Source organism: Notechis scutatus, chromosome 1 (genome assembly GCF_049901735.1).
Source record: "Notechis scutatus isolate UNSWTSFEM ecotype Mainland chromosome 1, rNotScu1.2, whole genome shotgun sequence".
In the NCBI taxonomy this organism is placed as follows: Eukaryota; Metazoa; Chordata; class Lepidosauria; order Squamata; family Elapidae; genus Notechis; species Notechis scutatus.
This window is the reverse complement of record NC_142009.1, coordinates 261,500,244-261,572,332: the sequence shown is the minus strand read 5'-3', so window position 1 is coordinate 261,572,332 and position 72,089 is coordinate 261,500,244. Positions and strand designations below refer to the sequence as shown.

Sequence of the window (72,089 nt, the reverse complement as noted above, 5' to 3'; positions counted from 1 at the left end):
CTTTTTGTGTGAAGACAGATGCAAAGAATGAGTTAAGCAGTTCTGCTTTCTCTCTGTTGCCTGTTACTTCCTTGCCACCTTCTCTCTTTAGTGGACCGACTGTTTACTTGATTTTTTTCCTTGTTATTTATATGTTGGAAGAAACTTTTTTTATTATCTTTGACTTTTGTTGCAAGTCTTTGTTCATTCTGAGCCTTTGCTATCCTGACTTCATCTTTGCAGATTCTGGCTACCTGCTGATATTCTGCCTTAGTTATATGTCCTTCTTTCCATTCTTTGTACTTGTCCTTTTTTTCTTCCAATTTGCCCGAGAGATCTTTGTGTAGCCATGCTGGTTTCTTCTTGGATTTCTTGTTTTTCTTTCTCAGTGGTATTGTGCTGGTCTGGGCTTCTATGATCATACTTTTCAGAGTTTCCCAAGATTCTTGAGTTGTTTTCCCCTTTAGGATTTTCATCCATGGAATCTTTCCCAAGTTCTCTCTGAGTTTATTGAAATCAGCTCTTTTAAAATCCAAGACTCTGGTGTCATTAAGTTCTGTTGCTTGGGTTTGTGTTATGTTGAATTCTAGTATGACATGGTCACTCTCACCCAAGGTTCCTGCAGTTTCAACTCCCTCTATCACTACTTCTCTGTTTGTAAGAATTACGTCTGTTGTGAACTAAAGAAATGTATTTAATAAAGATTCGTTTGCATAGCAGGATCGTAATCCTGCACTTCCGATTGGCCCATATAATGGCAAGTTATGATTGGTTCATTCTGAGCAATCTGATTGGCTGTTGGCGGGCCGCGCCAAGATTCAAATGCTATAACGCTATCCATTGGTTATCTGGATAGCAGCTTACTCTATAAAAGAGTGACTGCTAGCCGGGGTTTTTTGTCTCTGTTATGCTTGTGAATAAAGAGCTGAAGTTCAAGGTTTACAGTCTGGTCTCCGTTCATTAAACCCATGCCTCAAACTTAACACTGGCGACGAGGGTGGGATTCGGAGACAAAAAAGCTGACTAAACCTTACAGAGCACCAACCGAAGCACGTGGCTGAGAGCGCATCTACATCGGCAGGATGTCAGGTGGCGCTATACCACCCGCTCCTTATGACCCGGAAAAGGAAGACTGGGAGTCGTATATGGATCGGTTTCAAATGTTTCTAGAAACCAACAATTTGAAAGACGCTACACCCGGAAAGAAGCGGGCGGTGTTCTTGACCCATTGTCGACCGGCCGTTTTAAGATGGCGAAAGCGCCGCGAAACCGGCTGAGGTGAAATCAATGGATTGGGACAACCTCGAACCTATCCTACGGGCTCACTATGCCCCCGCCATACCAACGTTGGTCCGGAGACACGAATTTTATCAACGGGATCAGTGGAAGGGTGAAAGTATTGCAGACTTCATCGCTGATCTTAGAAACCTGGGAGGCCTCTGTGGTTTTTCAGACCTAGAAAAAGCTATGCGAGACCGCATAGTTCTGGGATTAGATGACCACACAGTACAGAGCAAGATCATGGCAAAAGGGGACATTGATCTTGCAGATGCCATTGCAGACGCTACTGCAGCAGAGGCAACCAAGAAGTCGGCCGCTCGAATGCGCTGCACCAACGCACCGCTCCGTCACCCGCCCGTGAAGCCTCGCCTCAACTAGAAAGACATTCAGCAACAGCGCACCATGAGGACCTCGAGTTCCAGTCCGAGAGTGATGAAGAAGAGGTTAACAGACTTCGGGCCGAACGAGATCAACAAACTCTCAAATTTCAGCGCCCATGTGCGGGTTGTGGGGGAAACCACCCGCGATCCGGTTGCAAATTCCTCGACGCAATCTGCCGTTCCTGTGGGAAGAGAGGCCACACCGCACGGGTCTGCAGAAGTAAGAGGGAATCCAACACAAACAGAAAGGAGAACAACCTCCGCCAAACCACAGGGAACCTCCCTGCAAATCAGGATCGTTTGAATAACCAATGGAACAACCATGCCTACAGCAGCAAAACATCTGCTCTTCCAGCAAGACGAGAAGAGGCACACCAGACTATTATTATCGGCCACGCTTCATCATTAGAAAAAACAAAAGATCCGAGTGAAAGTGGCCATCGAGAACCAACCTTGCCTGATGGAAGTCGACTCTGGATCGTCTCTCTCGATGGTTTCCTGGAAGACCCTTAAACAGCTGATCCCTGCCATCCGTCGTCAAGACCTCAGGACACAGAAAATCATCCTCAGAGATTACCAAGGGAACATGATCCCAGTCGTTGGAGTGAGTCAAGTCCAAGTATCTTTTAAAAATCGTGCCGTGTCCCATTAACTATCGTCGATGGTGACCGGCCCAGTTTACTAGGCCTACAATGGTTCGCCCCGCTCAGGATTGAGGTGGCCGCCATTCACCGGGCCAGAAGCGACGATTGGGAAGAGAGCATAGTCCAGGAATTCCACGACGTGTTTTCGGACAACTTAGGCAAGTACAAGGGGACCCCTATATCCTTTAGCCTCAATCCAGAAGTAGCCCCTATCCACCTTAAGCCTCGTCGGGTGCCGTTCGCCCTTAAACCCCAGATTGACGAGCAACAAGTTAATAGCCCAAAGGGTGTTGGAGCCTATTGACCATGCCCGTTGTGAAACCCCAATCGTAACCCCCATCAAACCGGATGGGTCAATTAGAATTTGTGGAGACTACCGCGCCACCCTGAACCACGCACTCCAACAGAGCGCTTATCCGGTGCCGGTGGTTCAACATCTTCTCCACTCCCTGGGCGGCGGGAAGATCTTCGCAAAGTTGGACTTAGCGCAAGCGTATCAACAACTACCCGTTGATACGGAAACCGCAGAGGCACAGACTATCGTTACACACCGAGGTGCCTTTAAATGCAACAGACTCCAGTTTGGAGTGAGTGTAGCCCCCGGGATATTTCAGAGTCTAATGGAGAGACTTTTGCAAGGCATAAAAGGGGTTGTGCCGTATTTTGATGACGTTTTAATTGCTGCCCCTAATAGAGAAGAGCTTGAACGGCGTCTCAGACTAGTTCTGCATAGGTTCAAAGATGCCAGCCTCAAGGTGAAAAAAAAATAAGTGTCAACTGTGTACTGAGTGGGTGGAGTTTCTTGGGTATCTCCTCGATAAACAAGGGATTCACCCCACCGAGACCAAACTCAAAGCAATTAAAAACGCCCCAAGACCCAAAAGTAAGGCTGATCTCCAGGCCTTCTTGGGACTCATTAATTTTTACAACATCTTCTTGCCTCACAAGGCAACAGTAGCCGAACCCTTACATCGACTTCTCGACAAGAAAGCTATTTGGGTTTGGGGTCACAAAGAGGAGCGCTCTTTCAGAAAGGTGAAAGACTTATTAACCTCCGACACTGTGCTAATGCAGTACAACGAGACTTTGCCATTAAATATTACGTCCGACGCATCACCGTTTGGGATTGGAGCCATTTTGAGCCACGTGTTACCAAACGGGAATGAGGCTCCCATTGCGTACTTTTCCCGCACATTATCAAAGGCTGAACGAAACTATAGCCAACTTGACAAAGAGGCTCTTGCTATTGTATCGGCCGTGAAGCGATTTCACGAATATGTTTACGGGCGGCCCTTTACTCTAGTTACAGACCACAAGCCTTTACTTGGCATTTTAGCAGGTGATAAACCAACGCCGCATATATTGTCGCCTAGAATGAGTCGCTGGTCAGAATTCCTAGCAGCCTACAACTACGTACTGCTGCATCGCCCGGGGAAAGCCATTCCCCACGCTGACGCTTTGAGCCGTTCCCCACTTCCAGAAACCGTCAGCGACCCAGCTCCAACCCTCACTATGCTGCAAATTGAAACCCTCAACTCGCCGCCACTAACGGCAAGAGATATCGCTGCCAGCACAAAATGAGACTCTATCCTCGCAAGAGTTCTCAGTTGGGTCGAACGCGGGTGGCCAGTCGAAGAAACCCCCGCCACTTTTGCACTGTTCAAACACCGGCAAACGGAACTATTTTCCCAGAAGGGCTGCATCCTATGGGGAGATAGAGTCGTCGTACCAGAGAGACTACAGTGACTCGTGTTGCAAACCCTGCACGAAGGACATCCGGGCATCGTCCACATGAAGGCTCTCGCTCGAAGCTACGCGTGGTGGCCAGGCATCGATAAACAAATTGAAGCCTGGGTGACCACGTGTAGAAACTGCCAAGAGGTCAGCAACGCCCCACTGAGAGCAATTCCCACCGAATGGGAAACTCCTCGAGGCCCGTGGTCCCGCATCCACATTGATTTCGCGGGACCCACTAAAGGACACACCTTTCTTCTCACCGTGGATGCTTACTCCAACTGGCTCGAAATCCACAAGATGAAAAGCACGACTACTGACTCCGTTATTAAAAAACTAGATAGATTATTTGAAACACACGGTTTCCTGGACGTTCTAGTTTCTGACTACGGACCCCAGTTCACAGCCCTCACCTTCGAACAATACCTGGCGGACTGGGGCATCCGCCATGCCTTAACTTCACCGGCTCACCCTGCGGCAAATGGTAGGGCGGAACGGATGGTCCAATTCGTTAAAAAGACACTACAAAAAATGGATCCTGGGGACATCGACACTAGATTGAACAAAATACTCTTACTACAGCACATTACCCCCCACAGTGTCACCAACAAGACTCCAGCCGAACTTTTAATGGGGCGGAAGCTTCGCTCCCACCTTGACCGATTACACCCATCTTATTCGCCAGAGAAACCTTGTGGATCCAGTGGAACGTATCGCCAATTCAAGGTAGGCAACTTGCTCTATGCCAAAAACCTTTCCGGCGAACCGTTGTGGGTCCCAGCCACCGTAGTCTACCTCACTGGCCCTAGATCTTACTGCCTTAAAATGACAGACGGCAAGATATAGAAACGCCACATAGATCAACTTCGATCTCGTTTACAACCCAATATACGCGACCCCCCGGACTTCCAAACTCAAGGGGGAGGGAATACCGAGAGGGACGAAGGCAGTATAGACGACGACATAATCGAGGACAGACGGCCGCTAAACCGAATACTCGCGCCGCCTGAAGAAGGTCCGGGATCGGGGGCATCCTCTCCGCAGAGGAACACCATAGTGGAAACATGCCCGCCCGATCCAGGAGTGGACTTAAGGGATCCTGATAGTATCGAAAACAGCACCGCGGAATCAACCCCGTGCGAAGACGAGCCTTGCGTTCCACCGGAACCGAACTTTAAACAAAAGCCGATGGAACAGCGAAAATCAAATAGGCAGGTAAAACGACCTGCATACCTGCGTGATTACGTCACCACGGCCGTCAAACGGAACCCAGGGGGGAGGGGTGTTGTGAACTAAAGAAATGTATTTAATAAAGATTCGTTTGCATAGCAGGATCGTAATCCTGCACTTCCGATTGGCCCATATAATGGCAAGTTATGATTGGTTCATTCCGAGCAATCTGATTGGCTGTTGGCGGGCCACGCCAAGATTCAAACGCTATAATGCTATCCATTGGTTATCCGGATAGCAGCTTACTCTATAAAAGAGTGACTGCTAGCCGGGGTTTTTTGTCTCTGTTATGCTTGTGAATAAAGAGCTGAAGTTCAAGGTTTACAGTCTGGTCTCCGTTCATTAAACCCATGCCTCAAACTTAACAAAGTCCATTATGGCTGTCCGTCTAGTTTCACCCTCTACCTTTTGGACAACAAAGTTGTCAGCTAGGTTGGTTAGGAACTTATTTGATTTCTCACTTGGTGCAGAATTAGTTTTCCAATTGATATCAGGATAATTGAAATCTACTTACATCTGGTAGAGTATAAGGAAAACTTCTGCCCAGAAAAGAGTTATAATAGCATTTTTGTATATTCATTCCCATTAGAAGCTAGGGTTTTTAAGCATAAATACCTAATTTTCCTTCTCTGGGCTTTAGTATTCAGTGCATAGCAAATTCTTCTTGCTGTAGCTTTAGCTGTTTTTGCAACATTCATTCAATTATTGCTCCCTTTGCATCTACCACTACTAATGCCTACAAAAACATGTCTGAAACTTCTTTCACTGCAGTACTAAAGATAAATATTGGGATGTTCTATTAATGAAGGGATAATGGAAGCCTGCTGGTGCTTTATGAAGCAGAAATCTAAACCCTTGGTGGCTAAAGAAAGCCCAGAAGGCAGTTTACTCCAATGAGTGGGCCATATTTTTAATGAGAAAAACAGCACAAGACAAACCTTCTGTTGTACCATTCAAGTTATTTAAATGAATAACTCTATTTAAAGTGCATTCTACTCAAAAGACAAGTTTGGATGAAGAAGCAAATCACTGACAGGATTTCTTCTGAATTTTAAATGCTATTAACCAGATTTTAAATTGTACCAGGATATTTCTTTATTCAGATATTTCTTTGGAAGGTGTAATGAAATAATAATTGTAAAAAGAGTATTGAGTGGGGAGTATTAAACTGAATTATATAATTGCATCATTTGCATACTGTTTTCATGGTTGCTATACCTCAAGGATTTAGCAGGGCTGAATGGCTGCTAAAAGGGCATCTCAGGTGTATTTCTTTATTAATTTATTAGGAAGATTTATATGCTGTTCCAATTAGATCTGACTCTGAGCAGCATGCATTCTACAATCCAGTAATTGAATTAAAACACAATTAAGGCTAACAGCAGAAATGGCTAAAATAAAAACAAAACAATCAAATGTAACAAGTATTACTAAACCCTCCTCATCTCCCTCTTGTCATGCTTTCAGGAGTCATTTGGACATTTGTTACTTTCCCCAAATGTCCTTTGGAAAAACTAGCTCTTTCAAAATAATTGCAACGAAAAATCTACCCTTATTTCAGGAATGCTGTTGCACAACGGGAATGCTGGCACAGACAATGCTCACCTACAAGGCTCTGGTATCAATATTTCAAGGGGGTGGGATTTACGGAAAGCTCTCTGGTGGAACTTAACAGATGGGCAGAATCTATTTGGACATAGTCTTATGGGAATCTGGATCTTGAGGAAAAATTGTTGAAAAAGCTTCTTGGATGAGAAGAGAAATATTTTCAAGAAAAAGGAAAGAAAGTCCAGGTGACATTTCAAAAGACCTTTGGGACAACCATGACCTGGATGATTGAGAATTTCCATAGACATTGGCAGCTGGACATCCAAATAATGTGTTAAATAATTAAATACATTGAATACAAAATTAAAACAAATACTGTATCTGCTAGTGTCTAAGAAAAATTGATAAAAAGAATATTCATATATTAAATGCTATAAAAATATTGGGAAAACATGTAAGGTTGCAGACATAAATTATACAACAGGGGAAATGTTAGATATAAATGTAGCTTGCTTATGTTTAGATGACTTGTTTAACATTTTGTTGAAGACTGAACTGAACAGAACAGAAACTTTAGAAATATAGCAATAGCACTTAGACTTATTTACTACTTTACAGTGCTTTACAACCCTCTCAAAATGGTTTTCAGAGTCAGCATATTGCCTCCAACAATCTGGGTCCTTATTTTATCCACTTCAGAAGGATGGAGGGCTGAGTCAACCTTGAGCCTGATGAGATTTGAATTACCAAATTGCAGGTAGCCGGCAGTCAGAAGAAGTAGCTTGCAATACTGCCTTCTAACCATTGTGCCACTGCAGCTCATAATATATAAACATAAAACTATTATATGAAAAACAAGGAATGAGATAACATGGAGTAGGCTAAACTTGTACCAAATGATTAGAAGGCATAGATAATTGGTATTTATATAAGGAAAGGTGGAAAGTACAAAGCATACTTGGGGGTTCGTTTGTTAAATATGTCTCAGAAAGTGTTGACAGAATTCTCATTGAAAAGATAAGTGATGAGCAAATTTAGGAAGTGCTGAACAGGAAGTATGCCAAGCAGATGTTTGCTCTTCAGCAAATCACTGATAATTTGTGCCTGTGAAAAACAAATTTTACTCTACTTCATCAATCTAAAGAAAACTCATGACTCAATTAATAGTTTTGAATTATGGCTTTTTTCGTAACTATAAAATTGAAGATTGGTTATAGGATATGATATAAGATGGAAATAAAGCACTGTAAAAAAAGTGAATAGTTTCAGTTCTCAGCTGGGAGTAGGACATAATGTGTGATATTTTCCTGATTGTTTAATGCATTTAGATATAAATATACAGTATATGCTCATCCATCCTTCAAATTTATATGGCTACCCAACTCACAAGCAAGCAACTTTGGGCAGTGTACAACAAACCAAAAAAAATATTAATATTTATAAACCAAATAGTATTGAAAACTTTTAAAATTATAAAAAAAATAAAACTGAAAGAAAATATTATAAATATTGGGCAAGGAGCAGGTGTCATACACAGAATGCCTGTAGTGAAATTAGACATATATTAGCTGAGGATATCAATGTACGTATTTTGAAGGCAGATTAGGTTGACAATGAGGATGATTTGCAATGCATATGAGAAGCATGAGTATGGATCAGAATGTTGTAACTAAGTATAGAAAATTAATATATCCAAAACCAAGGTAATTGCATTTCACAAGAAAATGTGAGTGAATCTATCAATAATACATAAATGGTAAAAAAACAACAACAAAGGAACAGATCTCAGTCCCATAGTAAATGTTTACTAAAGATGGAGAAATGAGTGGAAAAATATTAAGGCACATATATACTAGTTCAAAGATAGCAGGTAGCGTATCATTTGTTGCCAGAAATAAATGTTGTCCCATATGCTTCTCTATAAGACTATGCTTCTTTTTGTTTCATAGGAGTGATAGTTGGAATAACTAAAAAAAGCATATAAGTACAGGTAATCTATGATTTAAGACTACTGGAAGACTAGGGACTGGAATTTTGATTATAAGTCATTGCAGTCATAAGTCGAGGCGCCTATATGAGTCTATCCAATTCTTTTACTGTTTTATGGTTCTCATTAAGGTAATCATGTGGTCATACAGCAAATTCATTCTTTCAAATGAGAACTTTTGTTGGAAACCAGAGAAAAACATTGTGAACTGCTATCACAGAACTTTACAACCAATTATAAATGCAAGGTAGTTGCCAAATGCCTGAAACTCAATCATGTCATGGGTGAGGTGGGGGTGTTTACTGTCCATTGCTAGTTGGTTTTCCAAGGCTATCATAAGTTCAACTGGTCATTAAATGCCAGTTTTAAGTTGAGGACTACCTATAAATTGAATGTGTTAAAAAGTCTATAGCTGCTGAATGAATGCTCACTCTATACAGAGCTGAGTAACCAATATGAAGGAATTATGTTGAAGTGGTTTGATCTCTGAGAGAAGATAAACAATAATTAAAATGTAACAAAGAACAGATTGCTTAAGAGATTTGATACAATAACCCTAACACTCAAAAGAAATAGATGAGAAGTGTAAGAATTAAAAACAGAGTCTGAAGGAATTCAGTTAGTTAGATTTAGGGTTTTGTTTTTTTAATTTATAGACCTCCCAACTCCCAAATAGCTCTCAACAGTCTCTAGTTTAAATAAACTAAAATCATGGATGGGGTAGAAACAAAAATGTTTGCAAAGTCATTAAATTATGGGAAAGCATAATAAATGATGCTGATTTAAATCAGGCTTAGTCATGTTTCTTTTCATTGTGACATATTCTATTTATTGTATTACATTAATTACATATAATACACAAACAAATGTGTGTGTACACACTTTATATAAGCATGTTCATGAATATAATGGACAATTAATGGGCAAGTACATGGCATTGACAATTTTTTTTTATCAGCTGCAATTACAGAATTGTAAAAATACTACAGACTATTCTAGGTACTCTAACAACTGTCCATTGTGACTCACATTCTGATCTTACGGCTTACTAGCTTACAATATATATTTTTCCTCTGTTTCCCCACATATTTCAGAGCATATTCTTTAAATTATCATGAACTCTTCACTTTCTATGCATACACTGTGGCTTTTGATTTATTTGACTATAATCCAAATGGACCTTGCTACCTTTTTTTCATTCGTGGTTACAATGAAAAGTAATTTGACAGTTCTTAGAAGTGGAACATTTGCTTAATGCAGTTTCAGAATTCAAACATAGAAAATAGTTTTGATTGCGTTTGTTTTGTTCTGTTTCAATAAAACGAGTTCATATTCTTGGCTTTTTATCACATTTTTCATCAAGCCAAAAAGAAAGAAATTACATTGCCTTTGAAAATGGAAATATATACTCCTTGAAAATTATATGTAATAAAAACATAATCTATCTAATTTCTATTATTAGAAATGTAATATTTATTGATATCATGAATGATGAAACAGATTTGTCATTTTCTATTCAATATTATAGCTTTCACCTTTCTGGAATGTGTTTTTTAATTGGAAATTTCAGTAATATGTTTATGTTCAGATCCACTCAGCATGCTAAAAAATTGGATTAAGAACATTGAAAGAGAAAAAAGTTTTGACTTAGGACTATCATTTTTTTCTCAGGCACCAGTTTTTCAGATTTTTTTCCAGGAACCCCATCATTTCAACAGAAGAAAATATTTGTAGCTCAGGATTTAACTATGGGTCCCTGGTATTCACTGAGCTTAGTTGTTTGTAGACTTTTCAGTACCCAACTAGATAACAGCATCAGTGCTAGAAGGCTGGAATTTGCTCTGTGTTTATGTACAAATGGTTTGCCCTGCCAGTGTTGGTGGGAGTGTTCTTGGAGGAGGAGCAAGTTAAAGAAACGATGATTGCTTGGGGGGAAACTTTTGGATATGGGATCGATTTGGAAAAATGGCAAAAATTGTGGTCTCAAAATTATAAAATGACAATGTCAACTGCATATAAAGAAAATTTGTATAAGATGTTTTACATGTGGCACCTACCCCCGGCAGACTTGCGAGAATGTTTAAGAATATATCAGATAAATGCTGGAAATGTCATCATATACCTGGTTCATATTACCATATGTGGTGGACATGTTCAGATGCAAAGAAATATTGGACTAAAATCCACACATGGTTGGAAAAAATGATAAAACAACAAATAGACTTTAAACCAGAGATCTTTTTATTGGGAGTCATACCGGACATATACAATAAAGAACTGAAATAGTTGATTGTAAATGTTTTAACAGCGGCTAGAATTGTATTTGCGAAGAACTGGAAAAATGACCAAATACCTGTGCAGGAGGAAGTTATCAAAAAAATTATGGACTGTGCTGAAATGAGTAAACTGACATTTGAAATTAGAGAACAAGAAGATAAGCAATTTTATATGATATGGGATTTGTTTTATCAATGGTTGGATAAAAAGGCATGGTAATATAATAGACTAGATAATTTTGTGATAGAAATCTAATAGATTGATATAAAACATAATATAGATATATATATAACCACTGGTTGAAAGTATAACATAATTTTTAAGATAAAACTTGGAACATCTCATATAAAATGATGGAATAAATAGTTTAGTCATGGATGATTAATAACTGATAAATATATAAACATATGTTAGTTTGACAATGTGAAGACTGATATAAATTGTGAGTAAATGACTACAAAATATAGCACAAAAGATACGTAACCAACTGACACACTGTATGTTATATAAAATGGAAAAGGATTTTATGTTTTTGTATATGTATGTTTGTGTTTAAAAATAAAAAACTTTATTTTTTTAAAAAAGAAATCATTCAACTAGAAAACACTTTTTTTCTAACTTCAATTTTACAGCAATGAATTTCTTTTGCTGATATCTCAGAGCAGTTGCTGGAGAAATAACACTAGGGAAGAGAATCCACAAAATAGATTTATACCTCTAAGGAATGAGTGAATAATCCAAGGTCACTCAATACAACGTTTCTGACTGCAAAATACTTTTGCTTTCAGAAATTGTCTAATTTTCCATGCCCATTCTGATCCCTTTATTTGTCCATCATAGTTGGTGAAATTCTGTGCTCTTCCATTAGAATGCCAGTTTTCTATTGATTTTCAAAGAGAATTAGAGACCCTCAGCAATAATTTAGCCCAAATAAATATCAATTTAGCCCAAATAAATATTAAAAGAATGAGCCTCAACTTAAAATTTAGCTTTAAAAACTTCATAGATACTAGATATAAAGAAGGTGATAAAATAAAAATTTTAAATATTCATTTTAGGCATGAAACATGAAAAATTGCCACTGAAATTTCCCAACTCCATCTAATATACTAGGAAGAATTTTTCTACTATTTTTTCATCTAATCTCAGTAGCTGACACCTACTGAGTTTTTTTTAAAATAATACTCAGGTTACCAACTCATGACCAATTCAATCATGGGCAGGATGTGGCAGCTGCCTTGACTACTTCAAGGAGCCCAAGAGCCAAGAGTCTGGTTTGGAAGACAGAGGAGTTATGACATATAGACCTAAGTTTGGCTGTCCTTTAAGATTCAGTGGACAAGACAGTCCCAGGAGGACTACTGATCCAACTGTCTTCTCAGCTTTGAATATCCAACTTTAGTAAACCATTACAATGCCACAGAACTGAAATAATATAGTGTTTCCTGCCTAAGGAGGGGTTGGACTAGAAGATCTCCAAGGTCCCTTCCAACTCTGTTATTCTAATTCTAATTCTCACTTATTTTGCTTGAGTTCCAAACATTATTTTCTTGGTATTATGGAATAGCAAAGTGGCTCTACATTGTGTATTGATAGCTTTTGACTTATGGCAGTTCATTTAATGATGTTTGAGGTAACAACATCATTGAAAAAAGTGACTTATGACTGTTGCATGATCAAAATTTAGACACTTGGCAACTGACTTATACTTATGTAGTGTCCCGGGGTCATGGGATTTGCAATCTTCTGACAAGCAAAGTCAATGGGGAATCCAGATTCACTTAACAACCATGTTACTAATTTAGTAATGCAGTGATTCATTTTACAACTGTGGCAAGAAAGATCATAAAATGGGGCAAAACTCACTTAATCAATGTATCAGCAAATGTCTCTGGCTTGTTGTTAATATTTGGAATGGTAGTTTATTACAAACTTGAATATGAGCCAACAGTGTTATAAGACAGCAGCAACAGAAATGAAATTTATAAATCAAGCAATTCATTCAATGTTATTCTATTGTGGTCACACCCCATTTTGAGCATTGTGTATAGTTCTGAACATTTATTTATTTTATTAAATTATATGCCAGCCATCTCTCTTAAAACTTCTAAACCGCTATTCTGAGCATAAATGCCTATAGTTTGCAAGATTGCAAGCTTCTTAAGTCTACTGCTTCTTTCTAAAGCATTCCAATCTATCTCTATGATATCAACGAATATCTTCTCTCTGTTTGTGACCTGATATTTGGAAGTCAAACTGGAAACATTAATATGGTATAGCCTGCAATATAGGAATTTGCAAATTGTTACAAGTTCAATTCTGAAATATTATGTTCACTAGTTTGGAACAAGAGCCATTTAATTCAATGGGATATATTTCCTCTCATAAACCTTGCAAGATTTCACTGAACATTTCAAAATAATTTATGAATGAATGAATTGCAGTCACCACATTTTATTCAGCCTAACTTCCTTCTAATTTAATGAGAAAGCAAATACATATCCCCAGAGATTTCAGTGCTGATTCAGTCACTGTCTTGTTCCTTCTTTCATTCATTGATTTACTAATAGGCATGACTGAAAAAGCCAACAGGGAGCAGATGTTGGAGGTGAAAAAGACAATAAGTAGCAAAGTGGTAAAAAGATCGTTGTGTGTGCCAGATAATCAGCTCTCCCTCCCTCAACTACCCCAGCATAGTGGGAAACAATATTTTAATGTCAACACTGAAGTATGTTTTATCTACCATTCACATCAATATATTTTAATGCAACGAAAAACTATATGTTCCCGTAGACATGAAATAAAGGACTCAACATTCCTTTGTGAAGAAAAAGTCTGGGTTCAGCCTTGTGCTCTTAGTTTACTTGCATTTCCCTTTTGTATCTTTATAGAATAGACTTCTTTATTGGCCAAGTGTGATTTGACACACAAGAAATTTGTCTCTGGTGCATAAACTTTCAGTGTACATAGAAGCATCAAGTGACAAATCATGATTGTAATCATAAAATACAATTATCATAAATCATAAGATACAGCACTCAGTGATAGTCATAGGATACTAAATAATCAATCAACATAAATCATAATAGGATACTAAATAAAGGCAATCAGCATGAATCATAAGATAAAAACAAAGTTATAGTCATAAGAAACTAAGGAAATAGGTAACAGGAAAGATAGGTAACAGGAAACATGGCTCAATGCATCTCTCCCTGACTCCATTACCACAGTAAGAGACTATCATGTTTACCGATCAGATCGTGAAATTCGTAGAGGAGGTGGTGTTGCTATCTTCTATAAAAACTCCTTACATCTAAAAAATATCCAAGTTACCCAGGAGCTTGCTCTTCCTGAGACCATCATCTGTGAACTATCCTTAAATATCACAATTCGATTCTTACTATGTTACAGAGCACCTGATTATGACATCGAACATGTAAACAAGCTAAATACATTACTAACATGGGCTGCATCCTGCCCATACCCTTTTATCTTTCTTGGTGATTTCAATCTACCTCATATTGACTGGACCCTAAATCATTGTACAACTGAAATCATACACACAACCTTCTACAATGCTATTACAAATCTGGGACTGGAACAACTAGTAACCAACAACACTAGACTAAACAACTGCCTCGATCTCATCTTCTGCAATAGTTTGAATTTAATTTATGGAATACAAACTAAAGAACCCTTTTCCAGCAGTGACCACAATATGATTGACTTTTGTCTCAACATACGCCCACACAAAAATCACCACAATGATGTAATCCCCAATTGTAACTTCAAAAAAGGCAACTATGATCTTATAGACAACGATCTCTCATCCCTTGATTGGCCATCTCTATTCACTGGATGCAATACTGTTGAAGACCATTACAACATATTTTTACTTGAAGTCAAAAGAGTCATCAAACTATATGTACCAACAACAACTCCCAAAACAAAACAAAAAAGCAGATTACCCATAACAATAAGGAAACTTCAATCCAAAAAGAGATCACTCTGGAGGAAAAACAAATCTGGTCACGTTGCCAATTTCAAAAGCCGATACAAAAATTTATGCCACCAGATAAAGACCGAATGCACCAATTATCACATTAAACAAGAGGAAAACCTTCTAAGCACCAATTCCACCCGTGCTTTTTACAATTTTGTAAACAACAAACTAAAAGACTCAAGGTCCATCCCACCCCTGATAGGACCTGATGGTAAAGACTGCAACGATGACACCATTAAAGCCAACATCTTTAACACATTCTTCGGCTCAGTGTTTGTAAACAGCAATGGATCATGCCCAGTATTTCCTAACTGTACCACAGATAACCACAATGATCTAATACATATCGATTTTACAGAAGACAATGTTGAAAAAGCACTACGCAATCTAAAACCATCTCTATCTATTGGACCGGATGGAATATGTGCCTACTTCTTAAAAAAGCTATCCACTGCCATAGCCAAACCTCTAAGCATAATCTTTGAAAAATCTTTCAGGACCAGCTCCTTGCCTAACCTATGGTCACAAGCCACAGTCATCCCCATCTTCAAAAAGGGAGACCCAAGCCTAGTTGAAAATTACAGACCAATCTCCTTATGCTGCGTCACTTGTAAAGTCATGGAATCAATTATTAACCAATCCATCATCCTCCACTTAGAGACAAACAACCTACTCTCCAATAAACAATTTGGTTTCAGAAAAAAACTATCCTGTAATCTGCAACTCTTACACTGCAAAAACATATGGACGACACAACTCGACCAGGGCAAAGCAATAGACGCAATCTACATAGACTTCTGTAAAGCCTTTGATTCAGTGGTACACAACAAACTACTCCTAAAAATAAAATCCTATGGTATCTCTGGACAACTGCATAACTGGATAGTAGCATTCCTGGCAAACAGACAACAAATGGTCAAAGTTGGGAGCGTCCTATCAAATTCTGTACCTGTCAATAGTGGTGTCCCCCAAGGCAGTGTTCTAGGACCAACTCTCTTCATACTCTACATAAATGACCTCTGTGATCATATTAAGAACAATTGCGTTCTTTTCGCTGATGATGTAAAGCTGTTCAATACCACAGACAATACTGCTACCCTACAAAAAGATCTTGACTATGTATCAAAATGGTCAAACAAATGGCAACTTCAAATCTCAACAAATAAATGCTCTGTCTTACATATTGGCAAAAAAAATCAGAAAATAAAATACAAGCTGAATAGTCAAGATCTTGTTGATGACCCAAGCTCTATAAAGGACCTTGGAATACTCACCTCTAATGATCTAAGTGCTAGAGCCCACTGCAACTACATAGCCAAAAAAGCATTAAGAGTTGTTAACCTAATCCTACGTAGCTTTTTCTCTGGTAATATCACACTACTAACCAGAGCATACAAAACATTTGCTAGACCAATACTCGAATACAGTTCATCAGTCTGGAACCCACATTACGTATCTGATATTAGCACAATTGAGAAAGTCCAGAAATATTTCACAAGAAGAGTTCTCCACTCCTCTACTCGTTGTAGAATACCTTATGCCACCAGACTTGAAATTCTAGAACTAGAAAACCTTGAATTACGCCATCTTCGGTCTGATTTAAGCATGGTATATAAAATCATACATTGCAATGTCCTACCTGTCAATGAATACTTCAGCTTCAACCATAACAACACAAGAGCACACAATAGATACAAACTCAAAGTTAACCGCACCAAACTTGATTGCAGGAAATACGACTTCAGCAATAGAGTGGTCAATGTCTGGAATACTCTACCCGACTCTGTAGTTTCTTCCCCAAACCCCAAAAACTTTAACCTTAGACTGTCTACTATTGACCTCACCCCTTTCCTAAGAGGTCTGTAGGGGGTGTGCATAAGCGCACCAACGTGCCTACCGTCCCTGTCCTATTGTTTCTCTTATTCTTCTTTTATTTTTCTTATATGTACCCATTTCATGTATTCACAACTATGTATACACTTATACTTATTATCTTGTAAACAATTGGCAAATCAAATAAATAAATAAATAAATTATCATAAATCATAAGATACAGCACTCAGTGATAGTCATAGGATACTAAATAATCAATCAACATAAATCATAATAGGATACTAAATAAAGGCAATCAGCATGAATCATAAGCTAAAAACAAAGTTATAGTCATAAGAAACTAAGGAAATAGGTAACAGGAAAGATGAAAAGAAGAGAAGGATTGTAGGTAATACATTCCTACTCGGTAATTTGACATCCTAGGGCATAAGAAAATGTTGCGGAATTAGTTGTTTAGCAGAATGATAACATGTGGGGGGAACTGTTTTTATATCTGGTTGATTTGGTGTGCAATGCCCTATACTATAGCATCATCTTTAAAGAAGAAATTGAAAGAGTTTATATTTGGGGTATGAGGGGGTCTGTAGATATTTTCTCAACACTCTTTCTGATTCACGCAGTATACAAGTCATTAATGGAAGGCAGGCTGGTTGCAATTATTTTTCCTGAGGTCCTAACTATCCATTGAAGTCTGTTTCTGTCTTGTTTAGTTGCTGTGCCAAACCAAATGTATTGGTTAAAGATGCCATGAATATCATCTCTGCTGTTGACTACAATAAAGTCAGAGGTTGAGTGATATAGAACCCACTTTTTATGTGACTTTAAAATGATAGCTGATTTAAAATCTTAATAAAATTATATTAAGATGGTTCCCAAATCTCTGATCGATACAAAATGTAAACATTTTTTCTCCTGATTTAGTTCTTCAATATTATAAAAAAAACACCTCATTTTTTTTCAAAAAAAATCTAGCCTTAGAACTGAAGCTGTTTCTTTATTTCATGCCCTGCTTAAGTTCCCTGGGGATGACAGATTAATTTAATTAGTTTCATTGAAGTGCCTAGTTGCTTTTATTGGCAAATCCACTCATACAAGGCCTCCTACAAATTTCTCAGGAGGATAATGCCTTCCTATTGGACCATTTTTTAAATTAAAGTAAATTTATTGTCTTGCCTGGTGTTATTTTTAGCTGTAGTCTCTGCCATTAAAGTTGCATTTGTACAGTGCCTTCATGGCCATTTAGATGAGAAGTTTAAAGTTTGATTCGCTGCTTTCTGTAAACACCCCCATCCCTATCCCCAGCATGGTTAACAGATAATAAGAAGCAAATAGATATTGCCAAATGGACTGTGAATTAAAAACACTGCTCAGAATTCACTAGGGAACTAAATGATGCTGACCAAAACAGCTCAGCAGATGCCAGTTGAATGCCACTTGGAAACAGTAGACTAGTCACTAAGTTTCCAGCTTCCTGTTTTGTTTTTCTAAGCAGACAGTGTAAAATAACACTGTTTTTGAAAGTCCTATTGGCATACAAGTGCCACTTCTATAGCCATAAGAGCATCATTGTGCCAATGATAAGTACTGTCATAATATCACTTCAAAGATACCTGGCTCTAAAGCACTATTCCCAATCTCAGCAAAAAGGGGATGTGTAGAGTCAATTCCTAGGATTCTTAGCTGTGGCCATATGATAGAATAGTTTTAGGAGCTGAACTCCACATATGTTAAAGTTGCTCTAGAGGATGCTATAAGTAACTAGAGGAGAAAGACCTCCAATGAAATGGCACAGACAACTAATCGTAACTTTTCAGATAAAAATTTTTAGAATTTCCCATTGAAACTACAGGCAAATTTATTTATTTTATTTATGACAGGTAGGACATTGCAATATATGATTTTATATACAATACTTAGATCACACTGAAGGCGGTGTAGTTCTAGCTTTTCTAGGTCTAGAATTTTGAGTCTGGTGGCATAAGGTATTCTGCAACGAGTAGAGGAGTGGAGAACTCTTCTTGTGAAATATTTGTGGACTTTCTCAACTTTGTTAATATCAGATACATAATGTGGGTTCCAGACTGATGAGCTGTATTCGAGTATTGGTCTAGCAAATGTTTTGTATGCTCTAGTTATTAATGTAATATTACCAGAGAAAAAGCTACATAAGATTAGGTTAACAACTCTTGATGCCTTTTTGGCTATGTAGTTACAGTGGGCTCTAGCACTTAGGTCATAGCACTTAGCATATCATCAGCAAAGAGAACGCAGTTGCTCTTGATATGATCACAGAAGTCATTTATGTAGAGTATGAAAAGAGTTGGTCCTAGAACACTGCCTTGGGCACACCATTGTTGACAGGTACAGAATTTGATAGGACACTCCCAATTTTGACCATTTGTTGTCTGTTTGACAGGAATGCTTCTATCCAGTTATACAGGTGTCCAGAGATACCGTAAGATTTTAGTTTTAGGAGCAGTTTGTCGTGTACCACTGAATCAGAGGCTTTACAGTAGTCCATGTAGATTGCATCTATTGTTTTGCCCTGATTGAGTTGTGTAGTCCATATGTTTTTGCATTGTAAGAATTACAGATTACAGGATAGTTTTTTCCTGAAACCAAATTGTTTATTAGAGAGTAGGTTGTTTCTAAGTGGAGGATGGTGGATTGGTTAATAATTGATTCCATGACTTTAGAGGTGACACAGCATAAAGAGATTGGTCTGTAATTTTCAACTAGGCTGGGGTCCCCCTTTTTGAAGATAGGGATGACCATGGCTTTTGACCATAGCTTTGGCAAGGAGCTGGTCCTGAAAGATTTTTCAAAGATTATGCTTAGAGGTTCGGCTATGGCAGTGTATAGCTTTTTGAAGAAGTAGGCACATATTCCGTCCGGTCCAATAGATAGAGATGGTTTTAGATTGCGTAGTGCTTTTTCAACATTGTCTTCTGTAAAATCGATATGTATTAGATCATTGTAGTTGTCTGTGGTTCAACTAGGAAATACTGGGCATGATCCATTGCTGTTTACAAATACTGAGCCAAAGAATGTGTTAAAGAGGTTGGCTTCAATAGTGTCATCGTTGCAGTCTCTACCATTAGATCCTTTCAGGGGTGGGATGGACCTTGAGTCTTTTAGTTTGTTGTTTACAAAATTGTAGAAAGCACGGAATTGGCGGAATTGGTGCGTAGAAGGTTTTCTTCTTGTTTAATGTGATAATTGGTGCATTCAGTTTTTATCTGGTGGCATAAATTTTTGTATCAGCTTTTGAAGTTGGCAACATGACCAGATTTGTTTTTCTGCCGAAATGATTTTTTATTTTTTTTTGGATTGAAGCTTCCTTATTGTTATGGGTAATTTGTTTTTTCTGGTTTTGGGAGTTGTTAATGGTACATATAGTTTGATGACTCTTTTGACTTCAAGTAAAAATATGTTGTAATGGTCTTCTACAGTATTGCATCCAGAGAATAGAAATTGCCAATCAAGGGATGAGATATCGTTGTTTATAAGATCATAGTTGCCTTTTTTGAAGTTATAATTGGGGATTCCATCATTGTGATGATTTTGGTGTAGACGTATGTTGAGACAAAAGTCAATCATATTGTGGTCACTGTTGGAAAAGGGTTCTTTAATTTGTATTCCGTAAATTGAATTCAAACTATTGCAGAAGATGAGATCGAGGCAGTTGTTAAGTCTAGTGTTGTTGGTTACTAGTTGTTCTACTCCCAGATTTGTTACTGCATTGAAGAAAGTTGCATGTGTGGGTTCAGTTGTACATTCGTTAAGGGTCCACTTAATATGAGGTAGATTGAAGTCACCAACTCTTTGCTGCTAAACTAGAGAGAAACAGCTAAACTTTGGATTATCATTGGCAATATTTCTAATCCAGTTTGGACTAGGTTTGTTTGATGTTAGGTTGGGTTCCAACATGAAAATTGCTCTCCATAGAGAAAGTTGTTGCATTCTCAGATACTTTGGGAAGAGATTTTCTCCATTTCAACCCCTTCCCCCACCAAAATTATCATGATCCCAGCCACAGCCTAATGGTATAATGGTACAATGAGTATAATGGTATAATATAAAGAATGTGAAGTGTCATGATTAAGATCATAAGGAGTCCCTGATACAAAGTTCAACTTGGCATACATTGCACTGTTAGTCTATATAAGCCACCTACAATTACATATCCATAGAATTTGGAAGGGGATATGTTATTATCAAGCTGGAACACTAAATAATGAGCCCATGGACTTGCTTACTTGTGCAGCTATGGGTAGAAATAAATCAAAAATAAGCTGGACAATTGTTGAGGGAAAAGTTCCACTGAAATCTGGGGATACAAAGGTTAAAATATGAGTAGAGAGAAAGGTAAGCAGAGAAATATTTCCTGATTAGGGAGGATGACGACTTTTTTAAAATAGTTTTGAGGAAGGTAAGAGATTGTCTGTTTCTTATTAACACAAAGTTCTCAAATGAGCACTAGCATATCAACACAGCAAGCACACAAATCAGGATGTGCAAAAAAAAAAAAACCAATCAGAAACAAAGAGCTAATTCACACACATACAAAAAAGTTATACCCGGCTCCATCACTTTGATTGTCATGCCTTATGTAGTCAAGAAAGCAAATATAGCAGAAGATGGAGATCAATGGGTTTCACACCCTTTTTTTAATTAATATTTTTCTTTGGAGTCTTTTTTTTTCTTTTTCCTTTTTTTTTAAAAAAGTGAACTCATTTGGTGATAGCCATTTCTATAGCCTTCAGTTATCGTTTCTTCATTTCTCTAAAGTGTTACATTTTGCTGCCTAACATCTTAGGAACAAATATTGTTTGTTCTCTTGTCACGTTGTCTCCTCCTCTTGATGGCCTCCTCATGTTTTTTTCTGCTTCGGTGCTTGACATGAGTGACTGAGGGCTGAATCTTGCCTGAAGGACAAGGACAAGCAAGGTGCTAACGTGCCAATCAGTAGAGCATGGCATATGCTGTTCTTGGAAAACAAATAGCTTCTGGAATAAAGTGAAGATATTACTCTTCGTAGATGATTGGCTAAGATGGACCTTACATGATCATTTCCAAAGGCTGATTAAAAGTGTTCATCTGCTCAAGACTTTCCCCCGTGATATGCTTCAAATAGAAGGCTTGGATTCAAACAGAACTTTTCTGTGAAAACTCAGAGATGAGATATTTGGAGGTTGCTTGAAATAAAGGAAACAAGTTATCTAAAATTCACCAAGCTCATTCAAATGCATGCATAACTTTTTGAAATGGATATCTAATTGCTTTAAAAAAAGATAGTTTGATTTTTTTCTAAAAATATATTTCTTACAGACCAACTTACTAGAGAGATCCCCTGGGAAGCAAACCCTTTAGAAGCCCTTTGCATTATTCTGGGTTGCAAATCCATTCTTTCCTTTTTACCTTAATTCCCCATACTTCAACCCATCTCCCATTGAAGAAATTAAGACTGTAAGTTCATTGACTCAGAAATCAGTTTGTAAAGTGCAGAACAGTCTTTCAAGCAGTTAAGAACAATCACCAACAGCTTCCTGTTTTTCAAACCCACATATTGATCCAGGTGACTATGACTGTGCTGAGACGTTGATTTTTGTGATGTAATGGGTATGATGAATATCTCATTATAATATTCTATATTTTCATGTAATATATTTTGCCTTCATTCAAAGCACAAAATAGCTGGAATCATAGTTAAGTGTAGCCAACTATTCCCCCAGCCTCCTCTGCAAGCTGTGTTTATAGCTTATTTCCTCTGTATCATATGGAGTCCAGTTCCCATAATTTAATAATGATCTGTTAGGAGGTATCCATAGATGTAGATATCAAACACAATCAAATCTATAGAATCAAATTTTATCTATCAGATACAATTTATTGGAGTTCTTTGATTTATTGGAACATATCATGAAATGCAATCTTATTAATATTCTTGCATAATATTACAATTATTTAAAAATAACATATTAAAAATGTAATACAGAGAGACAATGAACATGACATAATGAGGAAGTTCATTGTCCAGCAATCCAGGTAAACTGAAATTCTAATCCATTTTAAAATTATATGGCTAACCACATATTATTTTTATTCATTACAATTGAAATTAAAATCCAATGATCATTTCTCTAACCTGGTCCCTCCAAGTAAGTTGACTTTCATCATACAGTATCCTTTCAAGAATCCCAACTTCATCATTAGAAAATATCAGGACTAAAATCCAGCTAATTTGGAAGAAGGCTGGATTGGAAAACACTATTTTAGAGTACTTAAAGCATTCCATCTTTCAATAATAAACAATGGAAATGCACACATTCTTGAAATATTCATACATGTTTAACAGATGTCTATCCTTCTTTTCTTCCAAGAAGACAAATTTACAATTGTTCATTTAGTGACCATTTGAAGTTACTATGGCACTTAAAAAAGTGAATTATGACCATTTTTTCACAGTTATGTCACAGCATCCCCATGGTCATATAGTCAAAATTTAGACCCTTAGCAACTGATTCAGACTTATGATGGTTGCAGTGTCCATGGGTCATATGATCACCTTTTGCAACCTTCTGACAACAAAAGTCAATGAAAGCAGATTTATTTAACAACTATGTTACTAACTTAACAACTGCAGTGATTACCTTAACAGCTCTGGTAAGAAAAATCATAATATGGGGCAAAACTCATTTAACAATTGTCTTGCTTAACAACAGAAATGCCTCAATATTGGCCACAAGTCAAAGACTATTTGTACTTCACAAGGCTGATACCTAGGGAGATCCACGATCCAGTAGGAATTTCAAGCTAAGACTACCAAATCCAAATCTAACACTTTAGTGGAGATACTAAGTATGATCTGAGCACACAAGCCTTCATTAAGGCTGGGTGAATGCAGGTGCCCAAGTTCAAGTTTATGGTTGTAAATATTATGTTCTCAAAATAGGATATAGCAGGACTTCTGACTACCAACTGAAAGATGATGTCAACGGGAACAAAATAAACATTGTTTTCAATGATTTTTTAAAAATACCAAAAAAAGCTTTTTTTAAAAGTTTCACAAAAACAAAAATAATATTAATCTCTCTAGGGACTGACTGTGCAGATAATCATTTACCAGACCATTAGAGTGGTTTATGCAAATACTTGTGGTTTTGCAAGAGGAAGAAATGTTATTTTATTTTTCATTACTGTTCCGTTATTATAGTCATTATTCTAAAGTTCCATTTGTCGTATGCTATTTGCTTGTAGATTTTCCTAAGAGTTATTGTTTTGACATACGAGTATCCAAGAAATAATAAAGAGTCATGAATATTCCCTTATATAGAATCTCCCACTGGAAAATGTGAAAGACCACATGTAGTCCTAAAAAAACCATTTTGTATTGTTTCATAGATGCCAATTATTGCTCTCCTCCCTGGTGATAATTGTTATAAAGGATGAATACAGAATAACAGAGTTGGAAGGGATCTTGGAAATCTTCTAGGCTGACCCCTGGCTCAAGCAGGAGACCCTATATCATTTCGGACAAATGGTTGTCCAACTTCTTCTTAAAACTTCCAATGTTGGAGCATTCAAAACTTCTGTTTAACCTACTGTGCCTATCCACAATTTATTTTTTGGTCTCCAATTGAGGCATGTAAAAATAATTAGTTTCACCTCTATTGGTAACTCTCAGAAGATTTGCTGACAAGCAAGGATATCTGATCCCTCATATTCATTCTCTTCAGAGACCAAAATTACACTAATGAACTGAAGAAAACTTGTGCTTACTTGGTTACAAGTAAGTTTGTGTGTGAAAGAACAGGGTTTACTCAGGAGGAACATACTAATGCAGACCCAACTTTTCTCAGACTTACCTTCCCTGTTCTGATTTTCTGAAAAAAAATAGCAAAACATGAAGAAACAGGTCCTATTTACAATACTGTGAATATAAGTGGAACTGTTTACATGATTAGAAGTGAACCTGCACATGTAGAGAAGGGGAACATTAGAGATGATCATTTGCTTCTTACATGTTGCCTTAAGCGTTACCAATAGACTTTTGGGTTCATGATGAAAGAAAAGACAGTCTTAAACCTCACAAGAGAGAAAATTCAGACTAATTTTATATGAATTAGTAGAATATAGTTCATATTAGCTTAACACTGAATTAACTGTTTACAATTTAAAGAAAACAAAAAATTCTTAAGTATATATGTGACTCTACTGTTGCCAATTGCTTTTACGTAGATGGCCTCTGTGTGATATTTCTTCTAATTTTACATAGTAGTTTCTTAATAAAACCTTTCCTACCATTGTAAACTCCTTTTAAACATTACTTTCACTGTTTATGTGCAATTTTCAAAAGAATACATTCTTTTTCAGGACTTTTATGCTATTGTTTATTGGATGCCAGCAGCCAATTCCATATTATACTGCTGCCTATACCAGAATTAAACCTGTGACACAAAACTGCCCATAACCGATTCCATCATGACTTCCTTTGTTTCTGGTTCATGAGCAAACACATAGTGTTATATTCTATGTTGAATAGCGAGTAGTGCAAATAATAGATGTGACTGCTGATTGGTGTCTGAATAATGCAGTACACTATTTGGAATGGAGCAGCACAGGTATATAATTAAGTAAGTAATAACCTTTTAAACCTTAATTTTTACTCTTCTTTTGAAATAGAAAGAAGTCATTTTGTCCAAAAGAGAGAAAGAACAAAGCATATACAGTAGGAGATTTAGACTATCTTCCTAGTCATTTGTCTGGTTTTTTGTGGAATTCCCTGGGGCTTACTTTTAAGTAAATGGTTTTAAGAAAAGAATATATTATCTAAATAAACATTTCTGTCAAAATATCTGCTATGAGTCTAATTATTATTTATTTTTACTTCATGTATAAGGCCACCTGTCTCATACACTGTACTTGATTCTGGTGACTCACAATTAAATATTGTTTCATGACTGATATTAAGGAGCATAGTGAATCAATAAAAGATTATGTCACTGTAGGAGATGACCAGGCTAAACCCAAGGAAGGGGTCAAATGTGTCATTGGTCAAACGCCCCTTCATGCCCAAAAGAAATCTAACTCCAGCCCACCTTGAATTCCACTGACTCTTACCTACCACCAATTTGCTTGGACCATTAGTTATTCAGATTCTTGTAGACAGCTTAAGCTTGCAATAAATCTTTACACACATTTGAACTGCTTGGATCTTCTGGCTTCCCTGACTCTTGACAGTTACAAGCTAATTGAGACAAGTAATTGCAATAAAATATTTTAATTCTTACTGCAAATATATATATGAATGGTCAATATGAAATTCTGATATGCTCAAAGATATGTTTCAATTAGTAGGCAAGAAAAGCAACTCTTCCATTATAAACATCATATATAAATATTGTATTTTTTGTGCTTCAGCACATGGTGTGTAATTATAAAAGGAGATAAATGAATGTTTGTAGCAGAAATTTAGGTGCTAGAATTTGTTTCCCTGTGAGATAAGTTACACTGAAGGCTTGTGACTGTTCCAAGACCACTCAATCTCATGTTCTACACACAGATGGTAGATTCAGTGACAGCTGTGTACCCAAACGGAAGTGCTACCATTGAGAAACAGACAGTCAGAGATTATCCACATAGCAGTTGTAAACCACTTGCATCTTATGCAGAAGCTTCTCCCTTGGTATTTTGTCCAACCCATGAATTGTAATCCTTTCTGCCAGTGCGTCTTTGAAGATATGTGGTTTGCGATTTTCTTTGAAACTGGTGCTCTTCTTGACAGATGTTTAGCAGTCTTACACAAAACTACATAACATTACCATTCTTGCTGTTAGATGAGATAGGAGAAACTGGTCAAGTCTGTTCGACAGGTTTCATCATTCAACCATTTCACTAGATTACCAATGAACTAGTAAAGTGAAGCAAAACAAAAAGCAGTTTTACTGTCCAATCATATCTCAAACTCATTGGTGAACTGAGTTGTTGTTTGATATAGAAAGATTAATCATTTCACTGTCCCACTGATGGGGAAATCCAACCATTAACCACTCTTCTCTTGTCCACACCATGACTTTAAATGGAAGTATTCTTGCCAAGTGGTTGGTCAGCCCAACATGCTAGGACCAAATGGCTGTGGAGGATGGTGACCAAAGGGAGAAAAATGAAAAAAATGAAACACAGCAGACAGATTGCAATGTATGGCTTCACAAAAAGAAGGTGGAATGTACCAGAAGTTCTCCAGTCTAACTCTTGCCCAGTGCAGGATCCAGTAGTGCATCTAATTAATGATAATCAGCTGAGATTGAAAAACAATAACTTTATGCAGAGCAAGAGAAAGCAATTGGAGGCTGCCTTTCCAATCAGATCCGGGCATGCTGAAAGCAATATTATATATTCCTAACCTTCAAAAATAGTAGGTGGCCCATCCTAATTTTGGCTCAAGCAGGACAGTCTACCCAGAAGCAATGGTTATTTGAATCAGCTAATAGCCACTCTAAAAGTGTCAGGTGCATTTAGCCTTGGCAGTTATCAATTTTTAAATTAAAACCAATTGATATCTAAGTCAATCTTTTTTTTAACCACTGTTCAGCTGGATTGCTTTCCATCCAACCTGGGGTTCACAGAAGATCACATTGGCATGAAATCTGCTATCCCTTTTGTTTATCGCTATTCTGCCTTTACTACCTCTGTTCCCAGCATCCTAACTTCCATCCAAGTATCCTAACTTCCATCCAATGCGTGATAAGCCTTTTCATATGGTCACCTTTGATGGTGTGTAGAATAATTGCTGTTAAAGCACTATAGCTAAAAGATTATCTCTGGGGATAAAATGAAAGAAACATGTTGGGGAGATAGGCCTGTTGGTGCCATAAAAGTGAGGAAATCAGAGGCACTTTTGAAAATGAAGAAAATAATTATTGAATTAAGAAGTATTGCTTTCAAAGAAACAGATAGGGTGGGAAGAGAATAGTCCTAAATTCTTGTTTTTCTGTCAAGTGGAGGCAGAATTAATATGTGCACACATTTTGTTTATTTAATTAACAATTCTCAAGTACTACAGATATCAGGGGTATTATAAGAATGGTGTATCTCTGTATATCTGTTAGAACTCTTTGCCTAAATGTATTTTCTGGGCAAGGAAGAAGATCATACAGGAGGGCAGGAGTGTGGAGAGCAAGCTTAGGCCTATCTGGATCGTGGCCTATCTTTTGGAAACTCAACAGAGCAATCCTTCATTTGCCTATAAGAAATCCCATTGAATTTACCAACATCTTATATAAGAGGACATAGGAACCACCCTCATTTGTTCTAGTGTGACTCAGCTATCTATGATCTTGTAAATGGCATCACTGGTCTCTTCTGCATGAAATTTCATTAATCAAATGTGCACATTTTTCCCAAGAATTGTTCATAATAATAACAGATCTTATTCTAAAGTTCTCTTAAGCATGGAAAATAGCATACTGGAAGCTCTGGAGAGAAACTGAAAATGATTCACTGGAGCAGAAGCCACTTTCTTTCCTTTGAAAAATATGCATTTCACTGCTCATCCATCCATGTTCTTTGTAATGAGGTTACTTGAGGCTATCATTCATTAAGCTTTGCTGATCATCAGCAGATTGTGCAGAATCAATTTATGTGTCTCCAAATGAGAATCCTCCCCCCCATTGTAGCATTCAAATAAGGAATGCTACAGCTGAGGTCACTTGAGGATTAGCGTGCTTTCAATTACACAGTTATTAATTCCATTAAACACTGAAAAATGTAGCTTAGCCCTAGCAACACATTACCCATTTATATGTGGTGTACTGTAACATTATGTCATGGTTCTTTAGTCAACACAATTTGGCTAGCAGCAAAAAAGAAAATAAGCAGAATAAATACTTGGATATCCAAGTTAAAACAAGAGTTATGAAAAAAAAATTGAACTAAGGACTCATCCTCATATTAATTCACGTAACGATGGGGTTTTCTTATAATATTGCTTTGTTTCATCCCCAATTCACAGTGGAATCATTTCCACTGTTCTAGACACATCTTTTGTCAGGAAGATTATCCTGAACACTATTCTGATGACATGGTGGATGAAGTAGACAGGAATATGATGCTCCCAGTTCCTATTAGTCATCAAGGTCAACTTTAGATATTTTGGCAAGTCATAGATTGGTGCCCCCTATGTTTGGCTTATTTTCTGATTTTGCTAGGAATATTAAAAAGGTGTCCTTCTATTCTTTTTTTTTTTCCCTTAAATTTCTTGAGCATTACATTTATGGTTTTGAACCCCAGACAATTCTCTTTTTTTTCCAGACATTTTCACCCTATTTTCAGTACAAAACTTTCATTTTGATTACAACAGCACCCATTGCTGTTGTTGGCAACAATTTTGCAAAATTATATTTAACCCTCGGGCAAACATGCTGCTTCACAGCGTGCATAATTACTGCTTTTTGCTTTTTATTGTGTTTTTCTGAGGTTTTTTTTCAATGTTGGTGCCATTTAAAAGTTGGCACCCCTGGGTTAGTACCTACTTAGCCTAATGCTGGCCCTGTTGATCACAACAGGCTGCTGTGGGTCCACTTTCTCCCTTTTAGTGATTGAACATTATCCTGCCTTGCTTGTGTTGTGAGAGAGACAGACATCTGGCATTGAAAAATCAGCAGCCTATATAAAGTCTAGGTAATTCTGTTCAAAGCACTTGTCGGATCTTAAACAGGCTCTTTATACACAGAGATTTATCACCCATTGGAAAATGTTAAAGTTTTCTCCAAGTTCACAACCTCCCATCCTTCAGATATGTGATCTCCCAATCAAGCTTGAAGGCATGGAAGATGGCAATAGAAAGAAGTGAGAAGAAGCTATCAATAATAAGGAAGTTTCATCTTCAACTAGTGCTACAACAGATGATCAGTCCTGATTGCTAGCATCTATAGCTATGGAGAGACAAAATGGTGCCGATTCCTGACATCAGGTGTCTAGAGGGAAATGCAGGAAGGAGGGGGCAAATGATAGCAATTCCTCATCAACCTGGTGTAACCTCCTCCCTTTGTATATGTCATGAATCATGAAAAGGGTGAGACTTTCATCGTGAATTGGCAATGTTGTTTTTATCATTTTGATGAAACCGATGAATCCTGCAGATGCCTATAATGTTTATTGAATTCACAAAGGAGTATAGATAATTTCACTTGGATATTAGACACAACCCAAATAATGGCTAGTCACTCGTTTCATTTTCAAGGTATAAAATCTAAAATATTTGCATGGATTCTTAAGATGAAGAAATATGGACAGCAGACAAAAATGTTTGAGTATCATTTACTTTATACTTATAGGTATCACCCTGTCCCACCCCTATTATTAAGCAATCCAGCTTAGTATCGTTAGCACCAGATTAAAATCTCCCCCCAGTCACATGGACTATGAGCAAATCACTTTCCTTCAAACCAATCTGCCTTACAGGGTTATTGTTGGAATATTTGGAGAACTGAGTACTACACATACCTCCATAGAAGGGAAGGAGGGAGGAAATTGTCTTTATTTAGAGCAGCGGTAGTCAACATGGTCCCTACCACCCACTAGTGGGCGTTCCAGCTTTCATGGTGGGCGGTAGGGGTTATGTCCCCTACTTTATAAATCACCATTACTGTGGAACCGGTGGGCAGTTAGAGAAAATTTTACTACTGACAGAGATACAAAAGTGGGCGGTAGGTATAAAAAGGTTGACTACCCCTGATTTAGAGTGTAAGCAACTTATATTAACCATGCTGCACTTCTATATTTAGGCCATCTAAATAGATTGTTGTGTCCTTAGTTTTAAGAATATCATAGAGATATGCCTCTGAGTGATGCTCAGTTATATATTTTGTGTAAGTATAATTGCTGTCGTCTGTTCAAGGTATAAACAGATTCTCACCTTTTTCGCTCTTTGTGGTAAATATGTTATATTTGTTCCTTTCTTTTTCTAAAAAAAAATAATTTGCATTGAAAATTGTAAGTTATAGCTCACAAACTTCTAAAACATCTGCAATGTTTCAGATCATCCAGGCTGCCATGAATTAATGTTTTTCTTTACAGAAAAATATCCTAAGACTAGTCGCTTTTCAGGATTCAGGACTGCTAGGACTTGAAAGGGTTAAAGCTGTAAATGAGTGGTAAGCTCCCTTCTACACCATCTGAAGTGGGGGAAATGGTCACAGTCAGTTAGTCACATCAATCAAGAAGCCCTCAAGAACACATCTGCAGATTACACAAACACTTTTCCTGCCTGCTTCATTTCTGTGCCACAAAGCAGTCAAAGAAAGATCCACAAGTATTGACATTTGATTCTCTGTTTTTGATGCAAATATAACCATACGAAGCAAAATTCTCCATTATCCAGGTAGGTCCCAAAACTAACATATATGCACTTTCTGAAGGGGAAAAAATTATTTTGAGAAATTATAAATGCATGTTTCAGGAACCTCAGAGTAGACAAAAATCTCTAAAAGAACTTGGGTGCATTACTTATAAAAGTGGCCAAGAGTTCTGCAATACACACACAGACACTTTCATATAAATGAATAGTAGGCACACATGGGCATACACAAATATCATATTGTACATTCATTGTAATTTTCCAAACTGGACTTACACATTATCTAATATACTCCATGTAATTTTTTCTTCATTTTAATGATGTTTTTGTGATTAAAAAAATCAAATACTTTTAAGGAATTTTAAGAAAATAAATATAAATTCACTTGGAATTCAGTGCTTTCCATGGTCATCATCTGTTAGTATAACAGGAGAATTAATACTCTGAAGCATTAACCTGCCCTTTCTCTCTGTCCATCCACTAGGCTTCAGGGCAAGGAGGAAATCACTACAGAACCTGGCTCACAATTGAAAGGTATCATCTTTTCTTCATTATTCATGCTGATTTATATTTTTCATGTGCACATTTCTGTATTTTTTTCAATCTATCAGACCTTGCAATTAACCGGTTAATCCTATTTGCTAAATCCAGAAGACGCTCTTACCTTGAATTTCAAATAAAAATACTATCACCATGTAAACCTCTGCTGTCTTGAACACCTAGAATGTATGGAACCTAATGCATATTAAATATAGTTGTGCACAAGGGTGGGATTCAAACTTTTTAACAACTGGTTCTGTGGGCATGGCTAGGTGGGCATGGTCATGTGCCTGGGTTGGCATGGCTTTTTTGCAGCACCCCCTCCCCCCCATTTTGGGGCCTCCTGGGCCTCAGGGAAGCCTCCGGGGGGGGGCATTTTTGCTCCCAGAAAGCTTCCCTGGGGCCCAGGAAGGCAAAAAATGGAGCAGGGGAGCAGGGGGGCTGGGGCCCCCCTACATTTTTTACCTTCCTGGGCCTCAGGGAAGCCTCCTGGGCAAAGCAGTAAGTAAGCGAGGGGAATCCCAGCACAGCTGATTGTAGGAACAGCTGATTGTCGGGAGGGGAAAAAACACCTTAAGGAGTGACTGGGCAGGGAAGAATGGGCAGCAGTGATGTCGGGCATGCCCGCTAGGCAGGGAGGGGAGGAGCGAAGGAGAGGGGTGGGGCCAGCCAGGGACATGATTTCCCAGTTTTCCAAACTGAACAGAATCATAACAACCGGTTCTATAGAACCTGTCCAAACCAGTAGAATCCCACCCCTAGTTGCACATCAGACTAGTGACATCATGAGAACTAGCATTGGGAATGGAGGTTTAAAATATGTTTAAGACAAAGATAATCATCCATGTTTAGGTAAGAAAGAAAAAAGCAGTTCTAGCACTGTCTCCTAATGTCTTTTTCTCCATTGAATTTTTTCTGAAAATATTTCGCACATGCACACTCATGCATACAAAATTCTTCAGGGACTGTTATGCTAAATACAGGTAGTCCTTAATTTACAAGCACAACTGAGCCCAACATTTCTATTGCTAAGTGAGATAGTTGTTAAGTGAGTTTTGCCCCATTTTACGGTTTTTCTTGCCATAGCCATTAAGTGAATCACTGCAGATGTCAAGTTAGTAATATGGTTGTTAAGTGAATCTAGCTTCCCCATTCACTTTATTTGTCAGAAGATCACAAAAGGTGATCACATGAGTCTGGGATACTGTAACTGTCATAAATGTGAGCCAGTTGTCAAGCGTCCAAATCTTGATGACATGACTATGGGGATGCGACAAGAGCTCTCAGTGTGAAAAACAGTCATAAATCACTTTTTTTAGTGCCGTTGTAACTTTGAACAGTCACTAAATAAATGGTTGTAAGTCAAGGACTATCTGTATAGAATAGCTGCTGTCAAAAAATAAATTTATGTCCATCTATGTATGTGAGCACATAATGATGCCAACCATCACAACTATTTGTTATGAGTTATTGGGGGCCAATAAGTTGTACCCTCAATAAGTGCTGCCTTGTCATGCAACGTACTATATAAATTGAGACTATGAGATACTTCTAACAGGTAAGCTGGCCATGTGTATACTTGCTAAATAATTGCAATTAAAAATGGAAGACTGGGATTAAGGAATTTGCAATGCATTTTTAGCACTATACTAAGAACTTGTAAGGCTATAAATCATAACTGATGTTAGGTGTGTGTGGGGTGAATAAGATTAAGAATAGAGAGTTAATGACATCTTTGGAGCCATTCATACTTATTATGATTTGGAATCAACCTAAATCTGGTCCATTCATTATCTAGCCATCTGGGAGGGAAGGGGAAGGAAGGAGAACATATTGTATGTATATGAAACTGAATGGCCCAGCCCAGCCAATTCCTGTAAGAGTTGTGAGCCAATATGAAAATGAAGCCCATTTCATATATTACTTTTGCAACATATAATGAAACTACAACTAACCAGCATGAAAACATAATGCATTTTCTTAATGTAATCCACACCAAATTAAAAAAAGTTCTGAGTTCCATACAAAAAAGTTCTGGAAAAGGAAATCATGACATTTACAGCTTAGTCTATACATGCACACATTACTATTTAGTGGGCATTAGATTGGACTCAGTAGATTAGCCTTATCTTTGAAATGAAAGGAATATTATGGCAGTTTTCTCACCCATATCCTATTGGTTTCAGTATAAATTATACATGGAAAGTACCAGAGGGATGAGATCTACATAAGCCAAGGCTTTAGCTTGAGGACAGTTTATGTAGTCCAAGTTCCTCTTTCCTCAACATCTGGCTGCAGAACTGATCCAATTTGAAAGATCAGTCCTGCTGTTCATTTATTGTTTCCAGTCTTCCCTCTCTTTTTATTCAGCTGAGCAAAAAGTGGTATGCATGGTTCTATTATAGTTCTGCTCTTGTAAAACCTCACTAAACATTTATTCCTCTGCAGCAGGACTAAGTGAGATAGCCCAATCTCTCTCTATTGTGTCTTATTTTGGATATTCATTTTACCACTCTTTCTGCTCTTGTAAAACCTCACTAAACATTTATTCCTCTGCAGCAGGACTAAGTGAGATAGCCCAATCTCTCTCTATTGTGTCTTATTTTGGATATTCATTTTACCACTCTTTTTGTTGCCAGGTTCTTAGCATTTTTCTGAAGGAATTAAGAAAAAAAATCACAAGGTATTACTTCAGTTGAAGGCAATGATGTTGGGGTCACAAGGTTGTTGTTGTGCTGTTATTACTATCATTACTAAGTATGAACCCCACATTTCTGTTTAATTATCAATTAAAAACTTAATGAAAGAGATGCATTTTTGCCATTGCCCTAAATATGGAGAGAATGGAAAGCAAAAACACCTCTATGTGGAGAGCTTCCCACAGTGTGGAACAACATGGGACACACCCTAAATCACATACCAGATTTCTGAGCATCTGCTAAAGGGTTGTTCACGCTCATATAAGTAAAGAGGCAAATTCTCACCAGATGAGAAGGAAACCCTCAGAAAGTTAAGCATAAGCCATTCAAGGACTTTGAAGTTTAACAGCAATATCTTAAATTGTGCCCATGTAGATAATCATAATCAGTTCAGATATTTAAATGTAGGCTTCATATTATTCTTGTTCCTTAGATTGGTTAGCAGCCTAGATGCCATATTTTGTACTAGTTGCAATTTCTAGAAAGTTTTCAAGGGCAGCTCCATATAGAATGTATTGCATTTGTTCAGCCAATGTCACATATCTGAATGGGAATTGAATTGCTAATCCTTATGGTTTGTGTTCTTGTTCTCTGTTTTTTAGAAATAGAAAACAGCATGGCTTCTTTGCCAGACAAGATGTCTCTTCAGATGATATCAACCATTAACAATTCTTCTCTGATTCAACCAGGATTTTCTTTGATGAACTTTGATGGACAAGTTTTCCTATTTGGACAGAAGGGCTGGCCAAAGAGGTCCTGTCCTACTGGGGTTTTCCTTCTTGATTTCAAAAAGGATGAACTTAAATTGAAGCCAGCATACTTTTCCAAGGATTCCTGCTACCTTCCTCCCCTACGATATCCTGCTATCTGCACCAGCAAAGAGTCAGAGAAAAGCCAATATCTCATTCATGGAGGGAAAACACCAAACAATGAACTCTCTGATAAACTGTATGTTATATGTCTGGCTAGCAAGAATAACAAAAAGGTCACATTTACATGTACTGAAAAAGAATTGGTTGGAGAGGTCCCTGAAGGCAGATATGGCCATACTGTTAACGTGGTTCACAGTCAAGGCAAAAGTATGATAGTTATAATTGGGGGAAGATCTTACATAGCTCTTGGGCAGAGGACAACTGAAAAGTGGAATAGTGTGGTTGATTGCATGCCACATATATTTCTGGTTGACCCTGAATTTGGATGTTGTACTTCATATGCTCTCCCAGAATTTCAGAATGGCTTTTCTTTTCATCTCTCTCTCGTGCAAAATGATATTATCTATATCATAGGAGGACATTCCCTGGAAAATAATATCAGACCTCCCAATTTGTATAAAATAAAAATTGATCTTCCCTTAGGCAGTCCAGCAGTGAGCTGTGTAATTTTGCCTGGAGGAATCTCAATCTCCAGTGCCCTCATGACTCAGACCAGAGAAAATGAATTTGTTGTTGTTGGAGGTTACCATTCTGACAACCAGAAAAGGATGGTCTGTAATACTATTAACTTAGATGATAACAAAATAGAGATAGTGGAAAAAGAGGCACCAGAATGGACCCCAGATATCAAGCACTGCAAGTTATGGTTTGGGAATGATATGGGGAATGGATCCATTTTATTTGGTATACCAGGAGACAATAGGCAACTGGCTTCAGATGCAAACTATTTCTACATATTAAAATGTCAGGCAGAAAATGATCAGAGCTTAGAACAGATGGCACAAGTATGTAGTCAGAGCTCTACAGAAGATGCTGGAGAGTCCACTCCTTTTGAAGATTCAGAGGAGTTCACTTTCAGCTTTGACATAGATACTGACACCTGTAATGAAGATGATAATGAAAATGAGTCTGAATCTGGCTACTGGATCACCTGCTGTGTAGATTGTGATGTTGACATCAACACCTGGGTGCCCTTGTACTCCACAGAACTCAACAAACCAGCCATGATATTTTGTTCAAATGGTGAGGGCCACTGGGTCCATGCTCAGTGTATGGACTTGTCTGAAAATATGCTTATTTATTTGTCACAAGTAGATATCAAGTATTTCTGCACTGAACATATCAGTTTGGCAAGGGGATTGAAAACTCCCAAGGAGATTCCTCCTATAGAAAAGAAACCCATGAAAGCATTACGGAGAAAAAAGCCTATGAAAATGTTGAGTCCTGCAAAAAAGTCCTTTATTCGTAAACTGTTTGAATAGAATCACAGTCATGAATAATATTTTAATGTGCAAATCTTAGGTACCAAATCAAAGACCACTAACTTCAACAGATGTTAAACTTCCAAATAGTAATGGCCCTTCATTTTAAAGCATTGTAAAATGATAGTTTTGTTTCATCTTAAGTTATAATTATAATTATACAACACAGAAGAATTACTGCTAAAAGTTATAGGCATTATCAGACCTTCATATTAACTAGATCATTACAGCTTTGTTTAAATTTAGCATTTGTTATTATAAGGTGGGGAGGGGGTAGATAAATTCAATAATGCTATCCCTTTCGAGTCTCTTGACTGCCTACATAGCACAAGTAATTAAGCGAAAGTCCATGTCAACCAAACTTACTATAATGAATGGAAATATTTTTGCAAAAGAAATATGGTGCTAGAAGATCAATGATCTAATTCATATAAGCCTGTTTCATGTGTTTAGCTTTGAGGCAAACTTTTTTTGAAGATGTAAAACAATTAAATAATTTTTATTTCAATGTTCTTTCTCACTCACATATACACACAAAATGGCCATTGTGTAAAACTTTTGGGGACCATTTTTTACCAGAGTTATCATTTTTCTCCCAACCAAGTTAGACCAAAATGAAACCAGAAAGAAAGAAGCTATGTTTACCTCTGCAACAACAAAAGAAATTGCTGGTCAAATTTCTTCCCCACAATGAACTTGAACCCCCCAGTTTAGATGAATGCAGATAGGGAATCAGGAGTCTCCATGTTTTCAATAACTGTAATTTGCTCTACATAGTGCTGCCTTTAAAGACCATCCAGAACATATATTGTAGTTGATCCAGAATGCAGCAGTACAGGCAATCATATATTATGCTTGTATGATTCAAGCTGCACTAGTTACCTATTGACTTCTGAGTGGAATTCAAAATACTAATTATCTTTGTGTCACACAGCCTGGTCTCTGAGGGACCATTTATCTCCAATGGTTTGTGCCCATCACTCCCTTCTGATTCACAACCTACCAGGAGTTATATAATAGCTTTCATAGAGAAATTCAAGCAACAGCATGGAAATAATCTCTAAGATCAAGCTATGATGATAGCTTGATTGCAGAACTCATTGCATAAAGACTCACAGGAAGCAGTCTTATGCTAAATCACTATGAAAACTCATATTTTTACTTGACTTTCTACCACAGAATCTCACTTTTTTGCTAATAACTCTCAGTCGATTCCACACAGGATTGTTGTGATGGGGAAAAAAATAAACCCTGGACTGTGGTTTTATATGTAACTACCAAATAAAAATATCATTCCTCCTAAGACAGTTCATTGTTCCACATACAGTAGCTCAATATGGTCTTTAACATTTTGGAGTTTCTTGAAATCAAAACTTGGGTTGCCATCCTCTAAGGCAGGGGTGGGCAAACTACGGCCCGGGCCACATCCGGCCCGTTGGTCTGTCCAATGCGGCCCGCCCTGAAAAAAAATCGCTGCCATTGGTCTGTCCAATCCGGCCCGCCCCTGAAAAAAAATCGCTGGGCGTGGCGTATTGCCCTGTGCCGCGTGGCCCCCAAAGCTGCAAAACAGTGCGGAGCGATCTAGGGATAGGAAAGAAAAGAAATTTGCAAAGGCCTCGGCTGGGAATTGAAATCACCTTCGAGTGCGACCTCTCCGAAGGTGAGTCCCCGCCGATCCCCATTTTTTCCGGGGCTTCCAGGCTTAAACTTTGCAAAGGCAAAGCTTGCAGGCTGGAGCGTCTTCCCGCCGAGGAGGGAAGGGTTCCACCCGGCAGGCGGGGCGGGCTGCTTGGAGCCACCTAAAGCTAGGCCGCTGCTGGTGGAGCCTTGCCCTGCCTTGGTGCCCCGTTTCCCGGCTCGGCGGTCCTGCTCGGCGGCACTTTAAAAGCCTGCTCCCAGCACCCGAGCAACTTCCCAGCAACTTTCCGCTTCATTTTAACTCGCGGGCGCTCGCGCCTGACCCCAAGCCGCGCGGCGGAGGAAGCCCGGTGGGTGGGCGGGCAGGCGGGCTGCTTGGAGGAGGCAACCCGGCGGCGCTCCGGGCTTCCCCTCGCCGTGCGGCGGCAGCGAGTTAAAATGAAGCGGAAAGTTGCTGGGAAGTTGCTCGGTTTTCCGGGCTTCCAGGGCTTTGCAAAGGCAAAATTTGCAGGCTGGAGCGTCTTCCCGCCGAGGAGCAGGAAGGATTCCGCCCGGCGGGCGGGCGGGCTGCTTAAACTTTGCTCAGGCGGCACTTTAAAAGCCTGCTCCCAGCACCCGAGCAACTTCCCAGCAACTTCCGGCTTCCTTTTAACTTGCGGGCGCTCGCGCCTGGCCCCGAGCCGCGGCGGCAGAGGGGAAGCCCGGTGGGCGGGCAGGCTGCTTGGAGGAGGCGACCCGGCAGTGCTCCGGCAGCAGCAACAGGCAGTTTCGCCCGGGCTCCGCTCAGGTGTCCGGCTGGGGCTGTCAGGAGTTGCTACCACCGGCGCAGTTCCGTGCGGCTCCAGTCCTGCGTTGCCTTGGGAAGAAAAAGGCAAAACCAGGAGCCGCTGAGCCTGAGCCTCCGGTGCTGCTGCTCCCATTGCAAAGCACCGCCGCGGCTCTTCCTTTTTGCCTTTCCCTTCCCGAGGCAACGCAGGACTGGAGCGCGCGGAGCCGCGCTGGCGGTAGCAACTCCTGACTCAGGGGGCCTCCGAGGGGAAGGAGAAGAGGGGGGAAGGGTGGGGGCGATTCCCAAAAATCTTGTGCTGACCCGGCCCGTCTGTCAAATTTTAAAAGTCAATGCGGCCCCCGAGCCAAAAAGTTTGCCCACCCCTGCTCTAAGGCATGTGCTCTACTAAGCCTCACTTTTCCTTTATCCAAAGATATTTTATTGCTAGCAAGCAGCTGACTTTTCTAGTTGTCGTGTTCCTCTGAAATAATCCTTTATTTTATAGTAGTTTAGATCTGCTCTCACTTTTTTTATTTTGGATGTATCTGTTCAATTGCTGTTGCTTTTGTTGTTATATGAGCCCTCTTAGGGCAAATTATTTTACAGTGGAAAAGCAGAAAATAAACACTTTTAGTAAAAGAAATGGCTTTGTGATCTCCCCTACAAAGAAACCAACCTGTTCTTATGAAGTAGTGGAAGGAGTGGGCGATAAAAGTGATAACTTGGGAGCTGTGGTGGTTGTTCTCACATACACTTTTTTTTTTCAAAAGATATTGACTCTTCTAAGATTTCTTCTAACAATCTGAATAGCTATATGAGGCTTTTGGTGGATGTGCTTTTGAGGCAATGTGTGTGAATTTCCTATAGGCAATTCATTTGACTTCAAAAGAGAATTGCATCATCCACCTTTGCAGTGTAAAACTCTTTGTCCATATGAACCTTCATTCCTTTGCATGTCCTTAACATTTATAGAGTACTTTAGGGATGTTCCATGGAGAAGCACCTGAAGTGAGTTTCTGTCTATATTTGGAAGAGTTTAAAGCTCAATCATTAAAAATGTTATTCATTCAGCTTCTGTGTAAATTTCCAGAAAACGTTAGTCAGTCTATCCTGAATTTCTATGGTATTACAGCAGTGGTCCCCAACCTTTTTTGTACCAGGGACCAGTTTCACGCAGAAACACTTTTTCAAGGACTGGCGGGGGGGGAGAGAAGGAGTCCGAGTTTGGTGGTTTGCTTGCAGACGTTTCATTACCTGACTAGTAACATCTGATGTTGTTACCTAGTCGGGTAATAAAACGTCTGCCAGCAAACCACCAAGTTCAGGGAGCGCCAATGCCTCCTCATTGCAACCCTGAGCGACAGATATTCTCTTCTATTGGGACATTTAAAACGGAGGGTTTCAGCTGCAGATTCAGGAACTGCGCCGGGCTGAGGAGCGCCTTCAAAACTGAGCGCTGGGCGGCGGCGGCCCACGGCTGTCTCCGCGGCTCAGGACAAGTCCCTGCAGGATGGCTGAGAAGCCCCGCCTCTCGGCCCTGCCTTCCTCAGCCCCATCCCTCAGGTGTCTCCCTCCCTCCCTCAGCCTCATCCCTCAGGTGTCTGCCTCGTTCCTCTCTCAGTCGCTCTCTCGCTCCTCCACCAGCCCAGGAAGAAACTGCTTCAAAGAAGCCGGCAGGGTGGCTTTTCCTGTCGCCGCAGCTCCTCCGAAGCGCCCGTTCACCTCCACCCCGCCGCCAATCAATCCAGGTTCAATCCAGTGTTCCATTCTGCCTGCCTGCCTGCCTGCCTTCGTTTCTGGTTGTTTCGGAGCAGCTTCGGCTGAGTAAAAGAGGCGAATAACCAGAAACGAAGGCAGGCAGGCAGGCAGAATGGAGCACTGGATTGAACCTGGATTGATTGGTGGCAGGGTGGGGGTGAACGGGCGCTTCGGGGGAGCTGCGCTGACAGGAAAAGCCACCCTGCCGGCTTCTTTGAAGCAGTTTCTTCCTGGGCTGGTGGAGGAGCGAGAGAGCGACTGAGAGAGGAACGAGGCGGGAGGAAACCGAAGCCACTGAGCCAGAGAGTAGGACAGGCTTTGGTTGCTTCCTCCCTCCCCTTCTCTCCTTTGTGTCCTTGATCCCTGATCCCAGCAGCATTCACCGAAGGCGAAGAAAGCCGCCATTTTTTTTATTTTTATTTTCTTTGCGGCCTGGTACAAAGTGATCCACGGACCGGTACCGGTCCGCGGCCCGGTGGTTGGGGACCCCTGTATTACAGTATATGCATAACAAATTGCTTAGAAATTCCTTTGTTTTAACCCTTTGGAACAATAAGTCTAAGGATAAGTACCAAAACTGAAGCTTGAAAATATGAATGTGTAGGTGGCTTCATGTGTTTTCCAAATTCATAGATCCTCTCCAATGCCTACTGGTGAGCTGGAGTTGTAATGTACCAAAAATAGCTAAATACATAGAGCATTATTGAATTCATTGTAATAAAATATGAATTAAATCCATTTTACCTTTTGACCTGACCATGCTGACTTTTTTCCTGGTGCTCTTTGGCTCTGAAAATATGGCTGCTTTCATGCCATTCACAAATCAAGAATAATTATTTGCTGGAAAAGGTAGCACACCTCTGTATTAAAAACAAAAAGCCTTAATTTGGCCAATTAAACTTATTCTGTAAGAAAAATGTTTAGGAATGCTTTGACTCATGGGGTAGCAAAACTGAATGTTGATTACTCACATTTGCATTACAAATAACAGTGCTCAGGAACCCTTTATATCCACTTTATTGAATGAGCGAGCAAAGAGGCATTGTGCTCTAATTCTTGGATACTAGAGCTGGAGATTAAAAATGTGCCTCTCCTAACTCAGGAGATAAACCAACATTACATGGTGTTGATAGAAGATACAGATAAAAATGCCCAAACCAAAATGTGAAATTATCTTATCTATGTGTAGAATGATTGTTTATGATAATTGACATGTATAATTTCTGTATAGGGATTTTTTCAAAGTACAAATTAGTTTACAGCTATTCCTTCGTCTTCAAAAGCCATTCTGAATACTCAATAATACTTGTGAGAAATTACCATTCCTCTGCATTGATATATCTTAGAAATGGATATCATTTCTTACTTAGAAACGGATATCATTTCTGCCTACCATTTTAAATTTTGTAAAGAAGGAAGAGGAGAAAAAGGAGGAGGAGAAGGAGAAGAAGAAGAAAAAGAAAAGAAACTTCATCAGGATATTATTTTTTCTAACTTAAGGGCAAAATATAATGTAAAAAGATTTTCTTTAACCTATCATAGTTTTTTGAACATGCTGCCCTCTAGAAGTTTTGAACGCCAATACCTATTCTCCACATATTGCCTAAAGCCAATGGAAATTATGTAGCCACATTGGCTGATGGCAGTGGGAGCACTAAACCAGAGTAACTAGAGGGAACTTGGTTGTAGAAAGTTATACTACACATAGCTCCAAAGCATATGGTAACCTGCAAAATGTGGTAAAGAAGTTTCCAAAGACAAGCTAAATTTGTTGGTGTTTTATGAGTTGTCTACTAAACAGATTACTTTTCTTGTTCTGTGCACACTGACACAGTGTGATCCTGCTGACATAAGCAAGAGACAATTGTCTGTACCAAATCAGTAATGAAACACTCCACAAGTAAAGTAATGCTGCCCACAGAGGTTCAGATAATGATATTTCTCCTATATAAATCACATAATTCACACAACACTCCCAATTGTGCAGAGAGAACCAGCAACAATTTCAGAACATTCTTAAATTTAATGTGATTTCATGAATTGCACAGTTAACTCCTGTTGAAAGGCTGTCAAAATGCCTTTCTTCTGAGGGTTTGAATTTTCCCGCTGGGAGAGCTCCGGCGCAAGGATACAGACAACTGCTTGAAAGCCAGATCTTTTTATTTTTCAGGAAGGCGAGAGATCGCGAGGAGGCTGCGTTCCTGGGCTAGCTGGCTTCATATGGTAAGTCCCTGATTTTTATACTCTTTTCTCCCTTTTGTGTGTGAATGCTTGTGTTTGTATTTCTTAATGTTTTAAATCCTGTCAGGGGTTGTCTTCATTTCCGCCGGAGGGTAAACTCCGCAGGGTGCGGAAGGCAGACTTTGCGGGGTGGTTTGATTGCATTATCGGTTTCGTCCTAATCTCTTTTAGCTTAATGGTTTCTTATATTTGTTTTGTGGCAATCTCCTGTCTGTCTCCTTTGCAATATATTTTGTGTCTTTTGTCTGTTTGTTTTGCTGATTTGGCATGTCTTGTGTTTGTAAGGGCTTTCTTTTCTTGTTTCCCTAGTTTTCTTAACTATTTGGGCTTTTGTCTAAGGGGCTTCTTTAATACCTTTTATTTGATTCCTTTTCCTATGCAAGTTTGTTTTATGGCTGGCCTGATGTTCCCTTTGGGCTTTTCCTGCTTGGGTGACACCACTGTCCTTGTGAAGTTCCCTTTCCACACTCCAGATCAGTGCTCTCTGATGATTTGATTTCTAAAAGATGGGACTAATGTCATTAAAAAGGTTACAAAACACTAGAGAATGGGTGTTTACTTGTGGTGTCACGTTGCCGACATGTGACGTATCATGACCTTTTTTCCCCTTTGCGGAGTTGGGGTGGGCATGGCCTGCATGTGACACATCTGGCCCATGGGCCACCAGTTTGACACCCCTGCATTAGAGAATGCTTAAAGCATTCATTGTGTCAATATAAAGAGGGAGGACATGAATGGTTGAGTCAACCTAACACAAAGAGTTTTACAGAAAATAGCTTCATACTGGAGGGAAGATGGAATTACCTGCCTCTTTCTTGTTGGTTTCTAAAGATTAGCTAACTTATAGCCACATCAGTTCTAGTTATTCAGCTGCCATTTTGAATCAACTCCATCTTGTAGCTCACAGGCACTGGTTTCAAACAGCTACAATAATAGTTACTTAAAATTCTATCAGGCTCTTGCTTTTTCCCTTTATTAGTTTACTCAAAATCATCCTATCTCAAAAAAGCATTACTTCTCTGAGAAGGAAACACTTAAATTCATCTTCTTCTGAAGTTAAACTTCTCATCTATAACCTTCTAATTCAAGTTGCTTTATAATAGCCACACGTTCCTGTCTCAATCTTCATACAATGACGATAATCAGATCAGGATGTACTTGTAATCAAGGCTTAGTTCTTAGTAAATAATCATATCTAGGCTCCATTGTGCAGAATTATATTTAAAGTTTTATTTAGTTCCTGAAAAATTAGAGCTCTTTTCTCTACTCTTAGGCAACTTTCTGTTCAAACTCCTTTCTTAGAGAAAAAATAATAAGTTAATACTATATTGAACTTGGAATGCCACCTTATTTTATTTACAGAGGAATTTGAACAGTCAATAGCTCTATGTTTCTTCAAGATATATTTTGTCCTCAAGGGACATTTAAATGGAATTCAGAAACCATATTTTCCTTTCCTTGTCCCTTAAATGTCTCATTCCATGCAATGAAATAAATGATTGAATCAGAAAATTCAGGGTGCAAATCACTAGAACTCTCCTCTCAGTTTGATCCAGAACTAAATCTGAACTTCTCAAAGAGGTGTATTTCTATATGATATACAAAACTTTCTGTGACCTTCTAGATTAAAACTAAAGGAGAAAGTCAGTTCTCATCTAGTTAGCTTCATGCTCAGCAGGGTTAGAAATCATACCTTCCCAGTTTCTAGCCTGGTGCCTTAATCACAACATTAAACTGGTTCTCTTAATTACTATACCACATTAATTTAATTCTGTGTCCTCCTTAAATGTCATTAGTTTACTGGAACTAAGAAATAAGTGACTAAGCATTTATGTTGTCTTGATAACTATTAGTTCAATAACTCAAATGCCACTCTCTGTGGCTTAAAGAGCTCTTGCTATAAGGCTGAAACACCTATTTCAGTCTAAACGAGAACAAGGGTAACAATTACCTATTAACAACAAATACCTAATTAACAATTAGGTAATAGGAAAGATGAAAAGGATAATAGTAATAGTAATAGTAATACAGCCCTACAAGGTGGTTTGACATCCCAAGGCATAATATAGTGTTGTGGAAATTAGTTAGTTAGAATTAGTTAGAATTTAGCAGAGTGATAGTTTGAGGGGAAAAAATGTGTTTGTGTCTGATTGTTTTGAAGGCCTAGAGACAATCATTTAAATATGAGACAACAATATGCTGCAGTTGCCAAAAAAGCCAATGCAGTCCTAGGCTGCATCAACAGAGGGATAATATCAAGATCACATAAAGTGCTAGTATTGCTTTATATTGCATTGATAAGATCATACTTGGAATACTGCATCCAGTTTTGTCACTGTGATATAAAAAGATGTTAAGACTCTACAAAGATTGTAGAAAATAGTAACAAAGATTATTAGAGGACTAGAGGCTAAGCCATACAATGAACAGTTGTGGGAACTAGGAAAGTTTAGTCTAACAAAGAGAAAAGAAAACTAGGGATGACATGATAGCACTCTTCCAATGTTTCAGGAGGGGTAAACCTATTCTCCAAAGCACCTGAGTGCAAGAGAAAAAGTAACAAGATGGAAGTTTAACAAAGAGAGATCCAACCTAGAATTAAGAGGAGAAATTTCCTTAGTAAGTGGAATGATTTGCCTCCAGAAGTTGGAGGTGCTCCATCACCTGAAGTTTTAAAGAAAAAATTGGACAGCCATTTGTTCAGAATGGTATAGAATCTCCTGCTTGAGCAGAGGATTAGACTATAACCCACCAATGTCCCTTCCAACCTTGTTAATCTGTATTCTATAGGAGTGATTTAAAACCAAAGTAAAGAGAAATGAGAAAACTTAATAAACCTTATTTTGCTGTTAATGCCTTCAATATTTATGTCATTTTTTCCTAGGAAAATCTGCTCTTTGTCTTCCAAAGATATGTCTGCATCAATTGTCACTGTTTCAAATAATTGTGGTTTATTTTATTTGAAACCAGAAAGGTAGTTCAGAATAAACCCGGGATGCAAGCAAGTAATCTTAAACTCCTCAAATGCATCTTTTTTCTTAGATCATACTGCCGTTGTGGCAGACGGCAGCTGTGTGAGCCTGAAAACAGCTGCAGCTGCTTTAAGGAGCTTCTAAGTGCTATATGTGCCCCAACAGGCTGCAAAGCATATTTTTGTCTCCAAAACCAGAGCATTGCATAGCCCTTCTGGATGGACTGCAATTGCTCCAAGTCATTTACCCTAGCATCAGTTTAAAAAAAGTAAGGCTAAAAGAAAAGATTATGGGGAAAAGGCTGTGATTAGAGTAGGATGAGAAGTTTAAATGAGAACTTGAATTAGGGAAAGATGCAGCTCATTGACTTTTGGAAGACCACATGTTCCCCACCACTGAACCGAGATGTTCTGAATGCATTTAATAGCTTTGTCCATGAGATATATTCAACCATGTTAAAGGAAATAACAAAATATGTATTTCAAAAGCTGTTTTGACAATAATAGATCATGAAAATAGAAAAACATTTCCTGGACAAATATTATTTGTGTCATCTGAACTTTAGGACATTGTTTTTGTATCTGGACATCATAAGTTCATTGTCTATTGCTATTCACAGAGCTAATAAGTTTAGTACAGAATTTTCATCTTGTGAAGATCCTTGAAGATGACCAGGTTAGGACAGAAGTAATTGTTTAACTTTTGTAACCTTTGTAATTGTAGAGGTGAAATAATGAGAATCGGGAAATGATTATGATTAAAACCAGTATAGTAAAGCAAATACTATGAAGAGAGAGTTAATTATATTGTTATTCACTGAAAGACTTCTCCATGATATTAACATTTGTGTCACAAGCAACTCTGAAATGAAGCCAAATTCTTTTCACATGATGAATTCATAGCTCATCCATGATATAGGTTTCATGGCAACACTATAAAAGTAGTGGGTTTTTTTAAAAAAAAACTTCCCAATCTAGCCTAGTCTTGGCATTTCCTAAAGATTTGTCACTCAAGTACCACTCAAATTGAATCCTGACTGCTTTCTAAAGTCAACCAATATTGCCCTTAGGTTGCTGCCTTTCTGGGAAATGCTTTAACTCCAGTGCTGTAAAATTGCTTTTCAACACCAGCAACTTTAAAATGGGTAGACTTCAACACCCTGAATTCCTAGCCAGCCTGCATGAAGTTGTAAACTACCCATGTTAAAGTTGTTGAAGTTGAGAAACACTGCTATAAAGAATATGGTGAGCCAATAGAAAGTATTTTGTGTGGATGAGGTATCTATTGTTCCAGAGTATACTGCTTCACTCCTGACCCTCAAAGTAGATAAATCAAAATGAAACTGAAATTCTGTCAATAGTTAAATTGATGTGGTGAATTAATTCAATTAGCTTCAGTCAGGTTTTCTTGGCTGTGGATCCTGCGACAAAGACACATAAATCTTTAGATAGAAAAACTATTGAAAACGATTACTCTGAAATCCCAGTTTGAGCAATTTAATAACAAGAGCAAAAAGAAACCCACAACTAAAGATGTGTGCATGTGAGGTGAATTTATTTATACCCATTTAGTGGAGAAAGGAAATGTATTTTTGAAGAGAAGAAAAAGTATTAAGTGCTTTCACTTATTTATAGCCTTTTCAGAACTTCCCAAGCTTTACAATAAACCATTTTGCTTAGCCTTGAGTCAATATAAAAAAAAAATAATTCTCATTCAGATGCATGCCTGTGCTTTTATGCTATTTTTTTTCCTCTTCCATGCAGAAAGAATCATTTGGAAGAGTATCATTTTAGTCTAAATGAGTTCCCAATCTCTCAGCTAAAAAAAGACACCTTTATTTAAGCAACATGGACAAAAAACAAGAAAACACAAATGGGGACTAAAGCTTATATATAGTAATGATTAAAAAAAAAGTCTTTCCTTTGCTTGGTACCAACACAAGGCAAGGAAACCCTCCAAGAGTCAAAGTGTAACTTCCAAACTAATGTCTCAAATGAGAATAATTGACAACTACTTGTACTCCTAAGGCTCTCCTAAAAAAGCAATATGGTTCAGAGTGCTTATATTTAACCAGGGTGCACATAGCATCCTAGCTTTCTTCTGAAGAGAAAGCATAACTCAGATGTAATATTTTTTCCGCTGTCTCTTTAAACTTTCTGGCTCCTTGAGAATGAGAAGACAAAGCACACTGCCTTGTAAAGAAACACTTTCTTGCCCCCCCCCCTCCCCCATTGTAATCTGCCTTTGGCATCAAGTTATAAATAGAAACAAACTAATATGCTTAGGATAAAAGGAACATATTCAATATATGAACAACTATCTGTTTAAAAGTAAAGAATATGAATTAGTTTATCTCAAGTATTGGGTGTATGTCTGTCCTTTTGTAAATTCTGTTGCTCAGCTAAATAACTTTATGTAAAAATAAAATGCAAGTGTTTGTTTTAAAATAGAATTCATTTTATTTAAAGAAAAACAGTCTGATATTACATCAATAGAAATATTTGCTCAACTTTGCCAACCAAATACAAACCATATCCTGTAGTTGGTGCCATGCTAATGTGTAAATATTTTTATGAATATAGACTACTTTATAGGTAAGCAACATTTTAAAAAGCCTAAGTTTATATTAATTACAATCCTACTAGGCAGCTAAACGCAAAGCAAAGTTAGGTAAAATAGACTCAAGGATAATTCTTCTAAGCTGTAAGAAATTATTGATAGAATTGTGACAGATATCTACCAGAAAGGAAACAATGTGGTTTCACATTCCATGACTTGCTCCCATGACAATAAAGAGTTATAAGTATGTAAACATGTATGATCAATGAAACCTCATTTGAATTATCCCATCACTACTATTCCCAAGTCATTGGTTTCTGCTTGTAGAGCAATGTTCCTCAAGCTTGCCAAATGTTAAAATGCATGGACTTCAACGTCCAATTCCAGAGCTGGAGTCCATGTGACTTAAAGTTGCTAATGCTGAGAAACACAACAGCCAAAGCAATCTGACATCAGAAGCTTCTGGACAGAGAAGCATTTCCTATAAAATATTTCTTGGATCTATTTTCAAGAATATCTTGAAAACCTGTTGTTTGTGAACTGTGTGTGGATCCTTATAGCTCTCTCCTTCTTCCCCACATTGTTCTTCTAACCCCTTTAAACCTCTTAACCTAGCTTAGATTGGCTATAATGGGGAAAGTTGTTTGTTATTGATGGCTAAACCAGTTGCTCTGTCAAAGTATTTGAACAATTTGAACAATGTTTCCCAAGCAATAATCCCCAAACGGTCCTTCCAGATAAATAGTCAATAATGGAAAGTGGAAAGTTCATTTCCCTCTAACTCTTATTGAACTGCAACCTCAAGGAAGTGCTGAATGTTATAATCGAACATCACCTGGAAGGACACTGATTCTTTACTCCTGTTATAAAGCATTACAAAAATAACATAATGTGAGAGAACACTATGGGATTCTGCTAGCAAATTCTGCTTTATGATGAACTGGGGAATTTCATAAAATGTATTTGATGGCAGAAGATTTATTCTATCTCCTGTCCAGAATAAATTAGTTATGAGGCATCCTTGGTGCTGAGTTTGGTTGTTTTCTTGCAGATATTTCATTACCTAAACTAGGTAACATCATCAGCACTGATGGTGTTACCTAGTTTGGGCAATGAATCCCTCATTTCAATTCTAAGCTACAAATATTCTCTTTTATGACTTAGCTATATGTAACTTCCATTCACATCATCTCATTCATTTTAATTAGATATATGAAAAGTAGCAAAATCATATCTATTTTATATGTATTATTTTATATAGTATTTTAAATGTATTGTTTTAAATATATCCTATCTTTGCTAAGCTCTGCTGAAGTTAAGGAACTGACACCATGATCCATTTACAGCATTTGTCAACTCTTTCAAAACTCAAAGAATATAGTAAACAGAAATGACATAGTTTTATATTTTGGCTTCATGGCACATAAATGGTAAAGACTCCCTCAAGATGAACTTAACTTCTGGTAACTATATATATAGTCTAATTTAAAATAAATTGTAAACATTATTTCAAATCTTTCTTTGTGGTTATTTAAAGTTTAAACCTTTAGGATAATGAAATGACTAGAAATTACTTTTTAAAATATTGAATTACTATCCAGAATTATAATTGCATGCAATAATAGGCCTGTGTATAAATGCCTCCATATTGCAGATTTATCAGGAATGGGAGGCCAGAAGCCATTAAAAAGAAAATGTTTAATTAGATAGCTAATTAAATTATGTTCTAAATGATCATAAACTTGCTACTTCACTATTTGTAGTAGTATTTTGATCAGTAATAGACTTCAAAGTAAGTGGTTTTAGTTTCCCAGGTCTTCTGTCTCCCCTTTTTAAAATATTGGGACAATATTTGCTCTTGGTTAATAAAAGGTTAATATTTATAAAAGCAATATGTTATCATCAACCTTTTACAAATTTTACTGAAATTGTTCAGTTTTACCTTCTACATAGTATTTAAATGTGGTCACAGAAAAATCATTACTGGTTTTGGTTCTTTTTTCCTCTTTAAAATTGGCTGTTAAGCCAGACCACATCTGCTCATACAAACTTTCGTGTTATGGACCTGTTGTCAGAACAGCACAGCCCACCATCAAACAGCTTTCCTCAAGGTTTTTACAGCTCTGTGTAAAAAACCCTCTCCACTATTTCTGTATGCAAATGAATATTGACTTTTCAGCTGCAAGACCAATGCAAAATTTAATTCCACTTAGAAGTCCATGAAATCAGAAGTCTCCAAAGAATCCTCCATCATCATGAGATCACTCTCAGTCTGCTCTGGCCTAATTTGGACCATTTGGCTTTTCAATGTATTATGAGCATTCATGAATTTTTGTAAATGCTTTGAAGTATACAACCAATGATGCTTCAAAACATCTTCCATCTCATAACATTTTGACTGCCTGGCATTCATCTTTCGAAAGCGTCTGAACAGTTTGTTGCCTGACTCATTTCCCTCACTTGCCCAGGCACCAATGGAACCATCCCGTTCTATAATTTCTGGAACATGAGCAAGTGTTTTATGAAAATAATTGGTAATCTTCCCACCATATCTATAACTGAATTTGGTCGACAGCAATTCGGCGAATCTCTGGGAGTTGAAACTGTATTGACATACAAGTTCTGGGCATTCTTTGGTTGGACATGAAGACCTCCATACTGGTTTCATTTTAAGGTAAAGGTCCATTAATTCTCTGAGGGCTTCATGTCTCTCCTCACATTTTACTAATTCACAGACGGCATCCACAGTCTCCCTACTCATGAGTTTTCTTGCAAAATTTCCATTCATCCTTGTTACAGGTTTCAAATTTAGCTTTTTTCTAAGGTGTTTGTCAAGAGTTGACTGCCACCTCTTTCTCTCTTCTTTGGTTGCACTGGTATTTTTGTACACCTCACCAATCTCAAACTGGAATAGTTTATAAAATTCAGCGGCATTGCCAATATCACAGTGAAGTGCATCTATTGAAGGCACAGTCTCAATAAAAGGCTTGGCAGAAACACCTTTCACTCTGTGACGTAGTTCATCAACAGCTTCATGGTAAGGATTGGCCCTCCACACTTCATATCGTTCTAGGTTTTCAGCATGATTCCTGGTTACAGAATGCAGGATTAGGTTCTGAGTGGCTTCTAGACGGGTGGCATCACAAAGTGTACAAATGTAAGTAGAGCCTGATGCTTCCAGACCCTCAACTTCACGGACAAGCTTTTCATCATACCCAGTGCCCCTAAATATGAATTTGAAAATTCTAGGAATACCAGCCATATAAAGTATCAATGCACTATTTTTCATGGCTTCCCGTTCTGTTATAAGAGGACTCAGGATGGCAGTGAGTGTTTCATGATCTGACTCATCAGCCAGCATAAGGCACAAAGGCTTACAACACAACTCTGAATTGGGTTTGCTTTCTTCAAAAATCCTTGTACTGCCCTGGTCATGAGTTACAGTGATGTTCATGAGGGTGAAGGAGAATCGAACTGCTTTTTCAGGAACTGCTGGGCCACAGCCATGCTTTTCACTGACATCTCCCATTCCATCGCAGGATTCTTTAATCACTACTGTGAAAGGTCCTTTCAAATAGTCATCTAAGTCATGCGTTTTCAGTCCTTCTAAAATGTATTCTTCTAGATCCATAAGGGCAGCCACCAAAGCTGCATCATATCGAAAACGTTTTGCAATTGTATCCACTGGGTAGTCATCCACAGACTGTTGTATTCCTGACAGCCCGTCAATAATGCCTACATCTGTGTTACTGGACACATTTTTCAAAGGAGGCTCCCATTCAAAGGGATGATAACCAGGCAGAAGGGACTTCTCAGCTGTTCGGAGAGCATGCAAAGGCTGGAAAATTTGCCTTCCTGTAATTGCCTTTATTGTCCTGTACATTTTATGATATTGGCTGCAGCTAAGAAAGGTGTTGACTCGGATTGCCAAACAAACAGCTGGATGAAGATCAGATCCCTTCCCTTGCATTATAGCTTCCAATTCATCTGCTTGTCTGTGCTCATTTCTAGATCTCAAAGCTAGCAGGAACAAAGTTAGGCACACAGACTTCATATCTCCTCCTTCTTCTTTTTCTGCAAAATCTTTTACTTGAAGCTTGAGTTCTCTCAAGCGGTGCTTTTGAGCTCTCCGGGTCAGTGAAAGCAAATGTTGTCTCGGTCGGCCACCTTTGTTGATATAGACATAGCTGTCTGTACTTTCTGCCCCTTTATGATTAGAACGATGTTGGCAGTATTTTTCTAAAAAGACCTCCTCATGACAGTCTTTTATTGGGCATCTCAAAACCAAATTGTTGAGGATGCTTAGGAAGGATTTTACAGGGGTCACTAGATCAGTAGGAAAACAAGGATATCGGCAGGATGGGCAATAGCTTCCCATTATTTTAAGACATTTAAGAATGCAGACTCTACAGAATAAGTGTTTACATGTTGTTTCTACTGGATCAGCCAGGATGTGTTCGCAGACCTGGCAAGATATTGACTTTACAAAGTCCACAGGGTAGTCTATTGCAAGAATTTTTGTGCTGAGATGGATTTGCTTACAGTTTGAAATCTTTTTCATCAAACTTTTGTTATTCAGTGGCTTTACCTTTCTTATGCATCTTGTTTTTCTCGTATGTCCAGCAATAATCCTGAGTTTTTTGCTCAGCTGTGAATTCAGCATTGTTTTTTTCCTCTTGATGCCACGAAAGGAAGTGACGCAAACGTCACAGCTTGTTGAATGGGGATGCCATTCCACTGGCTCTCTCTCTAGAAGATGTGCTTCATGGGGGGCATTGCTTACTTTTCTTTGCATAGCTTTCCAACAGTTGTGACAAAAATGAGTAGGGTGGATTGTGTCAATATCTCCCCTTACGTCGATCTTAAAAACTTTGACAAAAAGATCTGGCCAGGAAGTGGCTCTTTTCTCTTTCTTTCTCAAAAGAGCCTGGGTCTCCTCATCCACTGGCCCATGAACTGGATGACACTTTTTGTAAGGGTCAGTTTTCAGTGAGCCTCCACAGATGCGACAGAGGTGCTGCAGGTTGGCTTGGTGAACTTCCATCTCACTTTGGCTCATGTGAAAGATAACTTTCTCTTTTGCTAAGCTATTTTTATTCAACTCGGTGTCTGTTTCAAAGGGCACTTGTGACATTACAGTTGCTGCCTTAGGTTGTTTGTCAGTGATGCCCAGAGATCCTGTCACATTTTCTTTAGCAGAGTTAGCCTGGTGGCTGTCTTCAGAAAGAGGCTTTTCAAGAGATCTTATTTTGAACAGCTTGAATTTCCATTCAGAAAATTTCATATACGGCTGTTGGACATGTTCTGGTCCAAAACACAAGTTTATGCTTGGTGGGGGTAGCTTCTCCATCCTGGCAGATGTTGAATTACCTATTGAGAGAAAGAGAGAGAAAAGAAACTGTTAAGGAACTTCCATGATTAACAACTTGATAAAAAATAAATAAAACCTGATAGAAAATGAATAAAAACCAATGCTAAATATTAAGAGTGCTTCATTAATAAATAGTCCACAATATTTTAACTTCATCTCTACCAAAATGCTTATCAAGCACTGACAGCATGTATAAACATGTTGGTTAGGAGAGGAATGAATACATTCCTGCATAATGAGAAGAAAGATGAATATTACCAGTCTTTAACCACAGATGCTATCTTGATAAAGCATCTCTAAATACATAAGAACATGTGTTTCTATTTAAACATAAGAACAAATCTGAATGAACTACTTCATTTTCTTTAGAAGCAGGTCTCTTATGGTTAATACATTTATCCCATCTTTGCAAAGTAGAATATAAAGATTCCAGATTTGGTCTACAGCTTTGCAGAGTGCTGATGGGTTAACCCAAGTGATATCATACATTTTTCTCTCCAGGAACAAGCTTGCCATTTTAAAAAAGAAATCCTACTTTTATTAACAACACAGCAGTTCAATGTTGGTTTCTTAAATAAACAATGAACAAAGCATTTTTTTTAAAGTATGCAGCCTTTCTATACATCAGAAAATCAATAGTGACAACATGGGAGGGAAACACACTTCAAACAGAAAAATGGATTCTGAAAAGTATCTTACATACCCCTTAATGTCTAATGATCAGATGAATAAGAGAAAATTATTTTACAATCATTTGTAAAAATTGGTTATATTTGGTACTGATAGAATTAAATTTGCATCCAACTATATTTTTACATCCCAATCTATGTTTGACTCAAGGAGTTTGAACCCTACACAGGACTTTTTCTCGTTGCAGGTTGAAAGTACTATCTATCCAAACTTGAATCAGCAGAAAATGCTACTGGCACCAAATTTGCATGCTTCTATTGAGGTTCTTCCAACTAGTTGCTGAAGGGTGTTCTTGATTTTGCATGTGTAGAGCTGATAAGCAAATTAATTGGTTGATTCCTCCAAATTTACTATCTTCTCTTTCTGCACATCACTAGCCTTTGGGATAAACATCTGCCAGTCTTGGCAATGCAAGCGGAATGGACCAATTTGACTGTAGAACTCTGTTGATAAACTCTAAGCTCCTCTGTGTCCCTCCTTCTATGTCCTATGCTGCTGTAACCCAAATTGAATATAATTAAATAAATGTTTAGAAATAGGTAGAAATATGAAGGGATCTGAATCACAATCAACACTTTGATTTGGGATTTGTTCCTTCTTCATTTCCCTTTCTTTCTATAGATAAGAAATGCTGAGTTCCAGATTCCAGTGAGTTCTACTTAAGACCTAACTATTGGGGTAGAGAGGTGCCCAATCATCTATCTGTTTCAGTTTTGTGATAAGGGTCACAGAGTTAAAATAATTGCAGCATATCTGGCTGACCACCTTAATGCTATTATTCAATTGATGCTCTCTCTCTCTTTTCTTTTAGAGAGTCAGCAGCAGAATGGAAGCAGATAATCCAAACCAGGGATTTGAGGTAAGGTTCTCATTCGCTCAAAACAGTTGCTCTGATTTCATTCCCATGCATCACCAGCTGTGTGATTTTGTCTTTGAAGTAAATTAGTGACAAAACAGAGCAGATTTTACACAGTTTGCAACTGCCCAGGGAAGTTTCTATTAAAAGGGAAAACATATTTCTTTGATACCAGTATAGCTAAAGACATCTTAAAGCATTCACAGGCTGGGCAGATGAAGACAATGTCATAGGGACACAGTAGAAAAAATATGTTGTCAAGGCATATTTGAATCATGGTTAGGACAAGTGGGATAGGGCCCAATTCTCAGTGGGAGACTTCATTTGGACTAAGCAGAATTGGACCACGTTATTACTTTAATGCATAGAATATCAGGAGGGCTGTAGGTTGGTCTGGGAAAAACATTCAGATCCATTTTCACATACATGGACGTCCTGCATTGCCAGATGATACAATTCTATGGCAAAATGGTTGGTTTTCAGTGGCATTTCCCCCCCAAAACACAGCTAAATTGTTCAAATACAAATCAAGCTTGTTCATCCAAAGCATTTGAAATAGATGGTACAAATCATGTAAGTAGCTACAATTTCCGCAAGGCTCACATAACTATTTGGAAAGCAGGCAATACTCTCACTGGGCCAACTAGCAAAGTGAAATGGTGATGCGCACACTGGCCCCTGAGCCAACTTTTGAAATAGTTGTGTAGGCTTGCAAAAAGATGTAGCTTTTTTTTAACTGTTCAAAGAAAGGTGCTTCAGTCTCACTGCATACATTGCAAGCCACCTCTTTGGAATCCTTTGCTAAATCTTAATTAGGGCATTGGACAAAGGCTGTGCTTTTAAAAACTGCAAAGAAGATGGAAACATGGGCTGGCACAGTTTGCCTAACAGAAATAGAAAAAAAATCAGTCTTCTAACTGTAGCAAAGCAATAGTACTTAGGCTTATACACCGCTTCATAGTGCTTTACAGCCCTCTTAAGTATTTTAAAGAATCAGAACATTGCCCCCAATAATCTGGATCCTAATTTTACCCACTTCAGAAGGATGGAAGGCTGAGTCAACCTTGAGCCAGTGAGCTGCTGTCAGTCAGCAGAATTAGCCTGCATTCTAACCACTGCGCTACCACAACTATGTACATTGATTAACAGAAAATGACCCTTCTCTCCTTGTTTTAGTGTTCCTAAATTCTAACAGAGGAATTCGTATCCACTAAATTATGTCATATCCAACAGATTTACAGAGATGTCTTAAATGTACATAGATTGTGCTTCCTAAGCTTTTTCTTCAATTATCTTTTATTCCAGAAAAAAGCCAAATTATATCAAGCCAATAACATCAAAAATACATAATAGCGGAGTGGCCAAGTTTAACCCACACAGATTTTTTTTCTAGGCCTTAAGCATATAATGGCTCAATAAATTCACTACATGTGGTAACTGAACCAATAAGCAATATTCTAATTTAATTTTCCCAGTGTTATTTGCCAGCAATATCCAGATTTCTCACATGTTGGCTATGTTGGCTAACAATACAAAGCCAGCAGCATCCAATGACCATAAATTCCCTGTTCATGTTCCAAACTCTTCTTTACATGCTTTATTTAGTTTTAATGTTTTGCCATCCCAGTGTATTATTGTCAGATTTGGGGAAAATATTCACCAGCTCTTTTCTATGTATCAAATGGTTGAAACTACTATAGAAATGCAATTATGAGCTGCCTTTCCAGCATATGCAACAGACAAGGGATACAACCCCACAAGAACTAACAGTCTTACTATAGGAGATAGTACATCAGAGTAATTTCTTGACTCTTTCACCTGAAAATGTTCTAAATGTAAGTAATATGTAGGTCACAATAAACATTTATAAATGCTCTTTGAATGGTCTCATGCTGAAGATTAAACAACCCAATCCTCATAAGGTACTATAAAACCAATCCCATTAACTTCAATGGGGCTTATTTCCTAGATATCAGTGTTCTCTACTTTAACTTCAATTTAGCTTGCTCTAGAATAAACCTTTAAATTTTCTGGACTACCGAGTCACGATAAAACTCTAAACTTTGGGGCTTTTTCTCTAAATGGCTCCATTCATGTATTTTGCATTTAGCCATTTTATTCCATTGTTTTCCATAGGACCAATACTTAAATGAAAATTTTCATTTTAAAAATATATGCTGGTTTCACTGTGAGATCTATATAATCACAATGGAACAGCTTTATTCTCTACTTTTAAACATGTCACTTGAAAAGAATGAACTAAAAAGCGTATTCTTTGCTTTTTAAGTCTATATGGACAAATATAATTTACACTACAAGTTGAAGTACACTCTGACATATTTTGAAATATCTATCAGCTGATATAGGATTTTTTTCTGATAAAACAAATTAAAAAGGCTGCAAACATGTATAGGTATATTTGATTAAAGGGCTCAAATGATTAACAAAATAATTCTGATTATATCTACTTTAAAAATAAGCCTATCATTTAAAATGGATTAATAAATGTGGATAAGATTAAACTGCTGATGGCCTTCTATATTAAGATATTTCTTAGACATTTTTAAAGAAACCAGTTTATTCAAGGTCAAGTTTTTCCAGCCTGGTTCCCTACATACATAATAGACTGTTCTTGTGATTTCCAATTTGTATAATCAATATTAGCTGAGAATTACTGGAGTTGTGATCTAACATACCTGGAGGATATAGAAATAGACAAGGTTGCTTTCACTCTTTGCAGTGAAGCACACTGCAATGGATATGATTAAATCAAACTTATAATTGTCTTCCATTGAGCCAGCCAGCACACCTTGACTTAATGCTTGCTATAGTTATGTTGCTCAGAGATTGTATGAGATTAATTTCATCTTCTGGCTAAGAAAAGTTCAGAGCTAAAATGTCAGGAGAAGATTCTCTCATACTTAATGCCTCTCCAATCAAATACTTTGTCTTGTGTTGAATAATAACTCATGTGTACTTACTCAGGAGATTATTTAAAAGGTCTCATTTGGAATTTTTTTCTTATACATTACTCCTACATTTCTCTGCAAATTTAGCTCTAATAAGACTGTGTAACATAATTCTCTCCAGTTGAAACATCTTACCTGTAAACTCTATACAAAGGAATAGAACCTGTGTTTACTAGTAGCTAGTAGCCCTAGTGTTTACTTTGATAAGTAGCCACAGATTGTTTCAATTACCATCATGACTAACTTCATTTTTTAAAAAAATTAAAACAATCCAAAGCTTTCAGGATCTTTTTTTTTTTTTTTTTGACTGAATGAAATTTGGATCTAAAAGTATAACCAGATTTTCATTTATAGGTAGCTGATCTCATTTCAAAAACATCAGATTAACTGGTTTCTAATCCACTGTTTTCCCTTCCTTATTTCTGTGACCCCTTCTCCTTTAGACCCAGATTCTCAGGTGAATTTTTAATTAATTTATGACTGTATTCTCCTTGAAATGGATTCAAGATCTGCCGAGTGAACCTGTTAATATGTGTACAAAAATAATTGGCAAAAGAGACATTTGTTTACTCGTCTTAGAAATCACATAATAAACTGGAAAACAGTAAGTAAATATGATCAGCCTACCTTCTTCCACTCCCAAGTCTGTATGGCTGCTTAGTTGGCATCAGGATCAAGTTTCTCCTCTTTCCTGTGCTTTATAAGTTCCTTGGGCTGCTGTTTATCTCACTCTAGCCTTCTCCCTCCCAACTCCCTGAACATTTTGGTCACTAACCACAACTTGCTTACTGTCATCCACAGTTGAGGAGTCTCAGCTCCAGCTGACACCTGTTTTTTTTTTTTTAACATGCCACACCGCTCATCAAAACAATGTTAATTACAGACGTGCTTGCTTGTCTTGCTATAGATTTTTTATACACAATATTTGAAACTTTGCATGATGCAGGAACTTGGATTCCTATTATTATTATTATGATGATTGGCCACACAGTCAGCTGAATGTTTATGCTGGACTTGGTTTTTTTTGTCTATCTATTAGATCTTTTCCAAGGACCTGGGATAGCTACATATTGTGCTTTAATAATATTAAAGTTTTATTATGGTTTATTATGGTTTATTATCACACAATTAGCCAGATATGTAGGCTGGATTTGGCATTTTATCTACTTACTGAGTCCTTTCCAAGGACTTGAGATAGGAAGATATTGTTTGACAATGTTAAAGGTATCACTGCATGATATGATACATTTGTGCTGGGTACCCAATTTTTCTTCCAGTAGTCCTGCAGCTGGTTGCTCACTGATTCCTAGAGCTCATTTCTCACCAAGACTTCCAACACCTAACATTATCCTGTGATGACCAATCCAGTATAGATTTCTATAAATTACATCTCATTGTATTACTTATGGGAGATGCATTCTTCCTTTGGGTCCTCTGAAAAAATCTGTCCAGTATGGTTGAACCTCTGGCATAGCTCTCATCCACCTCAGAGCATGTAATTATTATGATGATTGGTTGCATAGTTAGCCACATATTGAGACTGGATTTGGCATTTTTATCCACCTATCAAGTTCTTCCTAAGATCCTGGGCTAGGGAGATGTTATTGTTTGATGGTGTTAAAGGTTTCATTGCAGGATATAATCTGTTTCAAGTAAAGGCTAGTTTGGTCTCTTTGGCATTCAGTAAGCTTTCATGGTGCACTACTTTCAATGCATCTTCTTCATTGTCCTTCAGATATTCTTCCAATCCTCTTTTTTTTTTCTTCAACTGTGTGGTGTACTTGCAACATTCCATGCCCATCTATGCTTATTATTATACATACAATAATGTGAAATCATGGCTGCCAGTTCTTTAGCATGTGTTCCCTTCATAGGCATTGAGTTCTTCCCCAAAAAACCTAGGATGTCATAAACTGTTGGTGTAGTATATGCAAGCAATGTGTCCTTCTTTAATAGATAAATGAAACTTTTGTCAATGTGCATGTTTTGTGGGTGTCATCCATGATCTTGCTAATAACCACTGGGACCATCAGATAACAGATAACAGATAATCAGAGTTGGAAAAGACCTTGTAAGTCATCTAGTCCAACCCCCTACCCAAGCGGGAGACCCTACACCATTTCTGACAAATGGCAGTTCAATCTCTTCTTGAAAGTCTCAAGTGATGGCGCTCCCACAACTTCTGAGGGCAAGCTGTTCCATTGGTTGATTGTTCTCACTGTCAGAAAGTTTCTCCTTATTTCCAGGTTAAATCTCTCCTTGTTCAGTTTCCATCCATTATTCCTTGTCTGGTCTACAGGCGCTTTAGAAAATAGCTTGACCCCTTCCTCCCTGTGCCAGCCCCTCAAATATTGGAGGACTACCATCATGTCTCCCCTGGTCCTTCTCTTTACTAGACTAGCCAAGCCCAGTTCCTGCAACCGTTGGTTGTATGTTTTAGCCTCCTTTAGCATCATGGGCAGTTTATGCCATAAAATTTCAATTTTCAGATCTTGATACTTTCTGATCTCCCATTCTTTGTGCTCAATTTTACTATCTTCTGGAATAGCCACATCAATTATCCACACTTCCTTCTTTTCAACCACAGTCATATTTGGTGTGTTGTGAGCCAAGATTTTATCAGTCTGTATTCAGAAACCCTACAACATTTTAACTTGCTTCTTTTCAACTATTTTTTAACTGTATGTTTCACTGATTTTTCATTAATGTCACTGATTTTTCATTAATATCACATTTTTTTTGCAGATCTACCAGCGAATCATTTTTGTAAATGTGTAATGTCATTGTTTCTAGTAGGTTTGGATATATTTTATTGCACAAGCGGAGTATATGATTTATTGTTTCTTCTGCTCCTTTGAACGATCTGCACTTTGAATTATTTGATGAATTTTAGTCAAAAATTGGTTAGTAATTAAGATAATGTGCTGTGTTTTTATCTGCACTTTGAATTATTTGATGAATTTTAGTCAAAAATTGGTTAGTAATTAAGATAATGTGCTGTGTTTTTATCCAAGGATTTTTCAGTAAAATAATAATAACATTTTCACCAGTAAGGCTGAAGTTTCTGGCATGCAATGCTGACATGTTCTAGCCTGAAAATTGGAAGTTCTTAGCCCTTCTACCCACAGTCATCCACTGGATGCAATAATGAAGCCCACGTTATAATACTGTGATGCTTACCAGCACCTGATGCTGTGCAACATCACATCACAGGTACAAAAAGGGAAAGCTTGCATCATTTTGACTCATCTTAGGAACAAGACACATGCTTATGTTTCTATAAAAAATTGCTTTTGAGCCCAGAATTAGAAAAAAAAGAGGAAGAAAATGTTGGGCACTTCTTACCCAGAAGTAGAGGAATTAACAAACAGAAGTCACCACACATGGACAAAGGGCTAGCTTTGAAGTCCTGCACATAGACAAGGGGCTTTTTAAAAAAATGAAAATCACAGAAGGCAACAATCACACAAAGAGAATTCTAACAAAAACCAATTCTGATAGCATAACTAAACTAGTTATGTAATATTTTCTTGAATAAGATGTTGGGTTGCATCACAAATTTATTACAGAAAAGATAGTTTGGAGAGCAATTATTTGGACCTTCTGTTTGAATGCTCATAATCAGAATTATCTTTCCTTTGTTGTCCTCAAACCATTTACTCCCAATTTTGTAGACAGATTCTAGAAGATAAAAATAACCAGTTTAATTTAGTGATTAAGACATGAGGTAGGACATCATGAGTTTTAGTCCCTCCTTAGGCACAAAATCACCTGATTTGGACCAGTCACTCTCTCTTAGGCCTAGGAAGGACTCAATGACAAAACAGTTCTACACTTGCTAGGAAAACTGCAGGAACTAGTCCATGAAATTTCCAGGAGTTAAAACTGACTCAAAGAGAGAGATATGTTGAAAGCAGACTTTTGGGGGAACAAACCATTGCTCTTCTGATGTCCTGAGACTAGCCACTGTAGCCAACAAAACTGAAATGATCTAGGATTCAACCCACCTTCCTCATGACTCCTGATGGAATTATTGTCATCAACAATCATCTTTTTATTAGCTCCTCCTTTCCATATTACACTGGTGAAAATCTTCTGGAAAACAGCAACTGATAATTCAGCTATTCATGTCTCTTAGCTCTATTCTTAAATACTAGGGGTTTTATCACTTTTTCCCTTCATTTATGGGGAAAGAAATGGAGATCAATACGATTTTCTCTTAACTGAGTAATCTTATATAAAGCACTTTGAAAAGACATCATTATGTATTCCCTTATGGTATTATTAAATTCAATATTTAATCATTTAAATTTAATTTAAATACTACAGTTAATTTGACTGAATTGATTCATTGCATCATAGCAATTGATGTTGAAACAAATGTGGACCTGGAAGAAACGAGAATGCAAACTCTCCTGATTGGAAAAGTGTATTCCATCCCAAGACAGACAAAGATGCTTCAGCTTTGGCTTCAGCTAATTTTTGTTGTCAATTGTCTATTTTTTCAAAACTATATTTTAAATTTAGGTTCTATTATTGGCAATTTTTCTGGTGAGAAACATGAAACTATGCTTGTCTTTCCCCCGCTCTAGGAACAAAATCTGGGTACAAAAGATAGCTTGTTGACTTCACATTGCTTAAATCAACCAATGATTATTTTTCTTTGGAAGCATTATGATATAAGGATTCCTGCTTTGGGTAGGGGATTGGACATGAAGACCTCCAAGGTCCCATCCAGGCCTATTATTCTATGAACACCACAACCATTTTCCTGTTGTTTACTTCACATAACTGCCAACTGGTTTTCATTTCGGTTTAAAATGAAGTATATTGTTTATGTTTTCTAAACCATGTAAGAGGAAATCTGTTGGAGTTAGTGATTTTGAATAGAAAATAGAAGTTTAGGAATAAACAAAAAAGTGGACTTTGGCTGTATCTAAAATATATCTAGCATAATCTACTATCAAGCCTGTGGGTGTTCACCTGACCATTATAATAGGAGTGTACAGCCCATGCCAGCTGTCAGAAGGCAGTCTAATGGTAGGAAATAGAAAAAGGATATAGGCAAAGAACAATATGGTTAGATCTTCTCAGAGATTTTATTGGATAGGAATCGGGATGTTCCAGTCCCAACACATCTGAAGGATGCCAGCAACAATAGAGAAAAACATAGGGAAGTAAGAGTCTATGCAGAAGGACATTAAAGAGCAAGACTGAATGAAAATATAAAAAACATCCAAGAAAAATAAGAAGAAAAACCCAACCAGAGGAAAAAATAGTACAATGATTCAAATAATCAGAATAACAAACACAAACCATCCAATAATAAATTAAAGGTAACCTTGGAAAATAAAAAGTCATAAATAAATCACCAAATAAAATAATCATTGCAGAGAATAGTAAGAGAAATAATTCTATGAATTAGAATTAACATTTCTGTAGTACTGCGTACACTTTGAACATCGTCATACAATATCATCAGTTTGATTATATCTTAGTACTTGGGACTAAATCCAGCCTGGCTTCATTCTGGTTATTATCCAGAATTCAGACACCTTTGACAATAGTACTGTGTAAACCAATTAACGTCCCTTTCTAATTGTTAAAGATGCCACATAATTTGCTAGGTTTATGCAACTGCTTCAGAACTGCTTCACTTGTCTCCAAAGGCTGATGCATAAACTAATTATTTCACTTTACTTCCCCCCTCCCCCCGAAAAGTTTTTGAATGTTTCGGATAGCACGAATAGATAGTGCTATCTCTTCTATCTGTAAAAAGAGAAAAAAAATCATTACGATTGCATAATTACATCGATGTTCCAACAAATTATGTCTGCCAAATATTTCTACAGATATAAATCTTTTTCCCCCTTACAAAGTATCATCCTGCATAAGATTGCCGTACACTTAATGCCAGTTTGGGTGTTTTATTTACATTATTTATATAATGTCTCAACCATCTGATTGGGATAAACCACAAAGTCATGAGTCAATGAAAAAAAGATTCATTTTGTGCTCAGTCAGCACCACCATGTGGTGGAAATTATTTCTGCATTGTAATATGTTACTATATTTTAAGGAGTTAAAGCTCAAAATCTTTCTTCCCTGTTTCATGTTACATTACAGTAAAGTTGATTTTGAATAGATGTCCTTTCCTTTTCAGTTGTTTTGTTATCTGCATTTCAGAAGCAAGGAAATTTGTAATAGTATTTTAGGAATACAGACTTCCCTGTATAGAATGGTTTACCTTAGCAGAAACAGCTCATAGGTGACCTTGACTGCATTCAAAAAATAAGCATCATCATCCAAAAATAAGCATCAAAAAGGAATGGTTAATTCTTAAGCAGGATTTCTCTATAGAATAGCAGCCTTGGCTGGGAAGTCAAAGAACATCCCAGAAAAAGGTAATAGAAAACTCCTTATAAAACAGCCATGGTGGCACAGTGGTTAGAATGCAGTATTGCAGCCTGTCACTGTCAGGAGTTTGATCCTGACCAGTTCAAGGTTGACTCAGCCTTCCATCCTTCTGAGGTCGGTAAAATGAAGTCCCAGATTGTTGGGGGCAATATGCTGGCTCTGTAAACTACTTACAGGGCTGTAAAGCACCATGAAGTGGTATATAAGTTTAAATGCTATTGCTATTGCTATTATGAGCTGTGGACATCTCCATAAAGTCACCATGAGATGAGCTTAAATTGAAGAACTTTACACCATACACACGATTTACATACAGTCTTTTATATATAAAAGTCTTCTGTGCTATTTCTTTGTTTAAAAAATAACTAAGGGACAGAATATTAATTACAGTTGGATTTTCCACAAAGATTTAAGCTCAGTCTGAGGAACAAAGTCTTCACATAATAAAAACATATAGACTAGATGCTAACCATGACCTTGTCTGAAGAGAGAAATGCAGGCAATCTTCAACCATTTGTTTTCTTCATACTTCGTAGTCGCCATTTACAACTTTCCCAGTAAAAACTTTCCAACAAGCAAAATCAATATGAGAAGCCAGATTTGCTGAACAATCATATGATTCACCTTATAGCTGCAGTGATTCACTTGATAACCATGGCTAAAATATTCATAAAATTGGGTGTGTCTCACGAAACAATCACCTTGCTTAGCAATAGGAATTCTGGTCCCAATTGTGGGGGTATGTCGGGGACTACCTATATGGCATATAAATGTGAGCTATTTATTTGGGCTTAAATTTGTACATATCCCTTCACCAAAAATCAAGAATATGGGACAAGAGCAGCAAAATTCCCAATACAATAATGCCTCCCTATATAGCATGTTTAGTTAAATAGTCCAATGGAAAGAACACCTGAATGGGCTTAATGAAATTGAAATAAGCACTATGAGCTCTATCCCTTTTATAAAGACATAATAATATTTCATTTCCATACAAGATAGAATGTGAAGTAGGGAGTAAGTATCTTAGGTTATAGAATATTGTTATCAGCTACATCCACGCATGTTTAAACATGATGATGCCAGTTACAATTTGAAAAGAACCCAAACGTAAAACCTTCCTATGGGAAAAAAAGTTTTAAATGTGATGTTTTTAGGACAATGGCAACAATTTCTCTATTTACAACCACTGCCACTAACTTGGTGCATATCACCAAACTAGACCCCTTCTAGAACTACAGGTAGTTCTTCCTTATTGGCAGTAATTGGGACGAGAAACTAAGTGACACAGTCATAAGATGTGATATCATGTGACCATATTCACTTACAACAGCAGTTCCAATTGTCCCATTAGGTGAATCCTGCACAGTCACAGTGTTGTGTGGTCAGATGATTGCCTTTTGTGATCTCCTGCTGGCTTCTCTATTGACTATTGACTGTCAGAAATTAGCTGTGAAGGTTGTGATCACATGACCACAGGACGCTGCAACATTGTAACTGCAAGCTGACTGCTAAGTATCTGAAACACAGTCACCTTTCCACAGGGATGCTACAATAGCCACAACTATGAGAACCTATCATGAGTACTTCTCATTCAATAAGTTGTAAGTTCAAACTGTTACTGAATAAATGGTCGTTCAGCAGTGATTGGTTGTATTCCCCACATCCACGAAACAATCATACTCATTTGGGAAGTTGCTACACAATCCACATGAGTTCTTCCTTGTATCTATGTGTGTGAATAGAAGGCTTGCGGGGTTGGGTGAGTGTTACAATCTCACACTGAGCTTTGAGCAGCTGCAGCTGCTCTGCTGTCAGGATTCCAGTGATTGCCCTAATTAAATCATGACCATCAAACCAAGCTTCAAAAGATTTATTAGGAGCAACATGTCTGGCATTAACCTGTATGAAGCTAACTCTGGCATACGTAATTTACAGTCACATGTGACCCCGTTTCCCCCCTTCCCACTGGATATGTCATAAATCAGATTCTCCAATGAAGCACGTTCATGGGCTGGGTATCATCAATCACGTTCTCCAATTAAGGATTTTCATGGACAGAAGATCCGGTAGCTTAGTTGCAATCTTTGTCAGATAAGTGTTGGAATGCACTTCTGGTTTTAAACTGCCACACTGTTCCTTCACATTTCCTTCTCCCCCTCCCTCCCCGCATTTATGGCAACTCTAAAACAGGCATAGGAATGCTTTATGAGTTGACATCCATGCACGTCAGAGTTAACTACCGGTTTGGGATTTACGAACTTCCCTGCACGCTGTGAGCCGTGCACCTGTAAATTGTCATCAGCATGTTGTGTGCAGAGACACAGCCTTTGAAACAGCCCTCTTTTCCTGCTTTTTTAACTGCAGCTGTACCTCATTCGGCAGCTGAAGTTGAAAAATCAGGAAATAAAGATCAGGTAAGAGCCTGGGTGGGCGCGTGGGCAAAAACATCAGCAGACATAGAACCGGTTCTATGTCTGCTGCTCTTCAGAGCTACCGGTTCTACAGTGGTGGACAGAACCGGTAGAAACCCACCCCTGCATCCATGGCTTTAAAGAGCAGAACCACAAGGAATCATTTTTTGAATTAAGGATGTTGTTGAATCATCTGCACAGCAGAATCATTGAGCTATGACTAGATACAGATGCAATGTGCCCACTTGGTTGTTTAATGTATTTATGAATAAAAGATAAGGAAAGCCTGTAAAGACATCAGATTTGTGTTGTGCAAACATGAATGTTAGTACCTTCTGCATGCAGAAGATGCCATGTATTTCATGTGTTTCAGGCCCTTTTGCCTAGAATCTAATGGCTCTTACATATTTCCATCAATGTCATTTTTCTTACTATAAAACAAAATGATTAATTTTTTATTTATTTTTTTCACTTAGCTCTCCTATTAGCAATAACCTACTGTCTCCATTCAACACGTAAAGCCCAGAGGTTCTGATGCTGAAGAGGTCTGAGGCCTCAGGTGACCAGTGTAAAAGAAGGCTGTTTGCCTCATTCCGTGAAGTGATACAAAACATATTTGAGTCCTTGTTTGTTTTCTTGTTTATCAATTAAAGAATTGCTCTGTGATGGATATTTCTTCCTGAATGATGTGTGTTTTACTGGGCAAGTTGCTTCATTTACATACTGTAATTTAGAGCTGCTGTCAAAAGGAAGAATTTGGGAAACAATTCCCCTAAGTCCACACAGTTCATAACATAGTTCTGCCTGTGTAGGAAATAAAAGGCCAGTTGGAACTAAGCATCGGAAATTGCCAGGTTCATTCTTTAAATATCCTTGAATTGCTATGATTCTAGAAAAACAGCTGCCAAATTGAACTGACATCAAACCAACGTTTCAGCAAGAAAATGGGCACAGCTGACCCGCTGGCTGCAATCTTGATAGCATGGATAGAAGCATATGGCTTTCTTGGAGACAGATGATCATATGAAAGGAAGATGGAAAATGTCTTCATCTTTAACAGTTGGATTTTTCTCAGCCCTTTCCAGATGGCTTGCAGCCAACTCTGTGGACTGAAAATGCATTGATTTTCACTGGAAAGACAGAACGGAAGAGTGAATTTGTTGATTGTCCTGGCTCTGGATCAAACATTATTATTGTTTGGGTGGTGGAGGGAGGTATTGTGATGCCATCCTAAGCCTGAACTAAATGCAATGCTAAACCCAAACCACTGTTTCAATCTTATGGCCAAATTCCATAACTTATTACTATTATATGCACACAAGAACATAGGATGCTGTAATGTATCAGTATAGTATATGTGTGGAACCAAACAATGTGGCCTTTTGTAATTGACAAATGGAAAACTTTGTCAATATGCAGATTTTCAAAGATTTGTTGATATGGTACCCAGTGTGTCGAAAACTAGCTAACTAGTAGATGTATACCTAATCTTTTTTATTTTCAGATCTTGCCATTTTGTGATCTTCTCTAATTCTTTATCTTTTATTCTAATATCTCCTGGTACTGGTCACATCAATTATCCACACTTTCCTTTTTTTCAACCATAGTTATTTCTGTTTTATTATACAACATTTTATCATTCTATATTTGGAAACCCCATAATATTTTAGCCTGCTCATTTTTGACTACATTTTCAACTATATGTTCCAACCAATTTTTCATTACTGTGAACCATTAGGAAACTTTCCTTCCTTCCTCCCTCCCTTCCTTCCCTCCCTCCAGTGATTCAAAAAAAATTACTGGAAGAAGGTGGAGCCTCCTCGCTGACAGACCGTAGATCGCGACTCTCTGCGGCTATGGTCCGTGCTCTTTCATTGGAGAGCCCCAATTATTACGATTAGGGGCTGAAGCTGCCTTGGAGGGGCGGCGGAGTAAGGGGAAGCCACAAGCCAGGTTGAGGGGAACCGCATCTCCCCCCCTGGGCTTCGTCTTTTCCCCTCCGAAGACAACTGCAGCAGTGGTTTCAAATGGCCACCCCAAAGAGGAGGACTCAGCTGGATTAAGATTTGTGCAGGGGGAAAGAAAGAGGTGGATAACATCTGAACCGGGACAACTGGGCAATACAACTAAACAAAAGTACCCCGGGACTAAGGTAACATGGAATTTTTAAGAAAAGAAAAGTGAGCGGCGAAATTACAAAGGGACAGGGGGAAAAAAAGAAAATATTTTTGACAGCTAAGCGGGGCTTCGAACCAGGAAAGGAAGAAGCTGGAACTAAAGATTTAACTAAATTGGACAAAAATATTTTGGGAATAAACAGGCATAAAATAAAGCTGGACTTAAGATTGTCAAAAAATAATAATAATAAAGTTTACAAATTGGAGACTGGACTGTGCTGGAATATTGAGGTTCGAAAAACCCTAAATAAAAAAATAGGGGAAAAAGGTGAAGACTTTATGTAATGGAGAGTGCCACCTTTTGACAAAAACTTGAGCTCAAACAAAAGGGAAAGCATTCTGTTTCTGAATGAACTTGTGTGGATATAACATTAAAGAAATATTGAAACAAAGTAAAAATCTTAGAAAGTGAAAGCAGAATCAGAATAAAGGAAAAAGCAAGGAAAGACTGACTGTGGGATTGATTGATGTTTTTGGTATAGACCCTGGGCTGGAATAACTGAGAAGTTTAGAAAATTGAAAGAAGAAAGAAGGAAAGTAAAAGTGGTTTTTTTTGGTGGACTTTAACTATCATAAAATATGAGTGTGTAATGATGATATCTCTTCGGGAATTAAAAATGGAACTTAAAAATATGAGAGAATTACCACAGGAAAGAGGTGAATCACTTTGTTCTGTGTTAGAAAAAATGGAAATGGCGATTGAAGAACAAGAAGAAAGAGCTTCAGAGGAGGAGGAGTCAATTCAAGGAGAAGACATTTTAAATAGACAATTAACACAAAGAACACTACAAAGAAGTGGGGAAAGAAGGAAGGTTAAAAAGTTGAAATTTAAGAAGGCAATCAAAAGGGGGAATACCTGTGAAGTCAGGAAAGGCAGAAAGACCCAGCAGAAAAGGGGAAAGGAAGATATTAAGAAAGAGAGCGATATAAACTAGAATGGGAAAAGATATGGGGAAAAGAGGGGGAGAAGAAGCAGTAAGAAACAGGTACATGAAATAAAGAAATACGAAAATAGTGAAATGTTGAAAAGAAATTGTTTTTTCAGAGATAATGGTTGATGAATTAAAAAGGGGATTCTGCAGGGTGACAAGAGGTAATAAGAATATTTCTGCAATTAAAAATATTTAGAAAATAGGGTAATATAGATACTAATAACTGTTATTAAAAATCAAGGGGGGGAAATATGCTGCGGAATCCAAATGAAAAGATGTAATGATTATTATTGTAACTTCTTAAAAATAATGGTTTATTGGGAATCAAGATGAGGGAATAAAGGTATATTTTAATCATTGAGATGTCACACTCAAAACAGTAAAAGGGGGGAAATGTGTTTTTTTTTTAGTGTTAAAATTTGTATTAATCTAGAATTTATAAAAAGAATGTGTAATGGAAAGGGAATATGACAGACTAAAGAACCAACTAAGTTAATAAGTTAATGTAGACTATTAAAAGCAAGGAGAGACATTGGTAACTTATTATTATTATTATTATTATTATTATTAGGCAAACACATATTGTTTATCTTTATTTTTAAAATAAATATTAAAGGATTATATTTGAAATAATTGAAATGAAACAAAAAGATATTTCGACTGAGATTAATGAAAGGCTAGAATTAATGTGTTTGTTTCTCTCCTTACTGAAAATTTGGAATGGAAAAGGAAATAATAGAATTAAGTATGCATATATGAATGTATAATTGCTATCATATTTGTATGTAAAGGTGATGACCCGGAAATATGTTGTCCACTAAAGAGATTTTTGTTTTTAATGTGAAAAATTGAATAAAATTTGTTTTAAAAAAAATTGTGTGTGTAGCTTGGTGGGCGTGGCTTGGCTTGGTGGGCATGGCAGGGGAAGGATACTGCAAAATCTCCATTCCTTCCCACTCCACTAACCTGCATTCCAGCTCTGTTCTTCTGTGCAGGGCAACAAAAGAAGATCCAGCCAATCAACTGGGACTCAGGAGGCAGAGAATAGATGGGGCCAGGGCCAGTCAGAGGGGGGATTTGCCGGTTCTTTGAACTATTCAGAATTTCTGCTACCAGTTCTCCAGAACCTGCTGAATACCACCTCTGCCTCCCTCCCTCCTTCTTCTTTTCTTCCTTCCCTTTCTCCCTACCTCAATGTCATTCTCATTATCTGTCCTTATCTTCCTCCTCCTCCTCCCCTCCCTCTGGGAAGCTTGAATGGAGAATATCAGTGGGGGAAGCGGCAGGCAGTTGCAAGCCCAAGGTGAGCAGGATGATAAATGCTTACTGCCAGGTGGGGAGGGAGTCTGCATGGGTGTGGGTCAGAAAGGGTACACTAGAATGCATGAAAGGTGTCATGTGCAGGTATGCATCAGAGATGGAGCATGGATTGGGAAGGCGTCCAGGTGATTGGCATTGATCAAGAAGGATGCCAGGGGTGGTGCAAGAGTTGCTGTGCAGGGCATGAAAGAGATGACTTGGGTTGGGGAGTTTGCCTGGGTGTGCTTGGAATTGTGCAAGAGATACAGTGCAGGCCAAGGACAGCACACAGTGGTGACACAGATCAGGAAGAGTTGTGGAAGCGTCTAAGACTGCCAC

The 72,089-nt window shown here is 37.9% G+C and overlaps 2 protein-coding genes across 2 annotated transcripts; one reads left to right on the top strand and one right to left on the bottom strand.

Moving 5' to 3' along the window:
* Positions 1–35,110: 35,110 nt before the first annotated feature.
* RAG2 (recombination activating 2) lies at positions 35,111–36,955 on the top strand. The gene has a single exon (XM_026664615.2). It carries the CDS (start codon positions 35,111–35,113, stop codon positions 36,686–36,688), a length of 1,578 nt encoding a protein of 525 aa, XP_026520400.1. The 3' UTR covers positions 36,689–36,955.
* A 13,230-nt stretch (positions 36,956–50,185) lies between these two features.
* On the bottom strand, positions 50,186–53,975 carry RAG1 (recombination activating 1). Its single transcript, XM_026664616.2, has one exon. The coding sequence runs from the start codon at positions 53,973–53,975 to the stop codon at positions 50,835–50,837; it is 3,141 nt and encodes a 1,046-aa protein (XP_026520401.1). The 3' UTR covers positions 50,186–50,834.
* Positions 53,976–72,089: the final 18,114 nt, after the last annotated feature.

What these genes read in the sequence shown, in the direction of transcription:
- RAG2 (XM_026664615.2), top strand. Translation starts at nt 35,111, where the DNA reads ATGGCTTCTTTGCCAGACAAGATGTCTCTTCAGATGATATCAACCATT.
- RAG1 (XM_026664616.2), bottom strand. Translation starts at nt 53,975, where the DNA reads ATGGAGAAGCTACCCCCACCAAGCATAAACTTGTGTTTTGGACCAGAA.